Raw genomic sequence first — 50,866 nt, forward strand, 5'->3', positions numbered from 1 at the left:
GACCATCCGATCCATCAAGATGCTGGGTAACTATACAAGTATTTTATATCTCTTGTAGGGTATTCAAAGTGACTTGTGGAATTCTTACTATTCAGATATTGATGAATGCATGCAGGGTGACGCATTGCTCTACATGATGGTTAACAAAGCAGAGTGTCAATGTGGTACAGTTCTGCTTACCTTTTCCCCTAAAGTATAATGTATTTTTCGCTAATGTCAAGTCTTACTGAGAACAACTGCAACATGATCTTGTGTTGCGGTTTCATCTTAAAACGACATGGACAAATTCAGTGTAACTCCCGTTTTGGTTATATACCAATTCTGAGTCGCCATTCGTTTTGTCCAATTGTCAGCCCAATAAGTTTCACACGTGTCAAGGCCACCAAGTATTACCCTTGTACTGCTACATCGATAGCTTGCTCACCATACCATATATAACAAAATACACTACAAGTATTTCGGCGTCAAATGATAGAATGTCTTCTTGATACAAGTATTTGGATAAAGAAAACAGGGTTACATTCGTAAAGAAATCTTCACGTCTTATTTCCATGTGATTGTCGTGAGTGATGCAGATCTCAGACGTTTACCTCTTTGATGAAACCCATGAGCACGGATATGGTGCTGGCAAACCTAGAAACATAATCGGGGCTAACCGGGATTCGAACCCACAATCATATATGTTTCTGGCGTGCCGGAGGGACCAACTCTGCACAATGCCTTATTCGACCACTGGCCCACCCGTGCTTCTCATGTTATTGTAAGACGATACCAATCAATGACAGAAAAATGGACTAGTATACAATAATTCAAGTGTTATCCTCTGTCACATTAGTATGAAAAAAATGTTAGTTTCCAGAGTCTGGTATTTATTGCCTGTCTAGCCATAAAAGCTGTGCCATGAAACTTGATTTGTTATTTTTATCAGGATAATAAGTTAGTTACATCGAATGAGCTCATGCGATTTGAGAGAAGTGCTGTTTGAGTATGATTCCTTTGGAATCACCAGGGATTGGATCGGATAGTTACGATGAGTGGCCAGATTGCATCAACTTGCCCCGTCAACGTGCTATTGCACCTCACGCAGTCAACCAGTGGTCATTCGTGATTATTGTCCTGTTAGACATAGTTCTCTTAAGTCAGTTATGTTTTAGGTCTAAGTCCTTTTGGGCAAGTCAGTAATATTAACTGCATTAAGGAAGTGTTTCTTTGATATCATTTAATCTTTCTCGCGTCATTCGTTCATATATTTTGGCTGCGAATAATGAAAACATCTTTCTTTTGAACAAGTCATGAATGTTCACTGCACTTGAGCAGATTTGCTACATATATTTATTGTGTGCTAGTCATAATTAAGTCCACTGACATGTTTGCAGTTTTGATTGACATCCTTTTTTGTGGATATGTATTTTTGTGGCTGTGAAACTTTTTGTGTGTGCAAGTCATTCGTGTTTTATGCACTTCAGACGATTACTAGATATCCTTCTTTTGTTTAAGGCAGTCAGTGTTTTATGTCTGTAAAATTTTGCTTGACATCTTTCTTTGTGTCAGTCATGTTTGTTGCATTTTTGTAGTTCTGCAAGCTTTCTTTTGACATGTTCCAACCGCACCTCAATTCCTCCATATTGTTTTCATTCCTCCTCAGTGTGAAGCTGAATAGTTTCCAGTGTTACATCTATTACTTCTGATGGCACTGACTACTCACAATGTGTTGTCAGGGAAACGCATTCTGTAAGATGTGACAGGTTATATAATTAGGTTGTTACTGAGACTGTTCTTTTGCATGTCTAGTGCAAGTCATGAAACAAACACACATTTGAAAGAAGTCATGGACCACCCGATTCTTTGATATTACTATTACAAATCTGTGATGGTATGACAGATAAACTATTGTAATTTGAAAAAAATCGGGTGTTCTGTAACTTCTGAAAAAGAAGTTCCTTGCTTTAAAATGACAACACTGAGGGATGTTTTAATAATTTGCTTTAATAAATTATCAGGATTGAAATCAAGCAACTGTACAGAAACTGACACTTGCTGCATGAACACTGCCTCAAATGATACAAGCTGGATCTCACACGCAAGAGACAGACAGCATACACATAGTGAATCCAAACCAAACTGCAGACAAGTGAGTTCATATAATGTGTTTTAACTTGTACAATGGCATCAATAATATATCAGGAATAAATTTCATATTCACTTACTTCACAAATCTTTGTATTACATACAATAATCAATTTTAATATCTACCTGTCTGAAAGGGGTAATTAAAATATCAAAATTGATTTGTAAACAGAAAGAATGTCAGTTTGAAGTGTATGAAGTCAACTTTAGATAGACATGTGGGAAACTCACAATAATTCTTGGTCAATGTCCAGTCTTGTACTCACTACAGGACAACCTTTAATACATGATTCCAAATACACCATTACCTTGCAAACAAATACAAATCTAATGTCATCAAATAATAAATAAATGAATGATTGAAGTACCCCAAGGAGCTACATCCTAATTCCTTGTGAGTTTTCCTTATGTCCATTACATTAAATTAGCATGTTTTGATTGTACTGGATCAAGCAGTCTCTGCCATAGGAAGGGAGGATTCAGTCTACATTCAGCCTATCACTCACATCCATAAACCTGTATACCAGTCCATCTTTTGCTGTAGGTACCTACGTCAAACACATGGTGTAAATATAGTATGTATAAGGGCAGCATCTCTCTAATTCCACATCCTCATAGAGAGAACTTATAGTATCACACAACATAGCACTTCAATGTCAGTTACAGCTGGTTTCAATGTTGAAATATTCAGATTAATGTAGGGCTTGGTACCCATGAAAGGTGTTCACTTCTGTGGTAGAATAAATAGTTTTGTTTTTTTATACAAGTACTTATATTTCCTTATTACCAATGCCCAATAACATGGCAGTTGTGACTGAGTCAACTGTGAGGGAATCAGTGGGTTGTCCGAAGGGTCAGCATGATAGGACAGCAAGGGCAGCTAACACAGGGAGGGTCACAGAATATTTGGTTTTTGTAAGAAATCCTTGTAGTATCGCAGCCTGACAGCCAGTATTGTGGTAAACATGTACGAGATATCCAGAAACAGGTATGTGTACAATATCTAAGCAGGCTAACTGATCCATGGTGCAAGTCATACTATTGTCGCTGATCAGGACAACAGTAGTTGATGTGGTAGTAAAAGCTTACAGGAAAATCAGACAATTGCACATATTCCAATCTGAACTTGTGTTGGACGTATTGTCAGTCCATGTCGCAAGTGCAGAAACTGTTGCTATTTACATGTCCTTGTAGAACAGGTCTGAAGGGGGACCTCAGTATACTCAAAGCAACTAGGGCCACTCTTAACATATCAGATTATGAGAGAATGCTGCTGAACAAAGACGACACAGAAACTGGGCATGGTCCTACTAGTATCCCGCCTGCCAATCAGCCCACTCACCCCAAGTGCAAGCTCCTTACATCTTCACATCATTAACACAGGAAGGACGAAATGTAACCAGGCAGCAGTGCTGCAACAAGGATCTCCTGAATTATATCAACATAAACATCTGACAGAAAACAAAGTTTTAACAATATAAAGTTAGATCACAGTCCTGCTGCTATGGCTAGGTCGTTGTGACCTAGTTTACCAGGTCAATATGACCTGCTCTCATTCGTTCAACCAATATTGGCATCATCCTACCTGATACAATTTAATATTGCAAGTTAGTTGTATGGAAACTGAGGGTACCCATGCAGCTGATCGCAAATCAACACAACTGTTACCTTGCTTAATTAATCACAGAAGCATGTTATCGAAGAGCATGATACATAAAAAGACACTGAAAGCACTTAATTGAACTGCTAATTTTAAGTTAAAAATTGAAAATATTTCTGTTATTTAAGAATTTGGCTATAGAACATGAAGACGAATATACAGTTCAATTTAAATACCAAGGCAACATAAGCTGATCAAGATATTTGAAGGGTTTCTATCCAGAGAGAATATACCATGTCAGGCTCTTTTTCAGTCGAAACAGGGAAAAAGAGGTTATGCATGTCTCACATAAGTTACTACATGCACCGAAAAACATGTATTCTTTTTGGGATGGAAAGTACAAATAAATTCCTTTTGATGACTAAGAAACTCTGCTCAAAAGAAAGACTTACCAAAAATACGATTTTTCGAGCAAAGGGATAATATGTCTATGAATTTTATAAGCAAAGCAAACTATTTCATTGTTAATGTTTCTTGCTTAAACAAAACAATAATTAAAAACATGACTTTTTGCGAGCAAAGAAAGTCATATATTATGAATTTGATAAGTAAGCAAAGCTAATTGCTTCAACATTTACTTTGGTTGTAGTGTCAAGACAATATCCCTAGTGATTGTTGAACAGAAGCATCACAGCAAGCATCAATTCTGTAGCACAGCTGTGATGTAGAAACCCATCTAACTGAGGACCTTAGATCCACACACCTGTCCTGCATAAAGTGATATAGCTTTCAACACAAGCTTGATTCATACTTTCTAAAACAGGCTACAACCATAATGAAAACTTCCTAATTATTAGTGGTTAATGAGTTACGTTACTTCAATGTGTAGATGCAGATCTCTCAACCTAGCTGAGATGTGGGTATAAGACATATATGTTGAATATATCGATGTCTGACCAAGGTACACAAGCAGCAAGCTCTACGACAATCACCACGACGTTGTTGCACACAATGAAATCAATGATGATAGTGAAGTCCCACAACATAGGAAGTGGCAGCTGGGTGGTTCTGGGTAAGGAACAGCGGCAGTGACAGCCAGTGATGAACCATCTTCCATGTTGTTGACGATGGCTCCACCTGGAGGGCTGTCCATCTGTTGTTCATCCATCTATTCATCCATCTGTCTGTCTGGGTATTATGCTGTTATCAAACTACCCACACAGTACTGCGAGCGGGAAGATTCCTCAATGAAAGACACAAATAACGTAGTCAGCCCAACTTCAAGATACACAGTAGTATAATGCATGAAGACACTACTGATTACTTCAATTCCCGGCAATATGCCCTCACTCCATCACCGGCTGCCCAAGGTTTGTTAAGCCACATATACATATCTGGCAATAATTCATCAATAAGACAGCGTGATCAGTGTGTTTCTCTTGTCAGCCAGGGCTGCTGACATCAAGTCTTCTTGCAGCCAGCAGCCTCAGCTTTGCATCAACAGTTGGGTTGAAGGACTGTACAAATATATATAAACACATGATAAAGTCTAACCAGGCAAGCTGCTCATCAAAACAGCTGGCCAGGTAAATGTTCTGTACTAGCTGTCCTCCCTCGCATCCTCAAGTCACCCACAGACCGCCTACTTTCCTGGAAGTACAATTGAGCAAATATTACATGTCATTTTTCCAACACCAACCCTTGACACATTTACAAAAGATCCTGTTTGTCTGTTGCTTAATGCAGCACTCAGCAATATTCCAGCTACATGCTGTCTACAAATAATCGAGTCTGGACCAGACAATCAAGTGATTGACATCATGAGCATCGATCCACGCAATTGGGATATGATGACATGCATCAACCAAGTCAGCGAACTTGACCACCGGATCCTGTTTGTCACCTCTTACGACAAGCATAGTTGCCTTTTACCGCAAGCACGGGTTGCTGAAGATCTATTCTACCCTGGATCTTCACGGGTCTGAAAGATCCTGATAAACCTGCTCATGATAACATACTTGAGAAGCATAATAATGAATCATGTGCTTTAACATTTCACACTATCTTTGTCAGTGTTAGTTTCAGGTTAGTACAGAATTAAAAGTTTCAGGAAAAGACATACATTGAAATAGAAGTAGATGTACTACCTCCAGTGATAAATCTGATAAAATGATTTATCTGTGTAAAGCAGTATTGTACTCACATGTAACTTGTCATCATTACTGCTGATTAAATTGAGAACTGACATGGAGCTTGCTCTTTTCATACTGCAAAAAGACAGAAATCTGCATGAACAGGGAGGTGTGACCAGCTGGACTGAATGCTTACCTTCATCTCCTTCAGCTACAACCCCTCTCCACAAAATAAGGGAGAGGGGGGAGATTTGTTGCAGACACTGCGGGCAGAGAGCATTAAAGCCATTTTCAGGTCTTGGTGTGACAATGTTAAATGCCCTACATGGAACAGTAACCTATATCTTGTACTGTCAACATTCTTACTCCACATATTTCGCTTCCCCTCAGTACTCTGTAGTTTCATCTTTCACACACAAACCTGACAAGTGCTTGGAATCCTTCAGGTTCACAAAATGCATCAACAAAATTTGACTCCATGGTCATTATTGTGTATTACAGGCCTAGACTGGACTGACCAGTGATCACCACTGATCTACTTCATCAGGATTCACCAACGCCCATCAAGAGAGAAGTTGAAATTTGGTCGTCCCTGGACAACAGGGACATCACAGTTTTAGTTGCCTCTTAAGACAAGTACTGGATACATAGAAACCAGAATGCTAAGATGAGGTTGACATTGATGCAAGACACAATATAGGATGGAATAATCCTCTGTTAAATTGAATCACAATGACAGAAATACAGTCCCCTGCATGGGTGTAGGGTAGTGTTACTACAGCTATGATTTACTATATATTTAACAACTCTACATAATTAAACATGTGTAAAAACTTGCATAAATTTCCATTTGAACAGGAAGAATTACATTCTTTCCAATGACAGCAAATAAAAGAACAGTTGTAAATCACACAAAGATTGGCCTATTCAAAGTTAAGACCTTTAAAGCAGTGATTACATGAATCGATTAAGAATGCCTTTTCACATTCCTACTTAATCTGAAATGCTATTGTGAGTCTTAATGTTAGTCTAGCTTAAAGCAAAAAAATAATGTAAGAACAGAATGACAATCTTGTATATGGGGGCATGGTCATGGTGGCATCATGGGAGTGGTAGGACAGGGTTCCGTATTCAGGGTACTTCAGGTCATGTGCACAGTAAAAGCCTCCTTCCTGTAGATGTGTATGTATAGTGAGGAAAAACGGGGGAATGAATTTAGATAAAAAAAAAGCATTTTTGTTTGATATCAACCCTGAAAGAAATACTTGCCAATGCCTCAAATCTCAAGCATCCAAAAGCTATGTGATGAGAGTCTTAATGTAAAATGTATTTGATGGTTGATGATATCTGTATGAAGCATCACCATGCTATGACTAAGGTAAAACAGTATTATTACAGCATGAACTAGTAATGAGAAGCCCTTGAGAAATGAATGAATGTTGCAAACCACGCAAAGCTGGCTGATGAATGAGCAGGGAATTGTACATCGGATGATTCACGCTGGATATGTTACACAATGAACAAACACAACACAAACACACACAAACAATTCATAGTAGTCATGATAAGTCTTAAAATTAAATTATCCTCATTTCAAAATCTTACTTCTCCAGGTGTATCATATGGCAATGGAGGAACTTTAATATTAATTCTTCTTTTACCTCCTTTGAAATAAGCCCTTATGAGTTGTGCAAATCATCTTGATTTGAGTCACTTGAAATCAGTTCCTTTGTTAAATGTTTGATGGATGCGAAAACATGGGGCTGCAGTAATGAACAAAAAGCTAGGATGTGCTGTGGATGGGCGAGATGAAATGGCAAATAAAAAACGAAAGAAACATCATACGTGTTTACTCTCTCGTTGGCATACCATCCCCGCACATACCAGTTGAGGCTGAGACAGAACAGTGCAAAATCAATTTGGAACTGATCCCTTGAACCAGTTTAAACAGCAAAGAAAAACACTGAATATGACAAGATGAAATGACACTATTAAAACACGTATAGATATCTGAAGTAGCATCCTATGTTGACTGCTTTCAATGAATAAAACCCTTTAATGTAGCATTGTACAGCTAGCTTCTAGTTGCGACACATCCGTAGACAGCAAGACATTTCACACCGACATTGACAGAGCACAGAACTGATTATGTGTTTGTGAGAGCCTTATCTGTACTTGTGTCATGTAGATGTAAGGCAAGGCTAGAGACATGTTGTGTTGCCATGACAACTGGCAAATGGATGTACCAGGGTGCTTACCTGCCAGAATTTTCGTCACCAGGCGCCTTCCCCTTCAACTTCTGCACCAGTTTAGCACTGCTACGTTTAATGGAAGCACGCAGTTTAGAGAACGATCCACTGCGCTTTAACTTTCCCGTCTGATGGAGGAGGAGTTAATTAAGATGGGGTGAATGTGTTGGTTAGATCATGTATGTATAAGGTTGGAGCTGGCTGGGGCAGCAGGCTCCACACAGTGCCTGACGACTCAGTGACAACAAGCTAAGCCAATGTTAACCGAAAACATGCACTGTCGGGGTTAGTGAACACTCGTGGAGTCAAGTCCATGGAATGGCTTGAGTAAGTCATGTGCACAAACAAGGTGTGGTCTACCAATTTTCTCGTGTTAACTTACTTTATGAAATCATAAGAAAGCCTTGCCAAAACTGATGTATTTCAAGTGGGTCGAAGTGGAATAAAAAACAAATCATTTGTTCCATGGCTCATTTCCAAACACTCAGTTACATCAAGTAGAAACAACAAAATGCTCAAAGAACTGTCCTGAATAACAATACAGAGGCAACTATTATTCAATATACGCAAGTTATGCTTATGATTGCTTATAGGATAGCTTTAATGTAGAATACTGCTTCATGGAAGAAAATAAGTGGTTCATTCTTTTTTGCACAACTTCAGATAAAGAAGCAATGTTATATTTTTCAACTTATCTCGAAGACTTCCACATTTGACACTGCATATACTCAAGATCCTTCAGATAACTGTCAAAGAAATAGTAACTGTACATCAGCACATATGCCTGTTCACTTAAACCTGAATTCCTGGTTTGAAGTCCTGAGTGCTTGGACAAGAGTGATGTTTTCACTGAGCCTTCAGGCACATGCAGGCACAGAACTCAAGAAAGAAATACTAGGAACAAAATACATGAATACTGTGTTGGCATGCAAATATAGGACAGCCAGAATGAACTAAAGGATGTAGTGATACTGAAATACATGCCAGGACAAACGCCAGCAGGTATTTGACTTTAACACTTTAAATTACCAGCACAATGAAATTTACATCTGTAAATCACCAAATTACTGGGATTTTACTACAAGTTAATAAGAGTGACAGTTAATCTACGCCTACCACCTGTCTGATGGTGAGGATAATATAAGTCGGGTCTACTACGCAACAAGTGCCATGCAGCGGCAGTTGCAGCAATCACCTCGGACACAGAACAAAGGTGGTATGAGTACCCATTGTTGACTCAGTGTGCCAGCTAATAGGACATACAAGGGGTTTATGATGAGGGGGGTTGCGTAATCATTTTTACCCTTACAGGCAAACAAGCTCAAGCTTCTTCAGAAAGGAAAAGAATTTCAAGTGACTGACTGTATCAAAGCTACGATAGTAACAGATCATTAAATGAACATGCTGATACCAAAGACAAGAAGACTGCTTTGATAAGAAATGTGCTCAGTTATCAGCGAGATAACAATTGTTAATCACATGTTTCACAAAATATATATTCTTAACAGCAAGATTCAATGAAGAGCAAAGATTCTTTTCAGTTATTTGCTAGTAAAAGCAGACACGCCAATTCCAGAAGACAATTTTGAACTGTTAGGTAAAATCAAACACCGTGGGTGTGCATTAGAGAAAACCTAAGTATGTGGGAAAGCGTGGAAAAACAGGTAAACGAAACAGAAACACAAATCTGACAGGCCCTATCTTGTTGGATAACTAGCAGCCACTGAGAAAACATGCACCGGCAGAAAACCTTCCAACTCAACAGCCCGTCACAAACTCAGTGTGCATTAACTGCCAGATCAAGGGATTTTCCTGGACATTTTCGTTGTTCCAGCATCCAGCCAATATTTATTAGGGTATAGAAAAGTGGTACAAATGAAACATGGATAAAAGGAAAAGTTCCTAAATATTTCAAAACTTAACACCATTTAACGTTCATGCAAGGCAACAAAATACAACCGGCAGAAGTCTAAAGAGAAATGTTTATCATGCAAACTTTTCACTGGTCTTTCTGACATGATCTGACTAGTTGGAGACGATGTGCATTGCACATGCTGTGAACAGTGGGCCAAGGGAAACAATCACATCTCTCACTACCTTGTATCTCGATCATAATGCCTGTCTAGAGAGAAATTCAAGGGTTTTCTGCATCTGGCTGGTCATTTAAGCCTTTCATTCACTAAAAGGTAAGTCCGAAACATACAAATAAGCTTGCACAACTAGCACAAAGAAGCCTGGGCTTGAGTTGTGGGTCGGAGTTGTCTGAGTGCTAGGTGGGACGTTTCACTGATACTGGTGGCTGATGTTGTGTTGGAAAGTTTTGCTGGCGGCGTAGGTACTCATACTCACCCAGCCCTGGTCTGTGAGGGCCGCAGAGTCGCCCGACCACTGCATTTTGATACTCACTTCGTCACCAATGTCAGTTTTCTCGTAGGCTACACTATCCATAGAGTCTCGCCGGAGGTTCTCTCTGCTCATCGAGCGCTTTCGCTCTTTGGGAGACTGCTCTTTATGATATTCACTGCTTAACACATCCGCTATTTTCGTGGTTTTGACTACGTCCAGACCCTAGCAGAAAACCAAAAAGTTGACATGTTGGGGGGTAGTTTGTACCTATGACCCAGGCAAAGTGGTGAAGGGCTGGCCACACAACACTGGTATTGTCACGTCAGATAGAAAATGTCCCTAAAAAGAGCTAATAAAACCCAACTTACGAAGGATGCATAAATTGTGGAACACATGAGGTGAACATAGCCCCATATCCGGAGTGTGAGAATGTGAGTGGGTGGTGGCCAGGCCTGCACCAGGGATGATGGGTAGGGCAGGAAGGAGTGAGGGTCCAAACATAATACAATGGGGTGAAGAAGTGGAATAATCATGTGGCAAACAGAATTAGTAAATGAAAACTAAAGAAAACCAAAATGCTACAAAGCAAGCATTTAGCACCGCCACCAGTATACTTCCGTGGAGAAACAGCAGCAGTGTGTGTGTGTTGTATCTGTGTGTGTCTAGCCTTGCCTTGCCTTGTTGTTGGAGTGTTGACTCACCTTCCCCGGGTACATACAGAGCTATATACTTGCTGGTGAGCGAGGAGGGACAGACAGAGTTAGATAACAGCTGACATCTCACACAATACACCATATAGACACACCATGTATCATACGCCTCTACAGCAAATACTATCAACTCTCTGAAACAAACATCTGGTTTATCATCATAACTTATAAACTTTGTGCAGTATTATCTTCACGGTGAAAAATTGGAGCTTTCAGCAAGGAAGGAAGGAAAGAAAGAAAGTTATTAAAGGCACATCAGCACTTTTTCAGCTATTCACAGTGACTGATTGTTTGAAAATACCCAAAGTAGTAAAACAACAAACTCAGATAAACAACACTGTACACCTTATGCATTTATTTAAAGCAGAACTGATGATACATCTATGATAAAGATTGGTGTCCATGTATTTGGTGTAGAACTTGAGACTCCATTACGACACAACATTAGTTGACAGAAGATGAGAATGACGATACACAGCTACAAGTATGGAACCATCAACCAATGTGAAGTTTGAACCCAGCCTTGATATGAGAGGAAGCTGGAACCTATACCAAGGGTTACATGCTGTGACACTGTGGGACGAGATATGTTGTTCAGTGATATTGGAGTGTGTGCATACAAGTGTCATCACCGACGTGAAAGTCCCACAGCTAATGTTATATGTGCAAATATGTTGACCATTATTGAGGATCTATTTCACAGTTGCTAAATATTGCCAAGATAAGAGAATAAGTGCAGAAACCTCAGAACATAATGAGGATACAGTGTTGAATGACTTGTGCACATGGGTCTGTAGGATAAATCCTGGGCTATCTCTGTGGCAGTAGGAACTAACATGTTAAATCTTGGGGTATTCAGCCATGAAACTAGAAGTATTTAAGCTACAAAGATGATGAATGGAGGGACTACATGTTGAATGATGAATGAAAGTGTATTGATGAAATTGATGATCATCCGTATGTACTTCTGTAATGAGATTGGCTGACACGTGACATCGATTCAGTGTTTCTTGTGAGTGTCTCTCAGTGCGGCCGTTGACGGACGGACTAACGACCTCCACTGCTGAAGTTCTGTGATATAATTGCTGTCATCCGCTGTTTGACAGCCACAACTAGGTAGGGCTGCAGATCTTACCCACAAATAGCTGGCTTTGTCAGGCTTTCTTTACATTAACAGAAACAGTAGGAGCCTTTCACAACAGTCTCTTGCGAATAGGCACTTGATCCCCCAAACAGCATTTTGTAGCCATTTGCATTATATGGTCAACTCCGTGATGAGAGAGTTGATCTGCAGCGCCCCCTGGTTGGAAGCAGAGAGATGCTCTACTAGACTCTGTACACACCTACAATAATTGTACGCATGTACAGATAACAACAATAAAAAGACAACACCTACACTTACATTCTTTTTGGACCTCATGGCACACTCCTCCAGAGTCTCGGCAGCCTCGTACTTGCCCTGTCGCCGGTACAGCGCACCGAGGTTCTTCAGGGTTGTTGTAACTGTCGGGCTGAGGGAGAGAAGACGGGGAGGAGGTGAGCAACTCCTCAAAGCATCACATCAAATTTCCAGATTCCTCATCTTACAAGTATGTCTTGATTTCATTGTTGATTTTTTTAAAGCTAATCTCTGTTGGGCATTTAGACATGGATATGAAATGAATTGTTTGATAGGCATTACATAGAAGTTGATTGGAGAACAAAGTAGACACAATCATTGCTTGACGACGGTATAAGGATCTATACTAAAACATTGCCTTTACAGTAAATAAAGAAGTTGTTGACTTTGTCATGGATATGTTATAAATGACAAGATATGGACGATCAATTTCTTTCTTGCAATTGTAGCAATGTTTTGATGTAGACTCTATAGTATCTGTCATTATTATTTTAAACATCATGCTCAAATGATACAATTATATCCTGATTTTTGTAACATTCTGTTTCTAATATTAGCAGTATTACCTATCAACTTTAGCAGCCTTGTGCCAACTGCCATACTCTGGAAGTGGGGATCCATCCTTGTATTTTCCCTGTGACAACAGACAAAAAGAGTTTAGTATACAGGAAGTAAACAGTCCAGTATAATTGTTTTGCAAATGAAGCATGCAACAGTAAACATATGTAGCCACAATGATATGTCATCATGTATAACATGTGGATACACTTCAGTGAACAAACAGCGACATGGACTCACTTTGTTTTCTTCTCGCTCTTCTGCCCTCATCCAGATGGGCTTGTTCTCTCCTACAATACAAGTCACAAGTGGTTAATGCCTACATCTGAACATGTACCATCCATTCTTCATCTACTCACAGTCATAGCAATACATTGGAATACTTCCACATCTTCTGTTAATTGCACTTCAAGTTATGAAAATATGCACACTAAGTGAGAGTGAGTATGGTTTTACACCGCTTTTACAAATATTCCAGCAATATCATTGTGAAGTTACAAGAAATGGGAATCAAACATTGTACCCATCTGGGGTATCGAACCCAGATCTTTGGCACGACGAGCAAAGGCTTTAACCACTAGACTACCCTACCGCCCCTTCATATCAAATGAATATAACATATTACATATTAAATGCTTCTTTCTTAACACAGAGAGCTAGTTATGTTGACAGTGTTTGAAATTAAGGGGTCAAGCTTGAGGTTTACTGCTATAATATTCGATTCCAAGGACCCTAAATGTTTGATTTCACAAATTTGGGTTATGACCAAGGCCCCACTCACTACCACTCTTAACGTTGACAGTGAAATAGAGTGAGTTAGTATGGTTTTACGCCGCTTTTAGCAATATTCTAGCAATATCACGGCGGGGGACACCAGAAATGGGCTTCACACATTGTACCCATGTCGGGAATCGAACCCTGGTCTTCAGCGTGACGAGTGAACGCTTTAACCACTAGGCTATCACTACAATGAAATAGAAGTGAACACATATGCAGCTTGCCCGAGTCGTACCTTCCACCTTGCCGAACTCCTTCTCGTGTGCGCGGGTGAGGACCTCCTTGTACAGAACCTCGGCCTGCTTGTACTTGCCCTGCTTCAGGTATGCAGAGGCCTACAAGAAGAGGGGTCAGGGTCAGGCATAGACCTTCACACAACACAACACAACATACATGCAATATAGGTAACCCATACTTTGGCTGAGAAATATGTACAGTTGGTGTTCAGGCAATGACTTGATGGGGTGGCTTATTTTCTTCTTAGTGGAAGATGTACTTTCTGAGACAAGATTTTTTCTCTGTTTTACTTGTGTAGGAGAAAAATGCTTTAATTACTAAATCTGATTGAATGCATATTATACAAGTGAGAAAAAGGACTAAACAGTACCATACTCTGTGTATCATACTATGTTCAAGAATATATCTATAAATCTTAACTATATTAATGGTGTTAATAACGGAACATAAACATGAAAAGATGCAAAACATTTCAAATCGTGTTAATATAACGGTGTATACAAGGACATCTGTGAAGATTGCACAGAGTTAAAGTTCAACAACAGGTTGAACAAAGCAGGAACAGATTACAGGAATGAAAGAGTAATATATAGATAAGTCACACACATATTAGGTGCAGTAACTATATGTAAGCTCAAACAATATTCTAGTATCCAGTACACGATGCTTGCAATTTCCTTCAAGTCAGACCTTAGTGCTTGTTACCGTCACACAATCTCATTAAAATCAGATCTGAGTGCTAGCTACCCTTACTGTTTAGCGGTAGCAAGCACTAAGACCTGATTTAATGAGACTGAAGATGCTAGTGATGCTGATACCTATGTAATGTTATTACGTCTAATCTGAAGTAAGGCAATAAGATGTCATGATAGTTATTACTTTGTAACTTGTTAGTGTGACTTCTCTTCAACTACATGCAATAGGCAATTTTGATGCTGAACAATTCAGTAGTAATCACTGTGCATTCAATACGTATGGAAGATATCATCTGGCATCAAAAAGGATTCACCAAGAGAGCCCAGCAAATCAATGCAACTATGGGCTGTACAACCCTCAACCTACTCATGGTCACTGTAGTGCCCACAGATATTCAACTCCCCTCATGATCTACTGACACTGAAAGAACATACTTAACAACTGTCAAAACGTCCTGGAGAACAACCTTTTGTTTGTTGTTTGTTTGTGTGTTGTTTAACAATGCACTCAGCAATATTCCAGCTATATGCAGCGATCTGTAAATAATCAAGTCTGGACCAGACAATCCAGTGATTGATATCATGAGCATCGATCCACATAATTGGGATATGATGACATGCATCAACCAAGTCAGTGAGCCTGATGACCTGATCTTGTTAGTTGCCTCTTACGACAAGCATAATCACTTTTAACGGCAAGTAGGGGTTGCTGATGACCTATTCTACCCTGGATCTTCACGGGATAACAACCTAAAGGGTTACAGTGAAGATGAACAAAACAATTAAGCTTAGAGAAATCACCAGATCTGATTTTTCTTTCAAGCAATTCACTAAATCTCACAAAACTTGAATGTAATCACTTCAAACATTGCAGTTCCAAATATTAGTCACAGTGAAATCATGATTCTTGCAAAAGGTGCATTTGTTAATTTGGAACAAGCAATCAAATCTTGTGTAACATGTTATTCAATTGCATATTACTGGTTACAAATGCAAGCAGTCGACAGTCAGGGGCAGATAACTCTGTCTCCCAGTCAAAGACATGCATGTTATCGTGCAGGCAGGTACAAAGGCAGCAGGCAACTCTACTGCACGAGTGACCGCCTTACCAAGTTGTTTTGTGTTTTTATCACGTTGGGATCATCATTTCCTAAGCGTTTCTTGTATATTTCTAAAGCTCGGATGTAATATTTCTCCACCTGCAATAAATAACCAAAGAGTGCCATTTGCATGCAGTGCTACATGAAGGAGCTGGACCATCGGATGTCTATGCATCTCCTGGATGCCAATAATCACATCAACCAAACATATGGGGACAGGAACAGGGAAAGAAGAAGAGAAGGGGGTCAAAATCAAACAAGGGTGGTGTGTCTTCTCACAAAGAAATTCCACTAAAAACTATGAGCATGAAGGAAGAACTTAAAAAGTATAAATCTGTTTTAACTGGTTGATGTGATTACCAACTTGTCTCTCAGGGAATAACATTGTACCAAAATTGGAAACTTTCACATGGTATTCGGCAGAACAAATTGACAGTGAACATAGAAATTTTGAATTTTGTATCACACTGGCACGAAGGACAGAACACACTGATAACAGTAATGTGGTACAGAAATATACCACTAGTGTCATCAAGTCCTCATGCCAGTATGTATGTCCCTGGTCAGTGTGAGACGAGGATGTATAGACTGCTGGTCCCTGCTCCTCAACAACATCAAGTCTTACCAGGTTATTCTTAGTCTTAGCAACATTGGGGTCATCCTGGCCTAGCTTACTTTCATAGATTTCTAGAGCCCTTTGATAGTACTGCTCTACCTGTTAATAAAACATCATGCACAGTTAAAACAAGTGAATAGGAGGAGTTGTCCCTCTTGCTGAGATCTCATGTCCCATGTTGTTTGCACATGTGAAACATACAAAACAATATACCTAGACTTGATCACAATGTTTTTTAAAAATATGAATAAGTTAATAAGAGCACATTATTTCACTGAGCAGTCATTAACAAGTTATTGAAAACATTAATATTGATTCATTACGACAGATGTACTACTAAACAAACAAAACAATATTCCTCTATGACTGGATAATTAAATTGCCTCGTTCTTTTTACCTCTTCATATTTGCCTTGGTTTTGACACAGTAGAGCCAGATTATTAAGTTGTTTCGCTACATCAGGGTGATCTTTGCCCAGCACCTGAAACCAGTTAAATAAAATGTTAGCTCATGGAAATTGGATCAAATACTTCCACTGAGTGACATGTCGCCTTGCTCAGTGAATGAAACACTGTCATGATCTCTAAAGCGCACCTAGCTCAATAATACGATTAGTAAAAGTCTTTACCACATAGTCAGAAAAAAAAGACATATTTAAAAATTTATATTTAACTGCATTGATCTTAATACATCTGAAGGTCAGGAACATAAGAAAACCAACCACACCTCAATGAATCACACAAATCCTGAGATCTTAATAATGTTACAACATAATAAAAAGTAAATATTAACAAAATAATACACCCAGTCCTTTGTCATAAAAGCTGTCTGAGACAATCCATACAGTATGATGGCACACTCTCCAACAGGCCACACTTGTGGCCACACGATCCAGTTTGGTTGCTTCTTACGACAACCTATTCTGACCCTTATTCCCAATGGGGTGTGCTTCTATAACTGCACTCCTAATCCTACCTTTTCCCTTATCTCCAGTGCTCTCTTGCACAGGGGCTCCGCCTCCTTGTACTTGCCACGCTTCCCGTACAATACAGCCAGGTTGTTGAGGGTGGCTGCCACCTGAAGAGAGGAGAGGAAGGCACTAGTTACTCAGCCATCACCAACACCGTTGGCCATAGAACTCCAATAGGCTTTTGTATTACACCCTTTATAACGAGGCACTGACTTCATTATAAAGGAATTATCACAAAAATATAAAATAAATAAAATGAGCATAATCATAAAGGTTTCTGATGCAAAATCGTGTGTCTAGAATACTGATGGTACTGATGGGCAGCTAAGTTGAGATGAGAATACTGCAGTATTTTCCATTACCAGAACTAAAGCTCATGAGAAAACACTCCTTAGTTTGTACACATTTAGTTTCTGACATGTACTGTGCTGACCGAAGGCAGAAAAACCTTATTATGGCGGTTCCTTTTTATAGTCACTTTATGTGTGTGTCATAAAGCCCAAAGATGTTTCTTTAGTGGACTTGTCGCGTATTTGATTTAAAAGACGGAAAACATCCCCCCCAATCTTACAACTAAGAATGTACATGTTGCAAGCAAACTAAGTACTATCATACACCTCATTAACATCAGGGTCACATTCAGGTTTAGTGGTCATGATGCATACTGTACGTAGAGCGAAACAAACATTTCTAGTCTACATGACGACAACATAAGCATGTCACATGCAGGCCATACAGCAAGCACGATACACAACAGCTGTCTCAGCAGTTGGTCATGTTCAGCCTGTGTATTCAATGTCTGCATGAAGAAATGTGCAACAAACAAATCATTTCAAAGTCATGTGAAAGTTTGTCATACAGTTTAAGTGAAACAGAAAGTGTTACCTATGTGACATTTGTCATGCAGACATGCTGTCAGCTGATACCATAAAATGTAGAAACACCCAGTACTGGGCCCTGAGCCCTGACCCCGTTCCACAAAGCAATCGTAGCCCTACTACAGTCGTAAGTCTATGTTAAGTATGGGAGTTACGATCGCCTTAGCAATACGATCGCTTTGTGGAATGCGGGGGCCCTGGGAGTTACGACAATCTAAGTGCTGAGATCACCTCGTGGAACAAGACTCAAGGCTGATCCACTTTCAACAAACACATTCATGTACTACATGTGATATCTATCATGCAATAATAGGTTGGTTCTGCAGGTTAACTGACTGGACACCAATGAAATATGCATTATCCACATTACAAGGCAAAGCTGTATGACTCATCACCCTTCGACAATGTATTAGTAGTTTACCAATGATGATGAAGGAAATGATCCAAATAATATGGGGAATATAAAGGAGATATTGTTATTGAGAAATATTAAAGGTACAAAATCCCCAAACACCACAACCACCTGAGACACATCTGCAGATGTACAAGATGACAAGATCTGTACTTCATCAGTAGTATCAGCTGAAAGCCATGACATATCATAGTCAATCTTGGCATTTGGAAAAAATGGACTTCTGAATGACAGGTTTCCTCTTGTGTGATGCTCAATATTCAAAGACACAAAAAGTATGACACACAAGTGGTGATATATATGGCCAAATATGCAAAGCAGATTTTCAGATGTGAAAGTGTAAATTTGCAAATAAAAAGAGAAGAGTGGTGATGAAAATCGATAAAATCCAAGTGCCGGTTGTGTTTTGCACAGCAATGAAATAAACTTAAAGAAGGCCAGATCCACTGCAAACCAGGTGTCCACCAGTGATTTTATCGGCAGGAACAGATAAATCTGAGGGTGGATGAAACTGTGCAGTGCTACAAGCAGCACAGATGGACAACTAAATGGATCACATGCACTACACCAAACACCAATGATACACCAACCAACCAACCAGCCAGCCGACCCACAAGGTGGCCTGGTGGTGGAACAAAAACCAAGGCAGGTAGGCAGGCAGACAACAGCAACAACTCACGGCAGGGTGGTCAGGCCCCAGAGTCTTCTCCCGGATGCCTAATGCATCATTTAGTAGATTGGCAGCCTCCTTATACTTGCCCTGGTCTCTGGAAGTGATAGGCAGTACAAGTCAAACAACTAGTCTTGTGTGGACGCTAATGTCCATGGTTGTCCTTGTCAGGTGCAGCAGCATCTGTCACCGGGTCCAGGCAGCCATGACAATCTGTACTCCTTCTCAAGGTTCTTAATGGGGCATAAAGTCACATCATATATGGATGACAACTGCAGTATTTATCAACTGAATGATTTCAGTAATGGATCTTGGCATGAGTATCAATTCATCCCACGGGGGCATGTTGTCCCGATCAACAAAGCGTTCATAACGTTACGAGCTAAAGTAACAATATAGTTTATCATACGCTTACGAATATCTTAGTGCTATGAACGCTTAGTGAATCAGGCCCTGTTACACATTATAACCAACCAAGATTCACCTCTCACCACAACCATAGTGTGCTGAGGGCCTATTCAGTCGGAATCCAATTGGAGCACATCTACGTTAGAAAGCTGATTTAACATTCTAACACTGTAGTTCATAAATGCAGAAGTTGTCTTTCCCATATATAGTGTTCTTATTACATCCATATTGCTAACAACAACACTTGAAGGAGAAGCTTGATGTCATTGACTGCCTGTCCCCAGGTGTAAGCTGAAATGGAAGGGATGTATGAGTGTTACATAGGGCAGACACTCACTGCAGGATGACTCTTGCCCAGTGTTTTCTCCCTGATGACGAGTGCATCCAGCAACAAGTTGCCCGCCTCTTTGTACTTGCCCTGATCCCTGGAACACCAACATAATGGCATGCTGGGCACAATACAACACTTCCCTACACCCTGGTACCACCATCAGGAAGCATGCTGAACAGGGAAGCATCACGTCATTTCAACAGAAAACAGCAAAGATAGATCAATGTTTTTCTTTACATTTCTCATATACCTATACCATATACCAGACAAAGGAAAAATAATCAACATAACTTACTTTTATTAAATCTCAGCAAATGATGAAAATTTGGCACAATAACTTCTCTTTATAGTGTTAGCCAAAAAACCAAAATCAACCTCACATTTTGTCAGATGTCACCACAACTTAATGCAGGGTAATTTTCTTGTGTGTGACAATGTGGATAGCAATTAAAATCGCTTCCTCTGAGGTTATAAAAATATCTTGCGACTGTCTGTAATGTAATGAGCAGTAACATTTTGAAATATTACGTTAACTGTACTGCATTTCCTAGAATATTGTTCAATAGTATTTTTTTGTGAACATGGCTCCTTCCATCAACTCTCATAGCAGACCTTCCATACAGTGCACAGCAAGCTGACTGACCTGTATACTAGGGCGAGTATATTTAGCATTGTGGCAACATCTGGGTGATCATGCCCACTGGTCTTCTCCAGGTCCTCCAGGGCTTGTTTACACAGTGGTACTGCCACCTCGTAGCGACCCTGTGACGCATATTGAATGACTAGATTGTGGAGAGTGCGCAGACGGGCGGGGATCTCATAGCCACCACTTGCCGCCTGGGCCATTGCACTTGGTTGTGTTGGGGACAGAACTGGAACAAGAACACCATTCAGTCAGCTTCTTCTACTCATATTTCTGTCTAAATTATGCGTCTTGTGTGCTAAGAGTATTCGTAAGGTGTGTGTGTATATTCATAATTTTCTCTCTTTGAAGTACAATTCCAATGTGATACTATATCATAATTGTTCTGAAATGAGGAGCAGCTTGCACTTTAATTAGGTTTTACACTTTAATGTTTGAGACCATGTACTTTCCTCCACTGTAATATGATATATAAGCTTTAATAGTTTATGCACAAGTAATATATGCAGTATATTTGTATTTCTAGAGTGAATGTGTGAAGTATGTTATTTTCTGTAAAAAATCTAAAATGAACTGATAAGTTATGAAATATTCTTTACATGTCACAGGTCTACTACTTATAGACAATAAAAGAAGGAGACGCATATTTCCAATGTGACCAGTGAAGCCTTCTTACCTTCTGGTTGTGGTCCGTCATCATCATCATCTGGAAATCCGAGATCTAGTGGCTGTGAAGTGGGTTCAGGCTCTTTTTCTTCTGTCTGTAGACAACAAAATATCCTGTGTTAGCCTGGTTACACAGTGGGAGCTCTATATGTATTTTTTAGTAAAAACCTGAGTAACTACCCCTTCTGTCTTATGTTTAAGTCAAACCAGATATAAAATAGGAGTGAGTGAGTGAGTGAGTATGGTTTTACGCCGCTTTTAGCAATATTCCAGCAATATCATGGCGGGGGACACCAGAAATGGGCTTCACACATTGTACCCGTGTCGGGAATTGAACCCGGGTCTTCAGCATGATGAGCGAACGCTTTAACCACTAGGCTACCCGACCGCCCTATAAAATAGGACCTTCAAGACAGGTGTCCTGTACCTCAGAAACAATAGGCTATGAAGATGGTTGGTCGGGTTTACTACTTTTATGAAACCAACAAGCATAGCTATGGAGTTGACATCCAAGGATCATAATCAGAACAAGCTGGCATTTGAACCCCAGATCCACTAATCCTTGCAACAGCAAAGGGATGCAACTCATCACAGACATTTGTGGCACCACAAACCACCACATTGATCATACCGAGTCAGAAATCTGAATTATTAGCCATCTCATCAACTAGCCATGTCAATCAGTCACATGTTTGAAGTATGCTTTAGTAGGAATAGTAGATATTTGACTATTTATTATAATGATGTATGATTATGATTATTATGTGCATGTCAATCAAAAAGCCATTATTATGATGATGATGATGATGTGCATGTCAATTAAAAAGCTGTTTTGCTGGAGGCACTGACCATGCTGACTGATGTGTCATTAGAATCATATTTCTTCATTTCATTCATAAACTCCAGGTGTTTCTTCTCCTCTTCCAGTGTGGCTGACTTCTGCTCACTCAGTTGCAGCTTCTGCTGTGTGTTGGCCAGCTCGTCCCGCAGCCAGCCATTCTCCTGACATAAGCGCCTCACCTGCGCTCGTAACTTCTGTTTCTCGGCTTCCACATGTTGTAGATGATTCGCTAATGCCATCATTACCTGCCCAACCAAACACATGCTGTAACATTTCATTGGATTCACCTAACAAACAATCCGGGAAAGTGATGGTAATGTCTGTCTACTATGATGGTGAACACTTTTTACAATGTAAAACAATTAGTTTCTATTTGTATACAAGATTAAAAACATCAATTAACAAAAACATATATACCAAATTTGATGAATGTTAAAAAGAGCAATTGCAGTTTGTGCCAAACATATTACACATATAATGAAAAGCATGACAACCATTGGCTGTGAACATCAATGAGCATTTCATGGACTAGAAACAAAAAAAATTCCAAGTAACTTTCTTTTCTATGTAAATGTCAGTTCATATGTTATTAGGTAGCAAAATGCAATTTTTTAATGGCATTTTTGCTGCTAGCAACAACTAATTACAATTCCTCATCAATCACCACTATTGAGAACACAAGTATCAACTTTACACACAGACATATAGTTGGCAGTACCTGAGCCTCTCCTAGTCCCAGCTCGATGGATTCTAGGGACTTCTTGAGAATATTTGCTTTTTCTTCCACGAGGTTTGTGTCTCCATTCTCCCTCTTGATTGTTTTCATGGAAGTGAGGAGAGAGTTGAGTATCTGGTGGTGCTCATTCTTCAGCGTGTCCAGGCCCTGGATCACCGTTTTGGTGTTGTTGATGATCTCGTCCTGGGTCAACGCCGTCATCTTGCCGATCTCCTCTATCTTCTTTCTGCAATACAAAACAGATCCTCATTTACTTTCATATTTCAAAATATGAAGCCTCATAGCATAAGGAATGTACAGGAAGCAGGTAGTCAGTAGTCCGCTCCAGTTCCAGCAACATGGGGTTCTGACTGATCAACCAGGGTTCCTGATGTTGATAAGGAAACAAAACAATCAGATGAAAGGGCTGTTTCCCGAAATGGATATGACATTTAAAACAAATAATCAGTGACCACTTAATTTCCACTTGGATCAATTATTATACATTTGAAATTATAGTGAATTTAGTGAATTTAACAGCTAAATGGGGAAATTACACCGACTTTAATACCCCTTTCAAACAGGTTTGTTCATGAACAACAACAACACCATCTATCTTGTGATAAACATTGATCTTGCAGTCAATGATATTACCATGGATTAAAATAATGTCAAGGATAACAGGATATTGAAACTGATGGAAGTAGGCATATGAAACTGTAATGTCAATAACATCTAGAGACACATATGTAACATGTTTGTCCTACTACAACGTCTCCTCTGTAGATGGGATTTAGCCCAGTCTCCAGGTTTAGCCTTTGTACAAAGCCTTAATCCAACAACAATTATTTTGGTCTGGTACTCTAAGACAGCCTATATGTTGAAAGTAAAAAACCAAAAAAAACACCATGCTGAATGGGAAGTTTTAGCTGACAGACTGAAATGATTTTGGTAGCAAAGCTTCAGTTGTTATATTTCATCCTAACGTATCATTGAACATGTTATTCAGCCCAAAGCAAATCTGAGCAGCAACGTATCCTCATTACATTACAGATTACTACCCTTATTTTCCTGCTGGGTGTAACTTGTATAATCTGATAGCAAACACTTAAAAAGCTTTTCGTCTAAACTACAACTTGAGTTCAGATAAAGTTTTCCTTGTCATGCAGAATTCAAAATGGTGGTTAGGGAAACTGTTGTAACAGTCCTTCACTCACTGAAGGAAAGTACTGCACAATTGGCTACTACAACAGAAAGTCATCCCGAATGTGTCAAAAAAGTTAACATCCAGCAAGTAAATATCAAGGTTGTGTCAGAGGAGACACAATTTATTTAAACTTTGATCATTTACACTATATAGTCATTCAGTTTGCGATAAATAACTTACAAAACCTTGGTAAAACCTCCAGCATAAGTTAACATTTATATCACGAAAAAGACACATACCAATACACATACCAATACACATATCACAAGACATTCTTTGACTCTTTGAACAATGATGATCTCCAGGGCACTTCAATACACCATTGAGAGCTTATTTGGAAGAAACAGGGGGTCACGAAGCCCCAAGATTTGGGAGACAAGGGCAAACCCAGCTTTAATATTTCTATCAAAAAACGAGATGTGTACCACAGCACATCACACTTACTATTTTACTGCTATGAACACACTGGGAATAAAACACGTAAAATATCAGGAAAAAGATTGAAACATTGACTTCTAAAACCAGGGTTGTATTCCACAAAGTGATCTTACAATCATATAGAACGTTACACATGTTAGGCCTCCATTAGTGAAAAACAGTCTTGTGGAAATTAGCCCAGATCAAATATTTAACACACATATTTAGTATATCCTACATGATGTCACAAAATGTCAGCCCTGCAGCATTACAACACAGTATGTTCCTCAGGACATGTCAACGCATCATTTCCAACAGAAGTAGATACACACACAGCAACATTTCCTTCACACTGATCAACAGCGAGTGAGTAACATAGATCTAGACAAACACACATTTTGTAAGGTAATCCACAATCTAGAAACACCTCTTGGCCAATGAATGAAAGTGTGTCAACACAACATTGCAACTATGTGGTTGTACATGGGAAAATATAAACACAATCAAGTTTAATTTGTTTCCTCAAATATTGCTCTACAATGCTTATTGAAGCTGTTCAGTGACAACTTGCTGTTTATGTTCACAATAGAAGCAAGAGGATAGGTGTCATTTCAGTTAAGCCTGTCATGACAAGCTTGACAAATTGTACTCTTCCCGATGTCATTAATGTTATTAATACCCTAAAAGAAACAAAAAAAGACACAACCATTTATATTTGGAGAACATCTAAAGACAATATAATCCCCAAGCACACAGACTGACTTATTAAACCTGTTGACAATGACCATGTTACAACAAGATCTTAAGTGTTTATGAGCTCTTCAGTGAGTAAGGAGGTCAGAAGGGCTGTTAAACCTAAATAACATCAGCCCAGAGTATCTGCTTTGTGATGTTTATTGTTGGGAAATATCATAACACCATCAATAAACAAATACGTTTGACTGATGAGATAGCTAGGTTTCACCCAGTAGTCCATAGTATCCCTGCTGACTTGTATACAACATCAACCTGTCAAGTGCAATTGTCTTGAGCAGACAAACCAGCTATTGATAGTGTGAGCATTGCTGCGCCTCACTGGTGAAGATAACACATAAAACCAGCCAGGGGAAAGTCTCCAGCTACTCATCCTTTGAAATGAATGAGTGAGTAAATGGGGGCTCATCCTCTTACAACAATGTGAGGTGTGAGGTTAATGCTATACTTTTTAACCAGTAAAACATCAGTGTACAAAGTGTCAAGCTTGTCATGACAAGCTTAGTAGCAATGACACCTATCCTCTTGCTTGTCCGGATCACTAAGCATTCTAATTGTCAGTGTATGCTTGTGGAAACTTGTTTGACGGCGTGTCATAATATTCAAATTGTGTGAACTGATGCTCATGATGTCAATCACCAGATTGTTTGGTCCACACTTTACAGCCTGCCATGGTATAGCTGTAATACTGCTGAGAGCGGCGTTAAACAACAAACAAAACATACTCAGCAGCTGTCATGGTCATCTGATCCCAATACAAATCACCATTATAACAAGCATGATGTAACAGAGACTTCTTTAGGACTGACATGGTCATTCTGGACAATGCCTGGACTCTATGCACCAGGTTACAGCTGGATTTCGTCTGGTGTCGATCCAGAATCACTCCCTAATATTCAGAATGGTCCCAGTGGACCGAGAGTTGCTCCCCTTCCTCCCTAGGTGTGTGGTCAGTGAAGGAGAATGTCTGTAAAGGCCAGATTGCGTGTCTGCAGGGACTGGAAGGGAATCAGGATCAATAACTACTCCTGCTGATGGCCAACTGAGTACACAAGCATACAGACCAGGGGGAGGGATGGCCAGTGTAGATGCAGACAAACACTCTCGATACTCGCAAGACATGGTGGTAGCCACACACTCCAGTCTGCTGTTACCATATAGTAAAAAGCAAGTCTGGAAAATTACCTGTTGTGTTGAAGCATATTAATGGTATCAACAAAGACTGTCTTAAAAAAACTTTTTTTCTAAAAATTCAGAATGCTAATTGAGTCTTGTCTGAACGTGTCTTAAGGGGTCTGTTTTATCTGCAAGAGTAAGTTTAAATGTGATGACATGAAGGAGGAAGAAAAATACAAGAAATATTTGGAATTGTGTTTGATCAGTACGTCAGTCATATCATGGCATACCAACATAGTGTGGGAGGTAAGACTAAAGTGATGCAGGCCTCTGATGTTTACCACTTCGGTGAAACCAACAAGAACTGTGCTGACAGTGACCAACTAAGAATCATAATAAGGCCAAATCTGGGATTCAAACCAACAATCTAAGATTCTGCCAGGCTCAAGTATGCACCTCTGCACAGCAATTGCGCCCTCCTGTTTCACGTAAAATAAAGCTGGGTAGTTAGGGAAAACCTGCCAGAAACATCTCCCATTTTTCTTTGCTAATTGTCATACTATGCATAGCTCAAGAAGTAATGCTCATCTTTATCCTCATTGCAATACAAGGATGGAATATGATACAATCCATCATCCACACCACGTGTTGAACAGCCTGACAGACAGGAAGCCCAGTGAGCCAGTGAGGTATTCTTGTGTAATGTTTACCACTGCTGCAGTGATCATCTCCACCATGCAGCAGTGCCAACATAGATTGACACCTCACAAGACAGTCGCATGTTTGCTTCTGTGCGATTACCTACATCACTCACAAATATCAAACTGCCTGAAATCAATACTGCATCGACGGTATAAGCAGATCTGCATATGTCTAGTAAAGCCGCAAGTAACAGTCTATATCTGATTGTCTTTTTCATATTTGACCCACATGAAACAACATTTTAAATTTTAACTCACATTAGCATGATTAGGAAACAAAATTAGCAAAATAATAAAATGTTTTAACCTTAAAAAAACTCGGGGCAACTTGGTAATCATACTGTCCCTAACTTACATACCTTATTTACCTAATTGTTGACAGTGATTATTGATCATTTGCTGCCATTATACTTTGCTGGCTGAGAAAAAGGGCAATATTACTGCATAACAGGCTAAAAAAAGATACAGAATTCAAAACTGTCTTCAATGAACCAGATGCTTACTAAAAGAATGTGTATTACATTATTTGATTATTTGAATAATGAGGAACAATATACACAATATCACATGAAAGATGAGTTAGCAAAGCAATAGCATTAAAATAGCCAAGTTATGTACACAAATCATATAGAAATACCTTTCAAAAATGTGTGAAAAGGAGAACTTCATGCTGTATTTTCATATCACTGATTGCTATGCTTAAACCAGTCACCTCTCAAATGTCTTTCATACACTATAAACACAAATCATCTCGTGAAGACTGCCTAGCTTGCACCACAGCTGAGCCATGACACAGAACTGAACTGAACTGCATGAAGTCGCAGTCCAGCAGGCCCAGGCTCATGTATAATGTCACTGAGCAGGAAGCTGGTACATTATGTAGATGGTTATTCTACAGTGTCTGAGCAGGTGTGAACTCTAGCTGGCAAAAGACTGCTGTAAATTACTGTGTTGATTAACATGAGAAGGAGCCCATGTGGCTGAACTCAGATCCAACACTTACACAGCAGTTCAGCTGACATAATGAGAACACAATCAAATTGTTGCTAATTATGGTGAGATAAACACAGACCCTGACAGGGGGCTAAAGCTTAACATGCTTGGCATAGTATGGCACACTCTACAGGAATCATTTATTTCAGGAGCTCCAATGACACAATTGGGTGAATGAGTGCTTGTCTAATAGTTTTTTGGGTAACATTATCAAGGGGGGAATCAACATGATCATGAATGGACTTCCAACTTCGTGTATATATAGATGGGATAAAACCACAGGCTTCGGCTTAGATGCACTAATCACTGGCCTACCTCATCAAACAAATTAAATAGAATCAAAAGCAAGTTCATTCAAAGAGGAAACTGACTTCTTTCCATTTTTTCCATGATGAATTTGATCAACCTGATAAAAAGTATATATCAACTCCCAAGGCCAAGGGATATGTGAACTGATTAAACAAATTACAATTCAATCACAACAAAAGCATTTTTAAATTACAATTCAATCACAACAAAAGCATTTTTAAATTACAATTCAATCACAACAAAAGCAGTTGACAGTCAACCTTTACAGTGGAGCCAAGTGATATGCTCCAAGGCAAAAAGAGTACAGTATGATGTCAATATTGTCACCAACCCAGGGCTAGCACAAATTCCTGCAGGCTAGTAGAAATTAAACTTTCCCAATTTTACCATTGTTTTATATTACAGGGGCATTTAATCTTTACCTGGGCTTGGGCTTGGGCTCGGGCTCGTAAAGCTTTTGAAGCTTTTTTAACCCTGCCAATGAGTGCCAACTCATGTAACTGTCAACATATATGTTCAAGTGTCTTTTTTGCTATCTTATCCTAACAGATTTGAAAGGAAAACAAAGCGACATTCTCAGAACAGTGATTGTGCCTGAGACAAATGGCAGTAGAACATTTCTATGATTGTATAAGTTTTGATAGGATATTCCCCTATATCATTGAACAAAATTATTAGGACATTTTGGATGTACACTTAGTCAATGTCCTAGAAAATGAACTGATCTGAAACTGTGCAGGTCTGTTTGAGTTTGTAAACAAATAGTGACAGGGGTGATCAAGTGTGTTGATGCAGTGCAAAGCCTCTAGTCTCAAGAGTGCAAATATGTTACTTTGCACCTTGACCTACCATCTACAGTGAGAAGACATTTCTAGTTTTGCATGCAGATGTAGAAAGGCCCACATCCCAAAAAGACAGTGATGTAGTACATATATATACACTCAAAGATATAATAAAATGCATTGGATATAATAAACTGTTAATCAAGCAACTACATCTTGATGTAAGTAATCAAGCAGTACACTAAACATTTGCAGCACCAACTTTACAGCAGTGTTATCATGAGTAAGGAATTAAGATTGCAGACAGCTGTGAACATAGAGATCGAAAATATCATAGACATTTGGTACATTTCAAAACATGCTCTACGAATTAATTGATATTCAGTTGAGTTTGTCCATGGGAATGAATATATATGAATGTTCCAAAGAGTCACAAGAATAGCAGGAAATGAACGCATAAATTCTGATCAAATCAAAAGCATTTGTGATTACACTACAGAGACAGAAAAAGTAGTGATTTTTGTCAAACTACTTGGCATTACAACATGTAATGCGTAATGGACTCCTCTTACAATAACACATTTTATTATATACTTCAGTGTGAAAGACTGAGTTTTCTGAAGTTGAGAAAAGTGATACTTTCACTGCAGTGAATATAACACTTTGACAGAACTATTGTCATACAAGAGTTACCTGCACAGAAATTGTCTCTTTTATCGTAAGTATCTGGCCCGTACACAAACTGTTGACTTCCTCTTAACGTTAGTTCCACATTGACAGATGGTCATTTATGAAGTTAACATCACTTCTTGCCGTTTGTTATTCTCTTGTAAATGTTTCGTTAAAAACTATAAATTTCTCATGTAAGTCGCTATATGGCTGAAATAATGCTGATGAGACGTTAACTTTTAACTCACTTATTTAACTTGTCAATCGAGACTGTTCGTTTCACAAAGTGCCCTTTTTGTTATACCTTCGCTTCCAATAGTGGTGTCCTAGGTTTAAAAAATTGTGTTTTTTTAAGTTGATTATGTACATTATTATATCCAAAAGTATGATAAAGAAGTTTAGTCACCTCAAATATTTTTTTATTACTTTTTTTTCTTCTATAAAGATCTTTCAAACTCAGAACTACTTTTTAAGTCGCATTTACAAGAGATGGCGAAACGTCCCTGTGTGTTTGGTAGGGAGAATTTACATTTCAAGGTTTTACATTTGTAATGAAAAATAAAAAATTCTGGTAGACAACTACACAAAAAGTATATAATGAATCGGATATTCCATGTGTCTTGGGAAATATTATGTTTCTCTTATCTCGTGACAGAAGAGAAGAGATATTTTCACTCGTGGCTTTGATACTTCACGACACATGAAATATCCTCTATATTTCCTCTTTCCGACGATGTTCGAATTTCAGTCTGCAAGTGCCCTGTAATCTTCACGATCATGTTAACTATGTTTAACATGATTAATGAAAATGAGTAGTTGCATTTGTTAAAGGTTAGACAAACACTAACATTACAAGTTATCAGTTTATGTGGCATGACCACAGTTCAAAACGAATAGATCTCGCATAAAGTTCCCAAAATGATATGAGCAGTTTTGCGCTTGATTAGTACTCTGTGTTCCATCCAGCTACATCCACTAGCTATTATCTCAAAGATGTGTGGTGCTTTTAGCGACACAAGCAAGATAAATATTGGCACGAAGTGAATATGCTGTATACATGTATCTAATGTAGCCCATTTCTGAAGAGCCTAGAATATGCAACATCTGTGACCAACCGTTTACTTATCCATATTGTACAGTGATGTACTACATACAGCAAACAGTTCAACAAACCGGAATACCAGCTTGTGTATTGTTTTCCATTAGAGAGGATGCAATAAAATGAAGCTTATTTTACATATAGATATTTGTGCAGGCTGTGTCACATGGTAAAATATCTTTTAAGGTGAACCTCACATAAAATACAACTTTTCCAAAGAAGGACGGTCACATGACTGAAAATAACGGTCATATTAAAGCATGTAAAACCCCTGGGAATTCCCTAGCATGACTACCTATATAAGGGTTGTTCCTGATCATTTAGCCAACTTAATCTTGAAGTCTGCGTTTGTGCTATAGAAAAGGAGTGTTTGACTGCATGCCCCTTATAGAATACCCGTGAAGATCTGGGTTAGAGTTGGTCTTCAGCAACCCATGCTTGTCTTAAGAGGCGACTAACAGGATCGGGTTGTCAGGCTCACTGACTTGGTTGATGCATGTCATCGTATCCCATTTGGGCTGATCGATGCTCATGATATCAATCACTGGACTCAATTATTTACAGACCGCTGTCATATAGCTGGAATATTGTTGAGTCCGGCATCAAACAACAAACAACAAACAAAAACAAAATCATAGAATATCCTCGCTACAACCTATCCTAGCGAAGAAAACAAAGAAAGCACCCCCAAATGAGCCTATCAACTTGACCCTTGCCTGGACTGACAGTGACAGTCAACAACATTCTACAACAATCTATGAATTTAGTTCAGTATCTATTCGACATATCTTCATATTTAGCTTATTGATTGACGACTAACACTTATGATGGCCACACGTTCATGGACAATTTTTGGAAAAAACAAAAAACAAACCTGTTACGTTGATCATTTCGGCCATTTCACATTCTCAACTTGAAGTAAATGTAATACTACTCCGTCACTGACTTACTGAGGTAGTTCTTAGCAGACATTTCTCATCCAACAATATCATTAAAATCTATTTGTTCTCATCAAACTACAAAAGATGTTACTGAAGAGCGATTTGAGCATACATACGCTCATGTCACCTCTCCTCTTGAGGCACTATTGTTTTAACGACACACTCCAGTGTAAACATGAAGTCACACATACTACATTAAAATGTGTACCATCCTTTGAGGTACAAAATATAAAATATGAATTGACATTTACACCGGACATGGTCTTTTTCTTCTGTAATTTTAATCTTTAGCTAAGAAGACTACTGATAGACCTATCTGACCCAAGATACACCAATACAGCCAATATGAACCGAGTAAAACCTTCATAAACAGGTAAAATGCTGCAGACTGTCTACTCTGCACTAATAGTGGGAAACCACTAACAGCTCCTCCATACATAGTCATACCCTGTCAACAAAACTAGAAGACAGTGATGAATCTGTCTAACAATAGAAGTAATCAAGGGTACAGTTCAGATTACTCCCAGACAGCCCTAACAGGGGCTCCCACATAACTAGAAACATGCAGTTACATCTCAGCTGTGCTGTATACAGTATTTTTTCACTAAATTCAAGAGAGACACCAAAAGGACTATTTGATGTATATCTATCAAATCAGGTGACAGACACTTAATAGCATGAGTCACTCAGAATAGACAGTAGGGCATACATCTCTACACTTTCAACATGACACTGCACAACATGAAAATGATTGAGCAAAAACTACCATGATATTCTATTTGAATGAATTCAACCCAAATTTAAGCCTCCTTTAATTTATCTCATGTTCATATTTGAATGACAATTATGTTGAGTTGAGGAATGACATGACTTTAAGTGCTGATGTAATGTTTGGGCTGAGTGTGATAATATAATTAATGATTATAGGCCGGAAGTGGAAGAAGACTACAGTGGCATTCAGATGTAACAACACAGACTATATAAACATGAGGCAGCGAGCCATGGCAGCCTGCATTGTGAGCCAGGCGAGGTAAAAATACAAAGTCAGGACTTCCTGTGGATCACTATCACATGTTAGCAGCAAGGTCAGGTGAACTCCCTCCCTCACATACATACACTGTGGGCTTTCTTCCACTGACTCAGTCACAGTACGCAGACTGAGAAGCCGACCTACAGTCAGCAGAACAGCCTAACCAGTCGACCGGTGAATCACATATAGTCTGATCAACATTCTATTGATCAGCGATTCAAATACATCTAGCTCACATCACAAGATATCCTCACAATATACCATTGAAAAAAGGACTTGAATTTGCTCTTTATGTCTACAATGTTTTGATGAAAACTCACATCATTGCACAATGCCATCTTATTATAATTGGTAGCCTGGTGAATGATATGCAAATGACTCATATGTGATAGAACAGCACATATTAGAATGATTTGTTTCAATCTTTTCGTCTGGAAACTACTTACACTCGGAAGTTCTTGGCCGTTTCAGAATTCATCATGGAAGATAGAGTATTCTCTAGAATTTTTGTCGCTTCCCCTTGGTCCACCAAATAGCCACCATGGCAGAAGCAATTGACAAGCACACAAGGCATACCCAAGTTCGGGATGGGTGGAGCAGGTAGATAGACTTACAGCCAGGCTCAGTTGGTAGAGGTGAATTTGATCCTTATAATCTCCAGACAGTACGTAGTTAGACTTGGGTGAAGTAAAGTCTGCATTGCAGATGCCTGCATTATAATAATCAGACTACTCTGGGTAAAAACACAATTCTAAATGCCACCCTGGTGTCTGCTCCCCTTCTCTCAACAATGGACCTGTCCAACTATAGCAGTACACAGCCAGTGAATTCTAAATTTCCTACTACCACCAGCAAAGCGATATTGATTTTTCCCTAGCAATCAATAAGAGGCTGCTGTAGCTGCATCGCCACAGTGCTGACATCACTGCTTCATATATTAGTAATGGACGACCCATACTTTCATGTCTCAATACTTATGACCATTTCTAACCACAGTACCAACAAAATACAGGTTGTGTCATATGCGACTTGTTGGATATGAAGGTAGATATATTTCGTGGCAGCAGTTCTGTCCTGAACAGCTGCTGACAGTAACAATGATTTTCATAATTTATCTGCTGACGTTGAAGCCAAGCGTTTTGTCAATGTAACAAGGTCATGGCAACAGACTCAGGTGATGGGCTCCTTAATGAGGCTCATCAATGCATGCTAATTACCAGAAACACCACCATCAGCTCGTCCCAAACACCTCTTAAGATAAGGAATTGATGGCTAAGATAACATAACAGTCATATCTTTGACAAACTGAAATTAATTAATTTCTGGAACATTTTCATACAAGCATGTTTCGACATTCCTCGCCATATCTTAATGATTATTTTGAACCACCATGACTTGCATTGAAATGTTTCCAAATAAATAACCCTGCAATGGTTACACCTATGAAAGAAGACTACAAAATGACAACAAGAAGACAAACTGATTTGTCATTGTCTTGTCATGATGAAAATCTCGAAATATAATTTTAGTCCTCAAATATATAACCATTTCTTCAACATGTGTATGTGTTTAGAAAACAGTGTCAATCTGTGGGGACTGCTGTTGAACCAACAGCTACAAAGATAAGGTAACACTTAGTAACACACAACACACAGGCAAGACACTAAGATAATCAGTCTAAACATATCAGCAATAAGATCTTAACTGCTCAGCAATAAAGTAATAGATAAGTCAGCGTTAGAAAGTAACATTTATAGTCCACTTGTACTTTTATGAAAGCAAATAGCAAAACCGTTAAAAATGACAAATTTCTTCTGGTTCTTATGATACCTTAACTAGTGGGCAGTTTGGCAAGGACCATAGTGAGTGAGTGAGGTTTTACGCCGCTTTTAGCAATATTCCAGCAATATCACGGTGGGGGACACCAGAAATGGGCTTCACACATTGTACCCATGTCGGGAATCGAACTGGGGTCTTCGGCGTGACGAGCTAACACTTTAACCGCTAGGCTACCTGACAGCCCCGGCAAGGACCATAGAACCAGTGCCAATTTATATAGTTAATTGCAATCACAGAAACATAGCAAAAGAACAAATGTTGTTCCAGATATTTATCCATATAAGATAACGTAATGGTTGAATTAAACCAAAAAATATCATAACCTTGAACTTTAGGAATCTCAAAGATATGCAGTAACCATTTGCAATGGTTTCTGGTCACCGGTATAGCCCAGCATGAGCAAGGTTGGTGAATAATATCAAATCCTGTTCAAATCTGTGTTTTCCTCCGTTAGAAGCTTAGACATTGCCTGGATTCCATGAACATGACGGTCAAATAAGCTACAGTTCATTGTGTATTACTTCAGTACTTCCAAATGTATAACTAGGATGTTTCACACAAAATAGAGTCTGGCCTTGTCTTCAAACTCCTGCTGATCAGTATATCATCAGTTATGAGGTTAACTACAATGGTTTAACACCTGGGGCGCTATTTGCATCCTATATTACATTTTTCTATTGTATCACCCTGAAAACAAATTCACATTCTGCATCATGTTAAAAATTAATTATGCATTATTTAATTGTCCACATTTACCAATTACATTTCTTCTTAATATGTTAACTGTTAACTCCTATAAATGAGAGCAAAACAAGCACAAACATTTCAAGCACATTAAGTACAAACTGCTGTTGGTATCCCATTGTTACAAAGCAAGGCAGGGACCTCAAACACAGCCACAACCTCAATTACCTTTAAACCAGTTGAGCTCTAAACCTTAATCCATTTGTTCCTGCTGTGCACAAATGTTGCCAAACCTGGAATACCTTGTGATGGTTTCTTGTCCCTGATCATATAAGATGGTTTTCTCACCTGAGCTAGGTCAGGAAGATATTGAACACCTTGGTGTGGCAAAAGATGATGGGACGACTGGCAACATCTGCCGCAAGACAATAAACCAGTCTCAACATATGTGTGAGCGTATTGAAGTGGTCACACTAACTCAGCTTCAAGACGCCAAGATAATCAGTCAATCTGTTTTTAAAAATACCTCTTGACTCATTCGTCATTCAATGCAGCCGACACACATGATGAGAGAGTGATTTATTTTAATTCAGTGTTGATCGAATATTCACAACGGCTCCACAAAACCTGAGGGTCATTGTGACTCTAAAGCAATAATGTGGGTTTTGTCGCATCACAAGTATGTGAGTTTATATTCCATTTTACATGTTGTGTAAGAAACACCTACACACAGCTTCTGGCCATATATAGAAACTATACCTTGGGCTTCTAACATGAGTAGAGATTTTTTTAAATTACATGATTTAAAAAAAATTGTGACGTCTTAAGTCCTGCCTATAAACCCTGACAATGATCTGACGTAACCATGTCTATGATGTACATATGCAATGTTCATTTTAAATCACTTGAAAAAAACATGTTTCTAGTGAACAATGCTTGTTTACTTTGATTTTCTCTGATTTGTCATCAGTGTTACTTCATAAGAAAACAATGAGGTCCTGATAGTGTGACTAGTTCTCAGTGGTGTTCACCTAAATACTGCAAACTTGAAAGTAGGATAAATGCAGGATGGGAAACAAATGGAAGAGAAAACCTGACCAACCCTGTTTTGGACTTGAGAGTAATTGGAACATCTACATAACTTATTAAGCCTAAGCATGTTATGATTTCTCTGAAGAATACTGTTAGGGCAAAATACCTGAGTAGATAAGCAGCACATTTTAACCAGCAGGTGTTGAGGGTGAGGATGGAAAAGGAGCTGAATGTCTACATACTGTTGAGTTTAATACACATCTGGGCCAGCTTATCAATGGCAATGCTTCACAATCAGCTAAGAGTGTCAGACAGTAAAATTTCCAATCTAATGGTTCTGACTGAGAAGATAATTTTTTTGTTCACTACTGATTTTTCAGTGGCCTATTTACAAGTCCAATGAACATGGAGAGGCCTTGTAACTGATGCTGACAATGAAATTGAGACCGAGCATTGTGCAAGGAATGTGCTACTATACAGTATCACTAGCGTTTGTGTCAACAATGGGTACAGGCCAGCTCAGCCTCGTGTCAAGTATCAATGTCTGAAATACATAACATCACCATAAGACCGCTTCAATCAATGACTCTATACTGTACATTAATATCTTATTGATATTGTCAACTATGGGAAATAAAACATCCCAAACACTGACCTTCACAACACACAAGTGCTAGTCCCACCTAGGAGGACTGGTGCAGGTCCATGTATTCAGAGTGGCCAGTCACATTGGTCACGCCCTGTTGACACCTAACAAAGACACTTCTACCTGGCTACCCTCATCTTAGCACCAGGAAACATAGTAATTCACCTTCTCCTACAGTGACAGACCTGCCTCATTCATACCCTCACCACTGAAGGGTGAAGCCGGAGAGAGAAAGACAGTGGGACAGTGTTGGGAGGGAGCAAGGCAGAGGAAAGGTGCCTAATTGGCGCGATAACGGTGGCCTGACACTCTAATTTGTGTCAACAATGAGCAGATCCCAGGATACATCCAGACAGTCGTCAACTCACATCATCTGTGATGTGTCCTTGGAAATATGCTGCCTCTAAATCAAACACTCCATATGTAGAAAACCTTTCATCTTCAAAGTAACACTTTATTTCCATTGCTCATACACTAAAATGCCTCCCATCTCTGATTCACTACAGATCAGTGTGCTGTTGTACAAAGCGATCTTAGCGCTAAGGTGATCGTAACTCCCATACCTTAACAGGGACTTATGACGATCATAGCGCTAAGGTTGTTTTGTACAACGGCACCCAGTAGTGTAAGAATATTAAACAAAATCTTACTCAAATTGCTCTGGTAACATTGAGACACAATTGTGTATGTCATAGTTTATATATCATACGGTATACTCACCATGCTTACTGAGTGGTATGCAGTGAAACCAAGTATGAAAGGCAAGGGTCTTTTTTCATGAACCTTACATCAAAATCTTAAAGCCCCAAATACAATAGGACTCAGCCTTAATTTCCAACACTGGGTATGTATCTGCATCATTGCTGTCTGTGACTAAACACAGCACAAGCACTCAAACACCTTTGCAATGAAAACGACAAGTTTGTGAACAGTTTCAAATGCTGTCAGCATGAGAACATCCTTGCCTGAGTAGAACGCAATAAAAATATCAGCATGTGTCATTATTAAGGCCAATAATCAACAACTCATCTTTCAATATGGTTGCCATGGAAACAGAACCATACTTTGGATAAGGGTTATTTTAATAATCCCAATGAGACAAAAGTTTCTGATTCATTGTTTTTGTGATTTCGATAAAATCAAAATGCACATATTCGCAGGTGTGAGAGAGCAAGTTCACAGGCTGTGTAAACAATTTAGAAAAAAATTAAGTACACACAAAACATAACACATACCTCATGGATCAATGCACACTACCTACAGACAATGTTACAAACTAGAAACATAAAAATGGAGCAACGACTGCATTGAAATAAAAATGAAAGTAGTGCACTGTTGTTCACCTGGTACATTTATAGTAATCTGAATAGTAAGTCTGTTAACTTGCTATGTAATCTGGTCAGTTTGATATGAAGACTGCATATTCTCCATGTAATTATTCCAAATTTCAGTACCACATACCCCTACCTGTTTTACCTTTTTGGTTTCCAAGAAGATGATGTTCACTTAATACAATTAATTGTGATTCCATGAACAAACATTAACGCTTATGGAAGAAGTCCTTCAGGTCAGATGAATGAAATCCCAAGCGGTGCAAGGGCCAGCGCACACCACTGTTGTGAAGCTGTCACAAAGAGTTACCAATGCTGTGTCCCTGTTAGGTCAGTACCTCAATAAAGTACCTCACACCAAAGCGGGAAAGGACCACACTTAAACATGTTAGCATGTTTACTCAGGACAAACTAGTGTCCAGGATCCCAACTGACCCCTGTTGCTGCATGGCTTGGTGACACTGATTCTCACCAGACTGACCGGTGACCCATATACACAAGACCTTCATGAATAGAAAAATGGTATAGTGGTGTGTCACCATCCCTGAATGTATGATAAGGGCTATCTCAAGTATGTCTTTATCCTTATCAGACATCATCATACAAACAAGGTGAGGTGAAATGGGGTTTTATTGTTCAAGATTATTGACCTTACATAGCGACTTGCATGCATGTGTGCGTGTGAGTGAAAGCTGACCAGTCCTTGTTTTAGCCCCTTAGTGCCAAGATCCAGGCAGGGTAACAACAAGTACCATCTTTTAACATCTTTTGGTATGACACGGCCAGGGATCAAACCCTCGGCCTTCCGTTCGCGAGGGTAGACGCTGTACCACTGGCCCACAGAGGAGGTCTCACAGACAAAACCCCATGACAAGTAAGTTTGTATTGTTCACAATGTTTGAAGGCATCTGCTTCCTACAATAGTCAGTAACTAACAAACCCATCATACAAACTACAACAATAACATTCATCTTCCTGAGGCAAGGGAGTTAACTGATTATGCAGGTCCAGTTTCCACCCTTGCCTAACTTGGCATAGTCCAATCAAAATTGTGTAACGACACTGTTGTGCAGATTTCAGTCAATTGCAGGATTTGCAAAGTATATGTACCACCAACTTAGCGTCAACAGATATTTTCCAAATCTTTTCATCTGTTTAATCAAGGTGCTCACATGATTTGATGCAGTTTGCGAAGTAAGACCCGGTTTATTACAATAGTTAGTCTTGACTGGGCATCGCCATTTTATTTGAAACAAATGCAAGTTATTAGAGAGGTGGAATCATTAGGAGGGTCGTAGAATGGACATAACTTGTAATTGCCACTGGTTGTGCTAGAATCAAGCCCAGAAATTCCAGCCTAGTTCGGCAAGGGTGGAAGCTTGACTTTTATAGTCAGATAACTCCCTTGCCCCGGGAAGATGAGCTAACACTTCACAAACTGTTCTTTTGATCTAACTCTAGATCTAACTAAAGGATTGACCATAAAGGTTCTTAATCAAGAGAGGAAACAATTGAAACATAGAGACAAACTGTAAATGAGGTGCAAAATAACTAAAAACAACACAATTTCAAGATCATGTTACAAATGAATGACTGCTAACAGATGACTAATGATGAAATCTCAAAATATACCAACCAAAGATGACAGGTTTAACATAAACGAAAGAGACACCCCAAGGACATACCTGTTACCTTATGCAAGTCCAGTGAAAACAAAGTGGCAGATGGATCACCACATGATTGATTACACTGCATAACCTTACCTCGCTTATCAATAGCATGTCACCATATCGAGACAAAAATAAACTCACCCGCCAAAGCTGTACTATACCCCGTGTACACATACTCGGGTGTGTTATGTAGGAGTGTGAGAACAGTATTGCAGTTAATATTCATATTCATTGCTGTCACAGATCAGCCCTCGATGTGAACCAGTGAACAGCATCACAATACAACCTGGTACAATGTTAATGTATTCAATGTTTCCATTCATTTACATCACATTAACTTGAAGTCCAATGCACTTAAAAGCATGAGCTTTGCTAAATACATGATGCATTACTACATGATGCTGTGGTTTCCTCCTTGTAAAATTCACATAAACATATATATACCATATTTTCTTGAGTATAGTGCCCACCCATGTATAATGCGCACCCCCCTCTAGCGGGTTCAATATTTTGAAAAAATAATAATTCGAATACCAAGCGCAGAAATAAAATTACACCGTACCCCTTTAGCGAAGTCCGGTAAACGAACGGGTGATGAGAAACTTGGTCAGTACAAATTCGAAATTTGAGATAAAAAATCACCAGACATGTTGATTTACCGTTTAAATTTTTTGTTCTGCTAGGTATTGTTTTATATCCAGGGATTAAGATTACCTTGTGTATTTTCTCGTAAACTAAGCCGGACACAGCAATCAGCTGTACACACGTTTTCTTGGAATCTACGGTGATTCTGTCAAGACACACCCAATGATATAACTTTAAAGGATTTTAATGCAAGGATTGGCAAAAATTGTATCTGAAACTATTTTTTTATCAGGAATAATATATTCCAATATCTTGTTAATTTAGATGCAGCTTTTACTAAACATATTTAAAATGATAATAACCCTAAGCGAAGCAGCTGATCACTATTGCCGGGTATTATTTTTTACATGGAACCAGTCTGACCAGTCTGACCAGTCACCGTCAAGGCTCCCGTGCACGTGATTGCGAGAATTACGTGTTGACATAGAATCGTCCAACAAAAACAAATATGACTTTTAACGAGTCACAGTATGGCATTTATGATATATGTATCCATTCTCTGTCAACTAAAGTTTGTTTCAAGGCATCAATAGCAGTAATCTGACCGTGGTTGCTGTTAATAACGGTGAGTTGTGCGATCTTCCGATCGCTTCACACACGATTGCGCCGAAATTAATTAAAACAATATTAAAAGGAATTTTGAATAAAATTAATAAAATAAGTTTCAAACATAAGTCCACTTTTTATAGCCAGACAGTGTAATTACATGACTTATTTGCGTACTTCAGTATGGATTTGTTGACATGGTATTTCCGGTGTTACGTGCTCACGGTAATGTCTTTCGATGGGGGAAAAAAGATCAAAACTCATTAATTCGTGTATAATGCGCACCCCCTTCTACACAGCTGTGTTTTGTTTGGAAAAAAGTGCGCACCATACTCGAGAAATTACGGTAGTCTACTACTTCAGCCACCAGTCTGAAGCCTAAATAGTGTAATATTCTGTTTGATCAAGTCAACTCAGGTCATAATGGTCTATAATATTACAATAAAATCTACTGGTGCGAGAAGCAAAGTTTGGGCTCATAGACTCAACATTTTGGCACAGATCCCATACACATTCTGTGACTGCAGCCACACGCTCTAAGCAGAAACTAGTAATTTCTTTAAGTCTACTGATTGGGTGGGTGAATGTTGTTTTATGCCCGACCAGCACTGTTACTGATGACCTATACCGGTCTGCAATATTACCTTTGATCAACACTATGTCAAGAATAACTGGTAATGGATATTAAAACAGATGGAAAAAGTCACTTAATACGGTAATGTCAAAAAGCGTGTGGCACTCATATATGAGACAACTGTTCAATTACAACATCCCCTCTGTAGATGGGATGCAGCAGGCTGAAGCTTTTGCCCTTTGTTCAGCAACATTTCTTTATGTGAGTAAGCTCAGGTAATGGCAATCCATAAGCTTGGGTAAAACAGGTACTTAAAGCGATGCAGAAAACCCAATTTGTGCCTAGACAACTCAAACATTCTTTGCTCATCACATGATAAAAAGATTGAAGAAGTTGAAAAATACTATTGCATAACATACTACTAGTACTACATGATACTTATTTCATGCCACTGTCAGCTGAATTTTGACAATGGAAGGAATCTTTGAAAGCTAAAAGTATTTGATGAGTGGGTTGAATACTACTGAATACACTACAGTTACAACCTGTATTACAAGACATATCCTTGATAACCATATTACATTAAGTTATTAGAGTAAATATCAAATAATGTGACCATTGAATTATTACAAATGAGTCACAGTTCAATTCTATGATGACGAAATCAAATATTCTAAAGCTAACAAACACAGTAAAGTGAAGCAGCCTCAGGCAGTGAATTAGGGTGAGTGACGACATTACAAAACCGGTAATCAGAATTTGATGAGAAGCCAGAGGGTATGCACATGAACACTGCATGTTTCTACTGAGACAGACACAAACACCTCCACCGACATATATTGGAGGCACATGTTGCTAAAAGGAAGACAATTCACACTCAACACTGGAGTTGTCAATTGCACAGTGACAAGCTGTTTATAAACTTATTTCAGACCTGCAACAGGCCTTTGAATGCTTCAGTTCACAACACAATATTGAAATTAGTATGAAAAAGCATTATTAAAAGCTATGAAAGTTTAGAATAATACAGACTTATTTCTCTACCATTGGTATCAGATCTACAGTAGACTGATTGCAGTGCATGACCGCGTCACACTAAAGTACTTATTGGACGCTCCATGAATTCTTCTGTAAAACAAATTGATAAACAGAAGCATATTCAGTGATTGGCCAATTGGCTGATTCATAGTTGAATCAATACTAAGGATGTTGTTCTCTTCATGATGCATTTGAATGCTGAAAACATCTTACATGGACAAACAACTAAGTCATACTACATAGTGTGCTGCAACAGACAGGGCTGTCCTAAGGACTGTTGGTCTATTCAATACAGTTACACGGCAACAGGTTGACTAACTGTTGATCAGCTGTGCCAGATTCATTTCTAGAAACATCAAGGACACCACTAGGCTATCCCACCGCCCCTGTAAACTAGTAATCAATTTGAAGTGGCCTTAACACATGAAACTTAGTTTCTGAGAACACAATGACCACACCCAGTTCACACTTCGCTTCAACATGCTCTTCATGATACTGGCATTGTGGACATGAGAGTGATACTTCAATAACAGCACATCAGCCTAATTCAGAATCAGAAGCATAAGGAAATTAAATCTAAGAAGTTCATCACTTAGAAGAAACCCACAAGCACTGGTATCCTGTTGACAGACTAAAGATCATCATTGGCATGTATCTGGGATTTGAATGCACAACTAGTTGAACAAGGAGGTAACAGCACAATAATTGAGTCTCCTTTGACCACTGTGCTACCCGTAAGTCTAAAGTACCTAAACCTAAGAAGTTCGTCACTTTGGAAAATCCCACAAGCACTGGTATCATGTTGAATGATTAAGGATCATTTACTGGGATGAATCTGGGATTTGAACGCACTGGTTGATTTAAGGGGAGCAACTCTGCACAATAATTGAGTCTCCTTTGACCACTGTGCTACCCGTAAGTCTAAAGTACCTAAACCTAAGAAGTTCGTCACTTTGGAAAATCCCACAAGCACTGGTATCATGTTGAATGATTAGGATCATTTACTGGGATGAATCTGGGATTTGAACGCACTGGTTGATCTAAGGGGAGCAACTCTGCACAATAATTGAGTCTCCTTTGACCACTGTGCTACCCGTAAGTCTAAAGAACCTAAACCTAAGAAGTTCGTCACTTTGGAAAATCCCACAAGCACTGGTATCATGTTGATTGATTAAGGATCATTTACTGGGATGAATCTGGGATTTGATCGCACTGGTTGATCTAAGGGGAGCAACTCTACACAATAATTGAATCTCCTTTGACCACTGTGCTACCCATCCCCCATGTACATAAAACTTGAGAACAAGAGGGTTAGCTGGGTGCAGGAAACATCCTAACCCAGAATTCTAGGATCTGCACCATGTATACATGGCCTTGAGGTGTATATATGTGTGTTCTGCGTTGTTCAGAGCATTACCTGTCACCTTGTACTGGTCCCTCCATGTTCACCACATCACATTGTCTGAAAACAAACACAAAACCATGCAACATTCACATGCACCTTTATACTGGGATACCATTTCAGTATCCATGTGCACCACAAATAGGTTTAGATATTTCCATTGAGATTTAATTGTGCAGACAAACACAAATACTTTTGATTAACTCTGATTTGGTTTGGTTTGGATTGTTTGTTGTTTAACGCTGCACTCAGCTATATTCCAGCTAAATAGCTGGAGTCATCAGTGTGTAAATGGTAATGGTTTCATCCTCCAAACAGCTATTAATTACATCAATAACTGTATCACTCCCATGTTCCTTGGATGATACCTCAACTTGTGAAACAGGCTTGCCTCTAATGTCAGAAGTCAATTCATGTCATTTATTAGGGGTGACTATTGGTCTGGAAATCACTTCTGCGATAACTATTGATACTGCAAGCAAGTATTGCGATAAATAAATAGCGATAGTTTTCAGTGTATTATTCGAGATGGATTTTAGAGTTGAAATAAACCTTGGAACTGAAGTTTCCTTTGAATGTGATAACCATAACGACAAATAAAAAGTAAAGTTTGAGATAGGACTGATTTGTTTTTTCTTTACCCTAATAATTTAAGTAAAAGAAACTTCCACGTTACCATGTGTAAATTACTACCACTCACGATCAAAAGAAAAACAAATTTGAACAGCATTGCATGTACTTTATTGATATGGTAAATACAATCGAAACTATCGATATTCCTAAATGAAATCGATACTATTGATCGGAAACTGATTTAACAATTGATTTATTGACTTAAAGTGCTTACCATTAGCAATATATCAATATTTCGATTTATCGTGACACCCCTATCATTTATGCAGATGGTTTACAAGGACATTCATGTTCTCACTAAGTATGCAATTTTATCAGGTGATAAGGAGAAAAGATCCATTTGTGACTAAACCTCCAGTCTAAAGTCAGTGGTTTAGTCTCATTTAGCACTAGTCCTGTAGTCCTTGCCAAACTTCCCAAAAGTTAAGGTATCATATGGACTAGTAGAAATTTGACATTTTTAAGGGTGTTGCTATATGTTATCATTATAAGGACTTGTGGACTCAAAATGTTAGTTTCTACCGCTGGTAAGCCAAACTAATAAAAGCCAAAATGTTAATTTCAAAAGAAAAAATGCCACAGGCAAACTGGGAATAGTAGATGCAAATGTTTGGAATCTTGAAAGTCTCTTAATTTCGAACATGTTGAATACTGCCATGGATGATAATGAGAGTGAATCAACAACAGGATCATGACAGCTAAGGGATGTATGTTTTTACAGTTTGTTGCTACACCTCAACACCACTGTGTCCCCCTACTACTCTACAAAGCTCAAGTCATTTTTGTTTTGTTGGTAAGTTTCATAAATCAACTGACAAAACTAAATGCTTCTGAAAGTTTGCCACTTCCTCTTCATTCTGATTGATAAAGAACTTTCAATCACAGAACATACCGAATCTTCAGATAATTTTAAGAACAACACTGCAGGAAGCACATTCACATGTTCATTTCCTGAAATAAAGGGTAATATGTTGGGTTTTTTCTGAAGCCTTCTTGTGTTACTGTCAAGTAGAGTTTCATCAAAGTGATATGACAACAATAATGTTTGAAATATCAACATTTAAAATTACATGCAATCATGGTCATGCTGAAAATCTCTCAGGCAAAAGTGTTCCTTGAGACAAAGATTGTGAAACGTTCTTTACAGTCATGTCGTTTCAAGACATCACAACATGCTCTCTCACAGCCTGATGCCCAAAACTAATACACTTTTCCTGTAGTGATTTCTTTGTTGCTTAGCACCGCACTCAGCAATATTTCAGGTATATCTTGATGACAGCCTGTAAATAATCAAGTTTGGACCCAAACAAATTATTGATAACAGTAATGTCTCACGCTGTTCTGATACAATGACATACATTCAAACAAGCCACTGTGCCTAGCCTACAGTTCTCAATCCACCTTGTTGCCTCTTATGACAAGAAAAGGTTACTGGAGTCCTGTTCTAACCCGGACTGATGTGGGCAGAGGTAACTGGTACTAAATAGTGCTCATTTGCATTAACAGTACTCAGTAAAACCAGCAGATATTAAGACAAAAAAAACATAAGGAGGCTTATTTATTCAGAAATCTTAGGGATGTTTGGCTGCGGTACTTGAATCTAAGAATCCAAACAACATTTTCACTGACCCAATAACTTTCTCTTGTTTGATCATCAGCTACAGTACCTTAATCCAAGAATCTAAATAATTTTTAACTCATCCATCAACATTTTTGTAGTTTCCAAAAATGACTGCAAAGTTATGTCAGATGGCTGGCATTCATGTTCTCACTAAGTCTGTAAAATCATGTCATAAGGAGTAAAGATCCATACAGTCTGTGACTTAAACCACTAGTCAAAAGTCAGATTTGTTTTACATGTATTTCAACTTGTAAGCCTACCAAATAACAGTCTTCATATTCATTTTAAAATCGCAAATGAAAAAATGTGAACAGTGAATGGGGATGCTTTTGATGACTGGGACATATTTAACTATTTTCATACTTGTAATCTGTTAGATAATATACCAGTGCAAACCCCAAAATGACACAGAGAGCAAAATAATGTAATATACAACCAGAAATATGCGACATTGGTTGCACCCATACTATAACTATACTTAATCAATTTGGAATGGCTGGAATGCGCAAAAGATGCTGATAAAGTTAACACTTTCATCACAATGTTCAGTCAAAGGTTTTACATGTTACATGGTCATCTACTTTTTCTCATAAACCCTTCAAACCCTTTCAGCTTTGGAGACTGACAGTGAACACTGGTAGAACACATAATACATGATGGGATTTTATGGCAACACTGTTTACTAAAGCAGTTCCCGTTCACTGAGGACATATGGAAAATACAAAGACACACCAAAACATATCTAACTGTGATACCTTGATTTTCCTGTTTAATTTCGAACAATGCTTACCAACTCTGATTAACAATGAATATGATGAAAAAGATTGATAAAGTTTGTATAAACCAACCTATCAGCTGAAAATGTTCATACATGAATGAAAGTTGCAGTTCAAGATGTGTCAATCACAAACACAACACTTACTGAGTACTGTCTTCACGAAAATAAACACCTCTGTCTGTATGTCTAATTATTAATTTTGATATTAAACAAACAACCACATTTGAATTTGTGTTAGGAGTCACTTAAAAAGTATGCTCACTCATCTATTTATGGAAAGTGCCTGACGATGGCTACTGATCATCATTATTTCAGTGTATCTTTCTGTTTCATCACCGTGAACTCTGAGAATATGGACAAACAGGTGCAAAGAACCAGTCATATTAGTTTTTACATGCAAAAGAAGAATGATCTTTGCTTAGTCAAGTTCACGTTGGACGGGGAGTCAACCATCTGGACTTTTATCAACTAATGCATGTAACTGAAGTTATCATGGTTATGAATCAAAATGTACATAAAATATGCAGATACTTTTAAGCAGATACTCTTCTAAACTGCGGTTCCTTTGTGAACCTGAACTATAAGGTGTGCAGTCAAAGCTGACAGCTGTTTACCATGTAATGCCAGCTACATGTAACTGAAAACAGCAAAGAAACAGAGATATTACTATTGGGGCAATTGGTGACCAACTAATAATTATAATTTGTCAAAAGATAATAATGTATTTCACACAGACAATATTCATGAGCCCACCATATATTTTGTGTCAAAGGCCTTATACCCCACTGTTGACAACTTCCTTCATTGTTCCTGATTATTGTACCAAAGGGTATGGTTAGCAAATAAACAATATGATGGATCTGCATATGTGTAGTCTTTCCTGAAATGTCAAATCTCACACATACACCACTGAACCTTATATGTTCAAATGGACACATATAACACCTACTAGGTCTAAGTCTAGATCTATTGCTACACGTAAATACACACCAACAACATTTGACTTTTGAAGATGTCATTTTCTGTTTGCTTACACCTACTCACCTGTAGACTGAACCCATTTTAAAGTCAGGATCGATATGTCTCAGGTTCACTGACGTAATTAAATATACCAGTAATTAAACTAAAAATCGCTGCACGTGATATATGAGTCTACATTTGGCCACTTGTCCTTTTAACCCTGTATCATCTGGGCTCGTTATGTCAAATGACAGTTGTCAGATGGTGCAGTGAAGTGATTGTTCCTCAAATCGGACACTGGCGTGCAAAGAATATTCTACGCCTGTGACAATTTTCATAATTTATAAAAGGAAGTGGCAGTGGTTGATGGTAGATTTAATATTCATGAACAACTTACCAGACAGAGGCGAACTGGATCGATATGTTCTGAAAACACAACTGTGCTTCCGATCTCAAATGGGATGGGAACCTCTTCCACTCGAACGTCGAGATTGCATTCAACAAAATGGCTCTGTTGGAATTTTGCCTTTCATAAAATTATTGCTCAGTATTTACGAAAATTTTGATTGATTTGTAAAGGAATGCCGAAAAATTCGGTTTCCTCCCATCGAGTCATCATCAAAGATGGCGGAATGTTTTACGGAAATCTCGCATGATCTCGAAGGGAAAGATAGGCGTGCTAGTTGGTGTAAAACTAGTCATTTAGCACGTGTGGGTGCGATATGGCATTGGGGACCGTAAACACACCGCGAAACTTAGGATGGTATTAATCTAGTATTTTTACTTACTAGTGAAATAAATAGTTACTAGTGTACAGGGATTCTTCAAATTCTCACATCGAGTCCTTCCTGTGAGTTAGTGATGGAGTTAAAGCGTCTAAAAAGAAGAAAAAGGAGTTAAAACGTAAACTGTGATATTTTCAATTCGAAATTATTATTTTTGATCACTTACAATTTGAACATGATTTTGCAATTAATATAATGCCATTTAATGTGAAGTTGTGGGACAATATGTATATACACGCGATTAATGTTACACTAATAATCATTACTGACAATCGGATTTTTTTCAGTTTAAAAGTATTTAATAAACTGGTAATTACTTTGAAAACACCGATTAGTAAAATAACAACGCGCGTAGTTTGAGTTGAAACAAGACACAATTGTATTTAAATAAAGTTTTTGAAACCATTACGTAAACGGGCGTGACGGCAGACTCGACATATAGTTTTATACTGCATACATGGACTTTCATTCTCTCAGCTATTACACATAATTAGACATCTTATGGTGTTTCGGCGTTGAGCCATTGCCATGGGGATTTTATTAATGATAGTCATCTGCAATCTAAATCTTATTCAGAGTATAGGGCAAGCATGCAAATTTCTATATTGGGCCAACTTATATATTTTTATAAGTCACCTTGATATTACAAACCCATGTTATTGGCCTGTATTATATAACTCGTAGCCCTGATCTACAGTTGAATACATGCATGGTTCTATCTGTTCGTTTCAGCTACAAATAAGCAATACAAAATTGGTTTAATAAGATTACGTGCATGTTCAGGGCATACAGAAGCACACTGTTCGAATAAAACCATTCGTGTATATCCTTGGTGCATAAACGGATTATCTCTTTAGTTTTATAGCAAGAAAATATCGAATTGTTAATTCCACATCTGTGTGTCGTTGTACAAAACAACCTCAGCGCTACGACAGTAGTAAGTCTATGTTAAGGTATGCGAGTTACCATAACCTCAGCACTAAGGTCGCTTTGTACAACGGCACCCTGATGTTTACGAAGTCGTGACAAAACATTTACCGGGTTCGAATTTCATTTGACACACAGGTTTTTCATGAAATCACTCTATCATCAACTCAAGTGACAGAAACGCAGAATTCCCGTCATTTCCTCGCGTGCTTTATCTCTGTCAAGTCAGTCAAATCCCGTTGGAAAACAATGGATCCATGCTGTAAAATCCCATAAATACCATGTTACTCAACGTCTGGGTTTGGGAACAGAAATACTTGAAGCGCACATAAAATACTGAAAAGTCGACCATTTTTACCTTGGTATCCTACATATGGGGTGAGGTGGTGAGGTGAAATGGGGTTTAACGTCGCGTCCAATATTATTGCACTTATATAGCGACCCTACATATGGGAAATGTGATGTACGCATCCAGTCCTAAACAACGTGTTCAACACCATATATCAAACTGAGGCTTTCAACAGGACACAAAACAAAAACAATACGGAAAGCGGATTTCTTGTGACCGTATTTGTTCCAGATACAGGAAAGTAATATTTGTCCATAAGGATTTACCAGACAAATATACTGTTCGTTGAGCACGCTGCTGTTACTTGTG

At 38.6% G+C, this 50,866-nt stretch overlaps 1 protein-coding gene across 18 annotated transcripts; it reads right to left on the reverse strand.

The window, feature by feature from the left end:
* Positions 1-1,966: 1,966 nt before the first annotated feature.
* Positions 1,967-49,153, reverse strand: LOC124146625 (kinesin light chain-like). Of its 18 annotated transcripts, none has more exons than XR_007223266.1 (19): positions 33,544-33,724; positions 23,084-23,327; positions 22,374-22,610; positions 21,535-21,619; positions 20,859-21,087; positions 19,486-19,573; positions 17,522-17,623; positions 16,944-17,027; positions 16,556-16,645; positions 14,134-14,233; positions 13,362-13,411; positions 13,130-13,197; positions 12,561-12,675; positions 10,458-10,676; positions 8,118-8,236; positions 7,705-7,752; positions 5,931-5,994; positions 2,496-5,377; positions 1,967-2,454 (listed from the first exon to the last, which is right to left on the reverse strand). XR_007223266.1 is itself a non-coding variant. In XM_048403740.1 (19 exons), the coding sequence occupies exons 2-19, from the start codon at positions 44,543-44,545 to the stop codon at positions 5,297-5,299; spliced, it is 2,049 nt and encodes a 682-aa protein (XP_048259697.1). In that variant the 5' UTR covers positions 44,546-44,564; positions 48,894-49,153; the 3' UTR covers positions 1,967-5,296. The 18 variants fall into 18 exon arrangements, 17 of the variants coding, with proteins under 17 accessions (XP_048259697.1, XP_048259696.1, XP_046372955.1 ...); XM_048403740.1 differs by lacking the exon at positions 33,544-33,724 and adding exons at positions 44,520-44,564; positions 48,894-49,153 and having other exon boundaries at positions 1,967-5,377; XM_048403739.1 differs by lacking the exon at positions 33,544-33,724 and adding exons at positions 44,520-44,564; positions 48,581-48,819 and having other exon boundaries at positions 1,967-5,377.
* Positions 49,154-50,866: the final 1,713 nt, after the last annotated feature.

Source organism: Haliotis rufescens, unplaced genomic scaffold (assembly GCF_023055435.1).
Source record: "Haliotis rufescens isolate VD_foot unplaced genomic scaffold, xgHalRufe1.0.p SCAF_3, whole genome shotgun sequence".
In the NCBI taxonomy this organism is placed as follows: Eukaryota; Metazoa; Mollusca; class Gastropoda; order Lepetellida; family Haliotidae; genus Haliotis; species Haliotis rufescens.

Bases quoted from the DNA above. Each gene is read 5' to 3' on its own strand.
- LOC124146625 (XM_048403735.1), bottom strand. From the start codon at position 33,671: ATGCCTTGTGTGCTTGTCAATTGCTTCTGCCATGGTGGCTATTTGGTG. The intron at 22,611-23,083 runs GTACTGCCAACT...TTGGTTGGGCAG, and splicing joins TGGGACTAGGAGAGGCTCAG to GTAATGATGGCATTAGCGAA. The intron at 5,995-7,704 runs GTATGATGTTTC...GTCTTTTTGCAG, and splicing joins GCCAACGAGAGAGTAAACAC to TATGAAAAGAGCAAGCTCCA.